Consider the following 52,309-nt stretch of genomic DNA (forward strand, 5'->3'; position numbering starts at 1 on the left):
ATGAGAACAGGGTGAGCTTCCACTCCCAGGTTGATGCTTCCTGGCTGCTGAGACCCCGCAGCGAAGGCGCACATCCAGCCGGGAGCACCTCACCTTCACCACAGGGAGACCACCCCAGCCGCCCCTGCACCGCAGCAGAAGCAGGAGGATCCATCCCTGAGATGCCCTGTGCTGCTGCCTCGGTGGGAGATGTGCCCTTTCTGATGCCCCAACCCCTTGCATTTGTAGGGCAGGTGCTTTGACAGGGAGCAGGTCCTGCTCGGAGCTGAGCTGGGTACAGCGTGGCCCTCCGGCACACCTGCGCAGCATGGGTCTGTGGGTGGGGAGGTCTCGCGGGTGCAGTTGCCATGGAAAAATAAAACCCCTCATCAAGATTTAGAGGAAGCTAAGGAAATAATTAACAAGTAGCAAAAATGAAAGAGCAGGATTGTTGCGATGGTTCTGCTCCATTGCCCAGGGTGGTCAAGCTGTCGAGGGGAAGCAACCCTGAAAGCAAAGCAATGGGAAAAACAGGGAAATAAATCCCACTTAAATCTGAGGTGAACCATCTTCTCACTGAGGCTGGAATTTTATGAATTTTGTTTTGCTTTCTGTCCAAAAAGCAGAAATAATAACTCAGGAGAAACTGTCTCCACATAACAGACAGCAACAGCGCAGCCCTCTTCTGACACAGGCTTGCGGTGCAGGTGGGGAGGGATGCTGGTCCGGGACAGGCAGCCCTTGCTCCCCCAGGATGGGCTCTCGGGACAGAGGGTCTACGTGGCTCCACGAGACCTTCAGCCATGGCTGGGACAGGGAGGGCATCTATGAGAGCCCCTGCAGATGAAAGCTGCAAGGGACACTGGGAAGACCCCCCCGCTTGCATTCGTCTCAGGCAGCTAGGCACTGTCACAGAAGGACTGGTTTTTAGAAATTATGAACACCCTGATGGCAAAAGGCATCAACAGGGACTCGAATGCTCTGCTCCTCCGAGGGCTCGGTGCCAGCCTCGAGCAGGGGGTTGGCTGGACACACAACCTCCACTCTTAGCCGAAGGCTTCTTTCCACCCCGCTATGAAATAGAGCGATAGATATATCTCTGCACCAATTTATGCAGCATTGCAATGTGCTCCTTCCGTCTCCTCTAGACACCATTTGGCAGATCTGTGCTGTGAATGTCACAGCAGTCTTTCATAATAACTTCTCCCACCACCCCATCAAGTGCAATGAGACGGGTATACCATCTGCTGGAAGCTGTGCCACCATGTGCAGAGCCGCATCCCTCCCTCGCTAGAGAAGCCCTGAAACCCTTTCCCGGGCCCACTCAGCCTGCCTCGGGGTGTAACAGATCTGCACTTGGGTAGTCCTTGCACTTCTCCTGGAGGGGGGGCAAGCAGCTCCTTTCTCTCCTCCCTGTGGATGCCCCTCATGTCAGCAGCGATGGCCCCGTGGGTGAGAAGGTGACCGAGTCTGTGGCTTAAAGCACCTTCTCATGTGTGGCTTTAATACTCAGTCCTAACATCATCTTCCAGGGTAAATTCCAGTAGGATCATCTCTGTCTACAAGACTCCTTCCCTAAAACAAGTAAACAGCAGCACTCCAAGCCATCATGGATAAAAGACACCGTAATCTGATTTTCTCAGGCAGGAGTATGTCATTCACCAGGGGAGAAAGATTGGATCAGCTTTGCTGAGACGGGCACTCTGCAAGGAGCGAGCAACCTCTGCAAAAGAGGAGCTACAACCCTGGCAGTGCCAGGGAGGGGGCAGCTCGCCTGGAGAGGGTCTCATCCCCACACCCATCGCCGCTTTGTGCTGCTCCTGCAGCCACGGCCACCTCTGCTGCCTGTGTCACTGCCGAGGCTGACATCACCTGGGACCAGCGGAGGGAAGCGGTTTTGAACCATCAGTGGCTGAGGGTTTATCCCAGCTTTGAAAGGCAGATGGGGCAGGGAGCACCAAGAGGAACAGGCATCCACATCACCACGTTTCAAAATGTTCTTCAAAAGCTGATTAAAAAGTGTTCCTTGAAGAAAGTGCCTAAAGAAGAGAGCGGCTCCTTGCAGGAGCACGGGGCATCACTGGGGCAGCCTCCTTTCGTGTGGGCTGCACAAAGCAACAACAGCAAGGTGATTTATACCTGTGTTTGCACAGGGGGTGGGAAGAGTCTGGGCTACAAAGGCCATTAGTGCAGGAGACAAAAATCTCAGGGCACTTCACTACAATTTTGTTGTTGCTGCTGCTGCGCTCAGTGTGAGATGCTGAAAGCCGGCGCAGTCCTTGTCCCTGAGGAGCGTGTGGTTTCAGCAGCTTGGATAATGAGAAGAAGTGTTTTCTGAAAGAAAAGATGTGAAATTCCTTTTTTCTTGTGAAGTGCTTTCTTTCTTTAAGCTGCTTGCAACATTTTTCATAATTAAAATACATCTATAACGTCACCCAGTGCTTTTTGATACTTGCTTTCTCTAGAAGTATGATTTGGATCAATGAAAATGTCCTGGGAGCTTACGGCAACAACCTTGCTCAGCAATTTTTTCACTTGAAAGAAACCCAAGGGGAAGAAAGGCTCACGGTTGTGCAAGAAAAAGGATTTTTCAAAAGGGCTATTCCCCACCCTGGAAAAAAAAGCAATAATAACCTCACTCTGGAGTTTCCCATCAAGGCTGATTTGCATAATTAACACTAAAATTAGTCTTCATTATGTCCTAACAATTAGGACAGCTTGCAAAGGGAGCCTGGTAAGAGCAGAGCTTTGTCCAAGGCAAACTGGGTCTGCATGGGGGACATCCCCAGGTCCCCGCCACGCAACCACAGGTCCCTCGGAGAGCCGGGACAGACCTTGTGCCTTGCGCTCGCCAACCTGGAGCACAGGCAAAGCCCAGCATGCCCAGGCACTCACACAGTGCTGAGAGCAATGATAATAGCAGTTAGATTTGATTTTGCCTTGAAAATGCACTTTAATCAAACCTTATTGGATTAGCATTGAAATCTGAGCGTACTGGAACGGAAAGCTGCTGCAAAGTCCTCCTGGCTTTTCAGCTGGGTTCTGTTTTAAACATGCCTCCCACCCGCAGCAATTGTGCTCAGAGCTGAATAATTATGAAAAGGGACTTTGGTGCCAAAGCAACATAAAAAAACCCCTCAACCCCAACCCCCAAAACCTGCGAAGACTCAGCCGCACTTGCACTCCAGCACGCTCGGCATCACGAGGATATTTTTTTTCCCCCCCCTCTCAACAAAATGTCAAAAATGTACTTAATGAGAAGTTCTCCTCTTACAAATGAAGCAGTAATCTGTCAGAAGGGAAAATCTGCTGTAAACTTAGAGCTCATCCCCTGACTCCTTGCCAGCATGCATTACAGCGCTGGCAGCTGGGCGGGCAGCGGGGCCGGAGTGCCATCTACAGCGGTCGGGAAGAACTAAGAAATCCAAAATCCTGCTTCAGCTCCAGGCCTTCCTTCCCTCTGCTCATCCTTCCCACTGGGAGCACACTCCCCAGGGGGACAGAAAATGCCTAGGTGGGTTTTGGGCTGTTTTGCTGGCAGAGCCATGGGCATTGTGGCAGGGATGCGGGGCAGGTCCCCATCAAGGCAATCGGCTCTCCGGCAAGAACACCCTAACCTTTAACAAGAGTTTATTTTGCAACCCATGCTCACAGCAGAGACTTCAAGAAACACACTGGTGCCACCGGGCACGGGAAGTCCCGCACATGGCTTCTTCACCAGTACAAGGAGGAGTCAGGGCATGGGGCTCTGCTCCGGCTTGGGCACCATGGGCGGCACGGCAAAACACACCCGGGCAAGCTGGCGGGACGGCGAGGAAGAGATCCAGTCAAAAGCCATGCTATAGCAGCTACCAGAAAGATCTGCGAGAGAACATATGGTGTGTTTTTAAATGCACCCATAACATTTATTTAAAATACAGGCTGTAAAACTTGCCGGCAAAGCTTAATAGGAGATCTTTCTTTATGTTGGAACCTTTCCTATTGTTTCACTCAAATCATTAGGCTTGTATTTATTTGGTTTTGGCCTAAACAAATGGGGAGGATTGCAGGGACAACTGCCTAGGGTTCCCCTTGTGTCTGCAGGGTCCCAGACCTGATCTGCTCGGCTCACCGATGGTTGTCCTCACCTGTTCACAGAGGCTGGCAAACCCAGCTCTCTGCCCTGATGCAACCCTGAAGTCATAAATGCCCTGCTGCTGCTGCAAGGAGATGTTTCTCCTACAGCAGTGGCTCTGGAGGAGAAGAGCATCTGTGTGTGTCCTCCTTGCTGCCATCGGATGGGCAGAGAGGCTGAACCTCCAAGGTGGGACGGTGCAGTTCGGTCTGTACCAGCCTCGAGCTGCCTGTTGTAGGGGCCATTCTCCAGCCCAGCCCTGCAGGTTTGGCAGCCGCATCCCTCCTCTCCTGGAGATGAGTCAGGGGATGGCAGGCGAGCGGGGTTTCTAACAAAAGACTATGATGGCATTGCGGTTCCTCCGGCTGGCGTGCTCCGCACACGGTGTGAACGGAAACAGCCCCCTTGCTGCAAGGCACGGGGTCACCCCAAGGATCTGTCCCCTCTCCTCTGCCTTCCGCTACGGTCTGTCAGCATCTCCCCTGGGCACTGCCAGGATGTGCTTTGCCAAGGACAGAGATGCCAGGAATAGCAGGCGATGGATTTCTCATCCCTCGGTTCCACACAGCCCCATGCCCATGGCTGGCAGAGCAATGATGCTTCACAGGTACCCGGCGCGGATCCTCAGGCAGGTGACATGTGCGGGGCTGTGCCCCACAGCACCTATCCTGCCAGCGGGAAAGACCTGGAAGGGGTTGTGGGGAGCTGTGGGGCAGACCCGGGGCTGGCTGCATCCCTATTCTGCTACAGGGGCTGGGGTCTGGCTGCATCTCAGGGCCTGGCTGGTGCCCAAAGGCAGCTGCACCATCTAGAGGAGAAACGGCTGTGGGTCCCAAAGCAGAGACCAAACCCAGGCAGGCAGAGGGGCTGTAGGAAAAGGATGAGCAGAGCAGCCTACTCATGAGTGAGATGCAAATCCTTCAGAGTGCCATGAGCGATTTCAGCGTCTCATGAAACAGCCCAGATGGCCCGTCTTTCCCAGAGATTGGGAACAGGGGGAATAGGATTCAAAGACACTGGCCCTGCCTGCTTTACATGTGACTGATCTCTCCTGGCTGCAAGGAACAGGGCGAGGGAGAGGGGAAAAAATAAATTAAAATCCCCAGCCTGCAGTCAAGCTGACCGCACACCCCCGAGCCAGGAATCAACAGCCCTGAAAGCAATTTCATCGCTCAGCTGGACCTGTATTACTTCTCTCTCTCTCTGAACAGATGTGCCAGTGACACTCATATGAATTACCATTGGAGATGCAAGTGGGTGGTGAAAAGGCCCCCCCTCCTCCCGCCCCGGCAGCAGCACTGCTCCTCCTTGCGCTCCCCTTTCCGCAGGGTGCCGAAGCCAAGCTGCTGCCCAGCACTCCAAACAAGTGGCAGGTTTCTGCTGACACCAGCTTTTCCCTTGTGCTGGAGATCCTCCCAGAGAGAGATTTCAGGACCAAATCATCAGGACGATGCCCACAGGTATCCAGAGGAAAGGGAGGATGTACTCCATGGGGTTGGCTGTGCTGGCAGCACCCACCAGCCACACATGCACCACTTCCCAGGACAGGGGGCTGCCCTCTGCCACCCACCAGCTCACCCACCTCCTGCCCTGCAGCAGCCAGGTGAGCCCGTGCTCTGTGCCCATGCACAGGGTGTGAGGGCTTCACCCTCCTTTGCAGCCTCCTGCGGCATAAGGGGATGTAGGAGCTCCATTCCCACTTATTTTATTTTTTTGTACCACTCAGGCCCCTGCACATTGTGCAAGTCACAAGGAAACATTGATCATATCCCAAATACAACCACTAACACATCTCAGCTCTCAATCTGCCTCGTTTGCTGACACCCAGTTTTCTCCTCCTCCTCCCACAAGCTCCTTGCAGCCGGTTCCTTCCTCCCGGTCTGCGGCACGTACGTCTGCAAGCTGCTCCGGCTTTCCCATCCCACGCGTGGCTGCACGCACAGCTCGCCCGAGGCAGCGCTGGGAGCCTGGGGCACTGCCTCCACTCCTTCCCATCCCTGCCCGTGGGTTTTCGGAGCCATGGCCAAGCTGGATGGCAGGCAGGGAAGCCTGGCCGAGGGTCAAATCCAGCCCTCACCCTGCACAGTGTAGGGTGTGGCGAGGAGCAAGCAAAATGCAAAGCACGTCAGGTCACTGGGAATGAGCCTTTTATTTTTCCCTCTGATTCTGGGTGCAGCATTAGACCCTGTCTGTGAGCCACATTTGGAGTGAAGGTTTGTAGCCTCACGCTGTCATCTCAGCTTGACAGCTCCCAGTCTCCTGCTGCCACGGAGCCGGCTGCCCTAGGGGGGCTGGATGGATCCGAGAGGATTTGGGTCATTCCCCAAGGGGCTCAGACCATTGCCAGGGGATTCAAGACCAGGATGAGGAAACATCTCAAAAGGGCTGTCCAGCAGCACAAGGTTAATCCAGGAGAGCATGCCTCTCCAAATACCGTGCTTTTCTTAACACTTACCTGAAGGACAGGATTTGATCTCCTGCTCTGTTTCCAAAGCTGTTATGGATCTGTTGCACTGAAGGCTTTTGCAGTGCCCAGTCAAGACTCCTCCATCCCTGACAGCTCTGCAGGATGAGGGGGTGAACCTGACACTGCACTTAGCCCAAAATTACCATCCCTGGGCATATGCCACGGCCCTGAAAGCCCCCTGTAAAAGCAGGAGCACACATGGGTGCCAATGTGGAGCGTGTGCAGATGTAGCTAGCACAAAGCGGGGGTGCTCAGGGCCTGTCTTGGCTGGAGCACTGGGAGGCGACTGGCCCTCAGGGAGAGTAGAACGAGGGCTGGGGAAAAATAAATACTTAAAATTACTATTAACATGTTTGCCAAACACTGCTTCAACCAGTCTGAAACCGCTCTGGGAGGTCCCTTCTCCCTGCAGAGCAGCAGGGCGGCTTTCGCTCTGTACGGCTGCTCTGCCGAGGATGATGTGCTCTGTGCTGGGTTGCTGGAGAACACAAGTCAAAGGATTGCACAGACTCTCTGGCCCAGCATGTTTTTTCAGTTTGATGAAAATTCAAAACAGTGGCGATCTTTGGTTTGCTCCAAAACACATTTAAGGAAGCATTTTGACCACTGAACCAAAGAGCAGTTGTTTGCAAATCCTTAATCAAATCCTGCTGGCTCAAAGTGCATTTTGCAATTGCAAAGGCGTCGGTGAATGAGGTTTGCTGTGCACCGTGGCCCTGGCCCCTGCCTTCTCCGCTGCCCACCCCAGCATCCCCGGGCAGGCAGTATCCCACGGTGGCAGCCTGGACTCGACGTGCTCCACAGGGACCTCGGGGACACATCGCTTCCTTTGTGCCACGCTTCAGTCGGAGGCTCTGAACACTTGCCAGTTGCCCTGTTGTGAATTCACTGCAGAGAGGTTTCACTTGTTTGCAGCCAAGACAGTCCATGGATGCTAAAAATAGAGTACTCCTTGAAGGTGATCTGCAAAGCTTCCCTGCGTGTGAAGATGCCTCTTAGAAACACTGGCTTAGAGCTAACAGGGGCTGGGACGGCGCTCGGGACAGCTCTGCTGGGAATCGGGATTTGCTCCACAGAAGTCAGCCATCAGCCCCCTGCCTCGTGGCAGCTACAGGGATGCTCCCAAACAAGCAGCTGGCCAGGAAAGGCGCTCTGTAAATGCAAGACACAGATAATTGCAGATGGACAAGTCCACAGCCATGCTGGGACTTCTCAGCAGAAGAGTGAGAGGAGCAGTAATGAGGGGAACTGGAGCACAACCTGTTTTCCTTTCCGCCCCCAGCCCCCTTCAAGCTTTCGGCGATTGCAGCACAAAGTCAAAGCAGAACAGTTTCCTTTTGAAATATATAGCAAGCACAGCATCTCAGTTTCATTATAGCTTTTCTTTGTGTAGTGGGGAAGGTATCTACCCCACCACACATCTTTGATCCTGCCCTTTAAATAGGCCATTTTAAAGCTCACAGACCCATTTTCATCACCGTCCACCTTGGCTCATGGCACCTAGTGCCTGTGTTTATATCCTGGCTTGTGGCTGAAATCAAAGTGTTGCTGAAGGAAACAGCACATTAAAATTTTCATTAAAAAGAAAAAAAAAGACTGACTTTCTGTCCCTGAATGAATCCCTGTGCATTCATCAGTGCTCCCAAACCCTGAGACGCAGGAAATCTCTGAGCTGTCCTGGCACCTTCCACTCAGCTGCTCGCTCCCAAGGGGATGATGGACGAGGTGGTGAGGCACATCACTGCCCTGGCAGCACCTCAGTGACCCTGCAGATCCAAGAGCAGAAGGAAGGAGCTATTGCAATATGAAGACCTGACCTGTGGAATGCAAATACGCATGATCTAAAATACAAATGCACTGTAAAACCCTGCAGGATTGGGGCAGGACTTGCTGCCTGCAGCCCTGGGATGAGCTGGCAGTGGCTCTGGTTGCACCGCAGCTGGTAAAGCCTGGGCCAAGGCCAGCAGAAAGTCCCAGTTTGGTGGCCCAATGAGCACCACTCCACCCAGTTTGCCCTTTCTGGGTAGCACCCATAGGCGAGCGTGCAGCCAGCACCCGAGATAAGCCACGGTAGCTCCCAGCTTCTCATATCCCTCTTCCAAGCCCCAGAACGGGAGGAGACTGTGCCGATAACAGTCTGACACCTAATGGGCAGAAGCAGAATTGTGACAAGAACGGGATCTAGCTGGAAATGTCCTTGTGGGAATACAGACAGCATTGCCTCAAAGCAAAGCCCACAGAGCTGGACAGAAAGGGAAGACTTGCGTAAAGAAAACTCTTAAAAGCCCATACGGCACATTTCCATGTTTGTAAACATGAAAAATTTATAAATTAACCTATATAGGAATGAGTGGTACAAAAACCATTAAAAGGTTCTAGGTACAAAATATGAGAGGTGCCATTGTTTCCTTCGAAATTTTACAGGTCGCTGCCATACGATGGCAAGGAAAGGTCAGGGTTGCAATTAAACCTCTTGGCACTAAATTGTATTTCTCAGGTTGTATTCTTATGCCAGCAACACTGGGAGTTACTACTGAAAAGGTACATCTTCAAAAGCAATTAGTTGTGTCCCACAGAGACCTTCAGCTGTGGCCTGTATAATGGTTAGTAACGAGTGGGAAGTTCCTCAGATTTCACTCAAAAACATTAAATGTGTTCTGTAGCCATGCCTCTGCGCTATACTTTCCACTCGATGTGTTTCATGGAGACGGTGGGTCTCTTTTCCTAAAAAAAAATCTGGCATCCAACAGCAATTTAGAGCAACAGCGTCAAGGCAAGACACAGCAGAGCTTCCCAGGACTGAGCTGCCAAGAATTGTCCTCAGACCTCCTCCTGTCCCAGATGCTGCTTCCCCGGGCAGCACCCAGCTGTAAGGAAGCTCACACCACCTCTGCTCCATTCAGAGGGTAGATAGAAATGTTCAGTGTTCAATACCCAGCTGTTTGCTGGCAGCTTTCACAGACATCTCTGTTCCTTTTCTTTTCTAAATTAGATCTTTCCATTATAAGTTCAAGGCCTCATGAGCCTCCTTGGCATTTATTAAATAACAACTAAACTCTTCAATTTACCATGTTACTACACAATCCAGTTGTACTCCATCTAATACGCCACCTGCAATCAGACAAGGAGCTGAGTGGGGCAGGAGGACATAGGAGCAGGGCCACCGCTGTGACCTGCTGCTCCCCGAGATCTGCTGCCACCCAGGATGTGCCCGGTGCTCACTGCAGCTTGTAGCATGAGAAAATTTGTGCAAGAGGCAAACAAGTCCTCAAGGCACACCTGAGCCCTGTTTTGAACCAGAGGTATGAAACCCGCTTGATTTATTTTAAAGCGGGTATTGACACCTCTTTTTCCAGAAGTTTTGAGCCTCCTGAAGCTTGGTGGAGCCAGATGATAGATGGACCCCAAATACTAACTGACCTCAAGGTTCAGATTGGACTCCATCTGCATCCTTTCCCCACTGCTTCTTCCAACAAAATCTCAATGATCACAGGAGGATTTCACTTCTGTGGACCGATTTTGCCCCAAAATCCAGAGACGCGCTCGGGGAATGCAAAACTGCCACCAGCAGAGGAAAGGGTTTGTAGAACCTGAGGCTATCAACATCCCTCTTGTCCTAGACATGGCTCTGCCCTCAGCCAGCATTGGGTGTGACTCATATTCCCAAGGAAACAGCAGCGTGGCAGAAATGCCTGGTGTTTTAACACAGCTCCATGTAGGAACTGTAATTGCCCAGGAAGCCACAGGTTACCTGACAACAAGATCTGCAAAGTGAGTCCTTTTATTCTTACTATTTTGTTTTTAATCTTGTCCTCTTTCTTGGAGGGGGGGGGCGGGGGGGGTGGGGTGGTGAAGCATCACCTGAGCTCTATTTTCAGCCTCTGATAACCCAGAGCAGCTTTTGCCTCTAATGTATCCAGAGCCACCTCTAATGAGCACCTGTTCCTACCCCCTGCAATATACTGCAAATGGGATGAACAGATCCTGAGGTCAGGGAAGATGTTTCATTTTGAAAACATGAATGTTTCCCAGCCATTCCAGCCATCCTAACAAGAGGTCCAATTAGCGCTCATGACTTTGTCATCCGTTCAGCGGGGACACAGGGATGGGACCACCGCTCTCATTTCCGCAAAGATCATGGATCAGGAAGACAAATCATCCCTAATGGGACCTTGGGGAGAGGCTCTGCTCCTCTTTCAAGTCAAAGGCTGCACATGGAGGCAACTTGCTCTGCAGAGCCATAAAATGCCACCTCCGCTGGTAACAGCAGAGCTCTCCAGCGGCAACGAGCCTCCCCCCTTCCAAGCAACTGCATGTGCACAAAAACATTTATCAGGCCTCTGGCCATAGCTTTGACTTTAATTTTATTTTTAAAGTGCACTCACATGCAAATTGGCTTGGCCCGAGAGGACACATGAATACAAGAGCCCTTTCTTTCCTCTGGCGTGGCATTAGGAGGATATGGTAAAAGGAGCAAAGTGTCCTCACCTCCGGGCTGCAGTTCTGCAGCTAAGGAAAAGCAAGTTCATTGTTTCCTTCTGCACACAGATGCTGGCTGTGCTGTTTTCAGCAGTCCTGTTCGAGCGAGCCATTTCAGAATATAAAAGCATATTACATATCCCAGGGACAAGAACACACAGGCCAAGTCTTAGCGGCTCCATTTTATCTATTGTAAGAGCAGCAGATAAATTAATATGAGTCTATAACTGTGTCTGACACTTTGAAACATGGTCTTGTCCCACACCCCCAGGGTCAGACCTGGATTGGTAGGTAGAGAATTCCTGGGGAAAAAAAAATCCCTAGAATGTGAGGTTGGAATCCAGGAAAGGCGCAGTTGCTCAGGGCATGAAAATACATGTGTTCCCAAAAACAAGCATCTCTGGGGTAAAAGCAGGTGGAAATTTGTTCCACAGCACTCAGCATATGTCAGCCCCACATCTTGCGATGTGTGTTCCCACAGAGTAAGCACAAAAACATCTGAAGAGCCTTGCAGCTCAGATGCACGGCACGGTATCTGGCACCAACCCTGCACCGATACTGGGGACAGGGACAGGGGAGGTTCAGTCTGCCAGCAGCACCTTCTCCTGCAAGGACAGAATATATTCACCTCGGAGCCAGGCTAAATGCTCACCGGTGTTTATCACTGTGTAAGGAAATTGCCATCTAACTCTTGAATTAAAAAAACTTCTGAGCTGTGCTGTGGTGCTGCGACAGGCTGTCAGAGCTGCGGCAGAAACGGCAACATCAGTCAAGCAAAGTGTCTGGAGCTTTGAATGAAAAGTGACACAGAAAATGAATAATTAGATGTGATGACACCTGTTAAGGATAACGGGCCTGATTCTGACATCCACTACTCTCTTGTACACCCGCGGTAATTTCCCTTAGGGCAGAGGAGCCCAGTGGGGTACAAGCACGGTGCCCCATCTGCACTGCCACGGGCTGGGACCCCATTTTTCAGCCTGGGACCCTTTGTACCTGCTGTTCCCCACTGCTGTTCACTTGACATCTCCTAGCCTGAGCATTTCCCATGGGATTTTGGCAACACCCAGCCAGAAGATGCTGGTTCCCTCTGTAGCATCACAGGAGAAAAAAAACGCATTGGCAAAGGGAATATAGGCAGCACTTTGGGTTCAGGCACCAGGATTTTGTTTGCCGGAAAGCAGGAATGAAAACTTTGCCTGTGATACAAACCGAGAGTTATGACTCACTCTGTTTCTTAGTGAATGAGCAGGTTGAAACTGGTGTCCCAAAAAAGAAGGAACCTGTGGCTTGGTTCTGCTCGGGAAGCACAGGGATCATAGGACACGGCTGGCAGCGCATCCTCGGGAAAAGCTGCTCACCAGCCACGCGGAGAAGAGACAGAGCACTAAAACTTTCCTGTTTCCCTACGTGAAAGCTCCGATACCCTGGTAACTCCGGGAGCCCGCGCACCAACTGCTTCAGCTACTGAAAAAACAGGCCTCAGCTCTCAACCTCTGCCCTGGTCCTGCATCCCCAAACTCTGGGTCTGGGACACTCAGTGGCGCGTCGTGCCCGTGTTTAGAGCCTCCCCCGCTGCACCCCGAGTTACTCTCCTGCCGTGGGCTGCGCTCGGCTCCGGTCCCAAACGCCCAGGGAGCAAGCCTGGTGCCGAGCAGGGCCAGGGCTGCGGCCCACACCTCGCCCCGCGCCTGCAAAGGGCCCCAGAGCCCCGCTCCTCCCCGCCGGACCGTCCGCTACCGGGCGCCGAACCGGCTCCAGCCTCCCCCTGGAGCGGCCGCGCCTGCCTTTGTGCCCGCCCGGCCCGGCCCCCCCCCCCCGCCCCGCCGCTCCGGCGGGCAGAGCCGGCGGCCGCCGAGGGCCGGGCGGTCGCCCCCGCCTCCCCGGCGGAGCCCTGCGGCGCATGCCTCCCGCTCCCCGGGGGCAGGGAAGGAAGCGCCGCCCGCCCCTGCACCAGCGCGGCGGGCAGCGGCGGAGCGGAGCCCGGCGGAGCGGTGAGCCCGGGCTCGGCCGCCCCCACCGCCACCCCTCTCGGCCTCTCCCCGCGGCGGCGGCGGCCACAGGTGAGCGCCGGGGGCGGCCGGGGCGGCGCGGCGGGGCCCCGCCGAGGCGGAGGCCGAGGCCCAGGTCCGGGCCCGGCGCGGCCGGCCGAGGGCGGCGGAAGGCGGGAAGGGGGAGCCATGGCGGCGCGGGCAGGGCCCGGCTGGCCGCGGGCAGCGGGCGGGGCGCCCCGCGGCGGTGGCCCCGCGTACGTCGCCGCCGGGCGGCCCCCGTGGGTGGGTGTCCCCTCACAGCCCCGCTGGGGGTGTCCCCCGCGGGTGTGTGTCCCCTCATGGCCCCTGACAGCGCTCCGGTTGCTGCCCCCGCCCCCCCCCCCCCGGGTGGGTGTCCTCGTTTCCCTTCACGGAGCTCTGGAGGACACCCCGCCGCGTGCCTGGCCCCTCAGGCAGCCCCGGGGGGTGCCCCCCGGCCAGTCCCCGTCGTGTCCCTTCCTCACCCCCTCCGTGGGTGCCCCCCCCCTCCTCATCCCCTCCGTGGGTCCCCCAGCTCTGTGAGGGCCTCCTCTCCTCCTCGCCTCAGTGGGTGTCCCCTTTTCCCCTCTGGCTGCCCCCCACATAGGTATTCCCTCACATTCCCCCTCAGGCAGCCTCCAGATGCCCCAGTGGTGTCCCCTCGCCCCCCCCCCCCCCCCGGGTGTCCCCTCGCCCCCCCATGGGTGCCCTGGGTGGGTGCCCCCCAGAGCCCGCACCCCTGGGTGGGTGCCCTGGCTGGGGTGCTGGGGCCGGGCAGTCCATCGCACCCCCCCGCAGTTCTTGCAGGGCAGCTGCAGTCTGGGCGTGGGGTAACGAAGGCACCTGCCCCTTTCCTGGAAACTGTGGAAATAGGTTAAATAGGAAATAAGTTGGGGTTTGTTGTTGTTTTTTTTAATGAAGCTGGGAGCTTGTGCGTGTTAATTGCATTTCTTCAAGATAATTAGGTATTCTGATTTCTGTCTTTTTTCATCCTTAGCTGCTTATTACAAGGAAAAATGTTTTTAACGTATGTTTGCCCTAGTGAATGTGTTGGAGGCCGTTTAAGAAATCGTGCGTTCATTCACACCTTTCTGGAAGTTGGGGCTCTGAGCCGTGGTGGCTGCTGGTGAGGTGCCTTCCCGCTTATCCGTGGCCAAATACACGAACGTTCGGGAGCACGGTGCTTTATTGGCGTGCACGGAGCTGGAGTCAGTCTAAACTTAATCTTTGGTTGAAGTTAAAGTAGTGTGTGTTGGGCTGCTCCGGGTACCAGCCAGCCAGCGGGGATGTTCTTGATCACTATACTTAAAATTTTAATTCTGCAGGAATTATGTTTTGAGATGAGTTATCACTGAGGAAAAGAAAATCAGAAACGGATGTCCAGAGCTTGCACTACTAAAGTGTATTCTGCTAAGATGTTCTGCGGCAGAGAACCGGTGAACGAAGCGGCAAAAGCATTATCAGTGGTGTGTTTGGAGCTAAGTGCTCTGCAGATGTCATGTAAGCCATGTTCAGGCTGACCCTGCCTTGGTCAACAAGATTTAAAGAATATTCTGGTCTGGTAACAAGATGGCAATAAAACTGCTGCCTGAGTGCAGGTCCCAGAATAATTTTGACAGAAGTCGTATTCTTTGTTGGAGCACCGTGCTCTTCTAAAAAGCGATAAAGAATCGACTTCCTTAGTTGTCTGTTACCTTATTCTTGGGAGCAAATAAATAGAGTTATAAGTTTTACAGAGTTTGGAATCATTAATTCTTTAAAATATTTATTGCCACTGATTAATTCGAAACCAGAACTAGAGAATAATTGACAAAGGCAAGGTCGGAGAGTACTTGGAGACAGAAGCATGTCTCTGTAGGTCGGTAGAGTCCAGCGCCCTGCTGCAGTGGGGGTTCGTTGGGTTTGGGGTGCGAGACTGTGGATCGGGTGTGAAGAACCACCCAGCTGCTGTAGGTTTTTGTTGGGCTTGCTGTCTGCCTTCTGTCAGCCAGATGCTGGTTTGATCCTACCAAATGATGCTGCAGGTGAAACCTTCGGTCCTCGTGGGACTGTGGGACTCTTTGGGGTGTTATCTGGCATTTTCTGGATGGCTTTTTTTCATTGTTCCACCAAACGGGGCTTCATTCTGTTTGGGTTTTCTGCTGTAGCACAAAGAATAGTTCATAATCTTCGTCCTGCTTTTGCAAACTCCTGAATATTTATGTATATCAAGAGCTTTTATCCTGCAGTGAGGCCAGAATGTTTGATGTCTGAGGGTTATTGCTCTGTAGTATTTTTGGGGAAGAAATAAGCTCCCTTTCCTCTCTGAGCTGCCCCAAGTCCGTCAGCTGTATGTGTTTAATGCCAAGCCAGAACTAGTAAAAGCTGTGTCGTGCTAGTGTGTGAGTCCAGGCATCATGCTAACACAGTTACTCCGCTCTTTGAATAGGTGTTGGTTTGTGTTCCACCATCTCAGATCACAGACAGGCTTGCTTCACATCTGTCCATTTTATACTACGTGGACATAGTCAACGTTGCTTTCATCACAACTAAGAAGCTGAGCTACGCACGGTGGGAGTTCTTTAAAAAGGGCAATTATGCCAAAGGAAACACAGGGAGCAAAGTATTTTGCAGGGCTTTCCACTCCCACCAATTCCACTTTTTTTATGAAAGGTTCCCTTAAAATTGTTCTTTCTGTCTTGCCAATATTTCACGCAAAAATATTTGGACAATGTTAGTGCAGAAGGGGATCACACACACCTCTGCACTGAAGTATCTTCAGGGTTGTTCTCTGTGGGTCTTACTTAGGTTACTTAGGAACATAGGTAAAGAGCGCAGCCTTCGATGGAAAGTGCAGGAGGAGTTTCAGAAGTGAAGATAATTACCTGAATTGGATTATGGTTGTGCCAGAAAGTACTGAAAACCACAAATGATGAGTGCTTTGTCTTATCCTTAATGGTAGTAGTGACTGATTTACCCGTTAAAGTGATGTTGAGGAGTAACTCTTGTGATTATCTGGCATAGTATGTCTGAGCGTAAATGATTTGCAATTTATGTAACCAGTATTATTGCATGGAACTTCTAGAAGGTAGATGCATAATAAAAAATACTTTCCTCCTTTTTTTCTTGTTGTAGGATGGAAGAGAGCCCCGCTTGAAAATCTGTTCCATTGTGGACTTCGCTGTTGTCTGCTAGAATGTTCCTTATGAATGCTTCTCCTCTGGTAGCTCTTCAGACAAAATGGGAGTCCTTTGGACCAGCAAGGAATTGTAGATACCCCGTTTGCTTCTCTGAATCCGAAGGGGACGTCACTAGAACCTCTGTAAGTGCGAAAGTTCAGATGATCATAAACAACCTGCAAAGTCAAGAGTCTCCCCTGGGTATGAACAATGAGTATGATTGTATTATGCAGAAGAAACAAAAGGGTGAAAAGGGCACTAGTAACAGGGTCGCATCTAGCACCGCATTGCTACAGAAGCGTCCTCAGTATACCAAGTGTGGATGCCCTGCTGATTCAGATGACACTGAAGTGGAAGAGAACGTGGGGTTTGGGACTCTCTTGCTTGATTCTGATAGTGACGATTCTGTTGACCGAGGTATAGAGGAAGCTATTCAAGAGTACTTGAAAGCAAAGAGCAGAAGTGACCAGTCATTGCAAAGGAGTGCAGAGCGTTCTGAAAATTTAAGCAGAGACAAAAGGTTTAAGAGAGAATTCTCACAGAACAAAATGGCTAGTAACCTGCTCCCCGTGAAATTTAAAGCTGAGATGCTCTCTGAAGAGTACCTGTCTGACCACCTGGGAATTGGTAAAAGGCTACAACCTGCTTCCCCTCAGAGCATTAGTAGCGATGACTCTTTTGAACAGAGCATACAGGCTGAAATAGTGCAGTTCTTGAATGAGAAGAAGCAGCAAGAAATTAGTAAGTGTGTAACTGAGGAGGATAAAAAAGATTCCCATGCCAGATCTGTCCTAAAATGCAACAAAGAAACAACAAACAAAACAAACTGTGGTGCTCTAAAGCAAGGTTGTAACGCACTCCTCTTGAGACACCATGCCAAGCTACAGAAAACCAGCACACAGTCCAAGTGTTTGCAGTCCAAAATCCAGGCAGAGCCTAGTGATTTCAGCCAAGTGAACCAAGCGTATCTGGAAATGGCCACTGCCAGCCAGCCCTGGTTAGTAGAGCAAAATGAAGAAAGTGGAGCTAATTACTGGGAGACAAGAAGAGTGCTTATCAACGAGAGCGTGCACGCATCTGACTCAAGTAGCGATGATGGCATTGAAGAAGCCATTCAGCTTTATCAGCTGGAGAAAATCAGGAAGGAGGCAGGTCATACAACAGACTGTGTCCCTTTGCAGAGGGAACAATTTGATACAAAGGGGATGGCAGACATTTCTGCGAGCCTGACAATTAGCTCAACAAAAAGTGCCTCACCAGAAATTCATAAAAGCCCTACAGGCAACAAGAGGAAAGAAATTAACTCAAAGTCAACAGAATTAGAAAGCACCAGCAATGAATTTAACAATCTGTTTAAACCACTGAAAAAAGCCAGACATTTTGCACTTCCAGAAAACAAGATTGCTGCTTGTGAGCTCACATTGCAGGCCTCTTGCAGAGCAGACACATCTGCAGAACTCATGTGTGCAGAAGCTATCCTTGATATTTCCAAAACAATCATGCCATCCCAAATGGGAAGTGACAACAAATCACTCACTGCAGACTACTCCTTTTCTCCCCAGCTTCTCTCGTCCTCCCATTGTGAAAGTGACAGCAGCCTTGTGGACAGCGATGACAGTATCGAGCAAGAAATCAGGGCTTTTTTGGCTCTGAAAGCACAGTCAGAAAACCTTGGAACAAAGCCTCCCAGCCTGTCACACTCAATCCAGATGCCTTTGCCTTCCGATCAAAACAGCCTCACTGGTACCCTTGAGCCTTCTCTTCCCAAAACACTGAAGCTATCACTGAGTCGTAAAAGGAGACTTAAAAGGGAAGGCAGAATAGCGAAACAAGGGGCATCAAAACCACCTGAGCAGCTGGACATAGGACTTTTCCAGCCAGGTAGCTACTCAGGATTTCCTGTGCTCCGAGAGGAGTGTGCCCTGAGCAGCCCCACAGAACTCTGTGATGCTCAGAGGCTCAGCAGTAAAGAAACCAGGCAGCAGCAGCAGCTGATGTCTTCCAAACTAACTGGATCTGATGGCAGATGTGTGGCCTTGGACTCCGTAAATCCTTTCGTGCAGGTTCAGAGTAGTGCGCCAAAGCTCATGAAAAATACCATCCAAACACAAGAGAGGGATGGTTCGAATGATGAGAGCAGTTCTCTGGATAGCGATGAGGACCTTGATAGTGCTATCAAGGACCTTTTACGGTCTAAAAGAAAATTAAAGAAGAAGGCCAAGGACCAGAAATCTCAGTGCAAGAAGAGAGTCAGGTTTAGCGAGACGGAAACTCAGCTGCTAGATGAATTTAGTAGCCTCCAACAAAACGAGTGGAAATGTAAAAATCCCATGCTACTGAAAAGCTGCCTCTCAAAACCTAGAAAAGCTGTGAAAGAGAATGCAGTCAGAAATCCTCCAGACAACATAAATGTCAAATGTACCAGTGAAAAACCGGAAACCATGAAGAACTTAGAGTTTAACTTACAACTTAAAAAAGGGTATAAACCTAAACCAGTCTCAAACCAGAATAACCTGCACGTAGCTAAAAATAGAAAAGGTACTTTCACAGCTGTGTCAGATGCTGATGACAGCAGTTCAGTGGACAGTGATGACAGCATCGAACAGGAAATTAGGAAGTTTTTGGCAGAAAAGGCTAAAGACTCTGCAAGCAATCCAGAGATACAAAAAGATGATACAACTCTGGACTTACTGAGAGTGACCAAACAAACTGCTAATAAAGGAAAAGCAAAGCAACAGCCGGTTGAAAATGAGATTGACCTCATGCTGGCTCAGAGTAAAAAGTCTGGGGTGTCTCAGCAAACTGATGAGTTGAAGAACTCTCTGAGAACAGAAGGGAAAAGTGCAATGTTACAAGGCAGTGGGAAATCTGCTTCCTCTGCAGAGAATGTTAATCTTCATACTACTGGTCAGTCGAAAGCTAAGCAAGGAGTGGTGGGGGTTAAAGGTATTGCTGCTGGTGAGTTAGCTGGAAATGCAACAGGTAAAAAGGATGTCCCTCATACAGAGTCAGTGCAGAAAACGCTTCCACCTAAAACCAGCAAAAATGAAGGTTGTAAAGTACGAAAAGTAATCAATGCAAAGTCTAGATCTAAAAGAAAGAATACCTTTCACCTAAAAATTTCGAGTAAATTTATTGCAGGTCTAAAATATGCTCGGGACAGGAAGAAGTCCATGCTTTTGAACAAAAGGCAGAAAGCAGAGCGTTTGCTCGCCCAGAGCGGTGCATTAGGGACAGAGGTTGCTTCACAGGATACAGACATGATTAACCAGGGAAAAGAAGCCCCCTTGCCGAAAGGCGAACTTAGTGGGGAGAGTACGACAGCAATAAAAGAATCTAACTTCTCTCAGAAGCTCACTGTGGAAGTGTCAAGTACCCAGGTAGCAGAAACTTGTGAAAGCCTGGCGACTGCTCCTTTGTGTATCGAAGAGGAAGCAGAGGGTTCCAGAAAGGCTAGCGCTTCAGGAGACCAGTCAGACTCACATTCGAGTCTCCCCTTGCAGGAACAGAGCGTGGCAGCAGTAAAAGCAGATAAGGTTTGCAGAGGAACATCCAAAGCTGAGAACACAGAGATGTGGATCGAGGAAGGAGATACCCACAAAGATAGCTGGGCTGATTCAGGTTTAGGTCCCCCATGCCCTGAACACAGTACAGTAGTGGTAAAAGTGGATAAAGTTAGCAGAGACGCATCTCAGCAAAGTATACACACGTGCAGTAAGGGAGACAATAACCAGCAGGACAAGAGGCCAGATCCAAGTTCAGGTTGCCCACTGCAGGAACTAAATGTGACCGCAGTAGCAGCGGATAAAACTAGTGGAGGAGCATGTGCAGATAACGGTGTGCAGATGTGCATTAAGAAGGAGGAAGTTATCTGCCAGGACAGTGACAGGCAGGAAGAAATTCAGGTCTCCAGCTCCAGTTTGGAAGGAAAAATGCCTGTCCTGCAGAATAGGGAAACTGCTTGTGAAGTGGACCAAGGGCAGGAAGTTTCAGACAAAACCTGTGCAGAATTTACTGACCTACCTGCAGGGGACTGCCCAGATTCCCTCTTGAAAAGAAAGGTTTCAAATATGTAAGTACACTTTTTTTTTTTACAGTAACAGTCTTTTTAGAAAATAACTATCATTGTAACTACCCAGATAAAACTTGAGACGTGAAAGGAGAGTCGGTGGGAGACACTGATATCTGTATATCATATACACACTAATGTGAAAAATGCTTCTATTTAACAGGGATATCATGGATAAACATACATAGTTTTTGTAGAATTTTGTAAATTATTTAAAGTGCTCTAAGAAAATATTTTTATAATGATTTTTAGGGCTTGCATTTCTACAGGATGCTGTAGTTACTGTAGATAAGAAGATACTGGCTAATCACGCTTTAAGTTATGAGGCCTCGAGTCATATATCAAAAGGAAACCTGTTTGTGCACAGAATACATTTGGCAATCTGTTAGAGAACCTAGAAAAACACAGCATTTGATGGCGATGCTACACTTTTGAAGCAGATTATCTGACATCTGTTCCCGTTCAAGCCACATTCAAGCTGCCTTAGGACAATCCTGTGTCGTGAGGTCTCAGTTCTCCCACCCTGAGGACTGTTGGGCAAGTTCACTCAGCAGAACTCCGGCAATGTCAGCACAGCGGTAGGTGGGGAGATCCATCCTTGAAGATACACATGCAAATTCAGGGAAATAAAGTGGATCAGTCTGTCTGCACGTCCTGTGTAAAGCCATCTCAGCGGCTGAAAGTACCTTTTGAGTACCTGAAACCTCCCGCTAGCGGGTGATTCCAAGCACAATGGCAGTTTGAGAAAGTGAAGGAGTGTGTCTGTTCAGACATCGTGATTTCTGTGGATTTTGCTAGATTTCCGTACTGTTGGGCCTGCAAGGCTGAAACAATTCCTCGTTATTCTGAAGGCTGATTTTGATGCCCTGCAGTTACCCACAGGATGGCTTTTGGTTTCCTGAATGAACTTTCTTGAATTGAGTGCCCTTACTTTCCTTTTTCAAAAGTGGTTTCTAGAATGTTACATTTCTGTGAACTTTTTATTTTCATTAACAATTTTTGTGCAATAGAACAAAGCTAGGTTTGCTGTAGGAAGTGTCTAACACAAACGCCAAGGATATTTTCAGCACTGTTCTTTCATACTGGTAACACTTTGTCTGCCTCCATTTCCAGCAGCCAGAATAAAGCAATTTTTCACTACTATCTTTTTATTTGTACTAACTTTAAATGGGATTGAAGTAGCACGTTCATATAAAAAAAAAAAAGTGCCCCCACACTGGTTTCACTGAAAAATCCAAGAAGTGTGAATTTAAGCTATTGGCTGGTTGTTTCCTTTTTGTTTGTGTTTAGTGAAGTCCTTTGAGTAGTTTGTTCTTACATCTTGTCCCTGTGAATTGATGCGATGTCTTCTCAATCTGGTCTTCTACAGAATTTCTCTCAGCCAAACTACCACTTAGTGTCAGTTTGTTTCTCAGTCAGTTCAGCAGCCTGGAGGCTGGCCTTAATGTTGCAAAATGGAGCAAAAGCATCAAGAACAGATCCAGTATTGCATAGTATCCCTGGTGTGATCGTGTTTGCAGAATATTGGCAAACTACGGCGTAGCATAGAATGGAACAAGTAACTGTGGCATGTAGAGAAATAAACAACATTGTTTGTGTGTTTATACTGTTGTGCAGTTACATTTTAAACATGTTTATAGTGGTCACTTGACATTTCTTACTCTCTGGCCACCTTTTTATAGTCCTTTAGGTTGGCTGGTTGGTTTGTTTAAAAGATGGGTGTGCTAGATCATCTCATTTTTGTGGTAGGATACTTTGGAAAAGTGTTTTTTACTTAGCTCACATGCCTGCAGTCCCTCTACACAGGCATATATTTTTGTCTGCCTTGATTCAGTTGCAGGATTTGGGCCTTTTGTTTGGAATAGGTAAATAGGCTGGTATTTTAAAATAGAAGTTTTCCGAGTACCTTGCTTTAAAAGGATTAAACCATATACTTAACTTTAATAGACATGGTGGAAGCACTATGTACTGTTTGTATAAAATAAGCTGAATGTTTCTCCTCAAAGTTTTCAGTAAATCAACATTAAGACTTAAAAGGTGTTTTGTGCCCCTGTCGATGTGTCTGTGTTCTCAATACTACTAGTGAACTGATTCAGTTAAGATACAATTCTGATTATCTTGTGCTTTAAATAAAACCTAATTTTAAACAGCACTTTTTTAAATTGATAAACTTGATTTGTATATAGGAAATGGTGTACATTGCTAAGTTTATAATGTTTAATAAATGGGGTTCTGACCATGGACCATGAAACCAGAGTGCTGCTATGGTTTGTGTCAGTGGTTTTGCGTTACCTTTTTTCCCTCCTGACTGTAGTCCGAAGATGTAATTAACCTGCGCCAATAAGATTTGTGAGTGAAGGATGTCACCCTTGCAGACAGTCACAGCATTCATGTTAGCCGAACCTGGGAACAGGATCGCAGGCCACCAGCTGCTCTTGCTTCTTGCCTCCTATTGTCTTCAGCCACCCGCTCGCCAAGACTCTGATCTCCTATGTGACAGCAGCATCTGATTTCCTTGTGACTGAAATGGAATCCAAATCTTTAAAGATGTGTCTGTTTAAAGGGATGTTGTTCTTAATAACAAAAAATGAAGAAGGAGAATCTACGAAGGACAGAGGCAAAAAAAAGTTGTGGCTGTTCTGTCATGTGCTTGTCATTTTAGCAAAACCCTAACAGCAGTGTTCTTTCCTGGCATTTGTGGTCAAGAAGTGGAGTCTTCCCTTGTGCTTGCCCCTCTCTTAGTGCCAGAAGGGTTAGCAAAAAGGGCTTCCTGTTTTTGAGGCAGAGTTCAGCAGGTGAGATCTGTGATTCAGTTGGAAAGCACTGCATCTCTAAATGGCATCCTCTGTAGCACAGCTTCTGCAGCCTCCAGGATTAGCTCATGATCCTTTCTGTTCTGCCGTTGAAGACTGGTGGTAGCAAGTCGAGGAGCCCTTGATGGTGCAGAGGTGGGATGAACATGCCTTTTTACTCATGGGGGGGACGTTGTGATACACAGCACTCAGGTTCTAGAAGGCAAGGAGGCTGAGCTAGTCTTCAGGGTGGGAGGGAGGGAAGGCAGGTTGCCTTGATATGCAAACCAGCCTGGTGCCCTTGGTGTTTCTGCACCAGTATGCTATGGGTGTCCCCTTCTACCTCCAAGACTTATTTGGTCTCAGGAAGTGATTTTTCCAGAGTTTGTCCCATGAGAATTGCTGACTTGCCAAGGAGGAGCAAGCACCCACAGGGGCTGTTACTCTGAACAGAATGTCAGTGAACATCTCTGGAATTGGTGCCACAGCACTAAGAATGCCACAGCTCTTCTGGCAGTAGCATCATTCTGGGTACAGTTCTAATCACTCATTCAAAGTAGAAAAATCTGGTGTCTTGAAGCCATAAGAAAAAACTCTTATACATTATGGATTAGAGGTTGAACAACTGGAGAGCAGAAAGATTATATTGAGTGAGAATAGATTCATGAGCAAGAATCCCACACATGCGGTGCTGCTGCAGTACAAATCTCTTGAGGTTGAACCTTGATAGGTACAGTACCAAAAGCATTTTTTCGTTCTTCCTATTGATACCAGTTATAACAGGAAGCCAACCGTAGAGCAGGCACGGACTGTATGTCCCTCCTGGCCCTTTTCAGCGCTGCAATGATAGTTCTAGTGATTGCCCAGAACAAGCTCCTTTTTCCATTATTTCAACCCTCTTAAGGCCTTAATTTGATCCTTTATTGCAGTAGATATGTGCAGGCAACCATGAACCCAGGTACGCTCAAGCATGCGAATAAGTTGTTTTGTTTTGGGGGTGGGGTTTTGGTAATTTGGTTGTTACATTATTAAACTACTCAGTATATTTTATTATTGCTGCTGGTAGGTTACGGCATCCTGATTGCAGTACCAGAGTTCTCAGATAAATCTGTGCTTGCTGAGGACTTTGAAAGTAGGAATATTGTTTATTTTTATGACAGTGACTGCTTTTCTGTACTTCAGGAAGGGCAGTCTTCAACGATCCTCAGGGGACCACAAGGGCTACCTTAATTTTTTATAAACAGTTCTTTGCTGCTATTTTAGGAACATGTGTTTTGACATGTGGCTGCTTTTTACACAAGGAAGGCACTCACCATCTCTGCCACCATTTCTTTTATTGATGTATATGCTTTTAATTTTTTCAAACCTTTAAGAACTGCAGATTGGCTTGGTCTGATAGTACAGCCCAACATAGTTTTTTGTCTGCAAACATGAAAATCGTGCTTTCAAAATACAGAGCAGAAAGAGACTGTTTTGGGTAGAATATCTGCAGTGAACGTGTCATCTTTGGGATGATATTTTGAATTTGTACAGGTATTTCTTGTGTGTATTGGGTCTCTTAACATCTGAACAAACGGATCACTATTTCTTAAGCCCACTAAAATAGGGAGACGTAGGAAAGTAAATACAAGGGAAATAAGTCTTTGACCCAAGTACTAAGCGTAGTCTTCAAGCAAATCAGTGTGTAGAGGCATGTCTCGGGGCTGGCTGTGACTGAAGCTTGTGTCTTCCCTTCTCAGCGAACCTCAGTGGAAGTGAATTGGATGCAAAACTGTTCAAAGGAACTGGTTTCAGTTCAAGAATAAAAAAAAAAGGGAAGAAGTTAAGGCAAGGAAGAAAAGAGGTGGGTGGTTTTAGATGGAAGTATGAAAACGAGTGGAAGCTATGTGAGAAAAGCCACTAAATTTATATTTTTAAGAGGCAGTCTTATCCCTGAATTATTCCACCTGCAGAAAATCTGTGGATAAAAGTATGTGTAAAATTGTCGTAACTGTTTATATTCATTTAGCACTTTATGTTATTTTTTCATTTCAGGAAAAGAAAGGGAAGTTATGAGAAGCTCAAGTTACTGTTTAGAGTCTGATAGTAGAATAACAGTGAATGATAGACGGTTGTTAAATATTTTTAAAGTTAACTTTTCAGACCCATTTCTGCTTAGCGGATTTACTTGTTCCAATGTATTGGTGTGTTTTCAGCAAAGGTGAGTTTAGCCAGCTATTCTTCTGTTTGAGATAACCAAATGCATTGCAGTGAAAACTGGAATTGTTTGGTAGGTGTGATTGAAACCTGGCCTGTAGCTACGCTGTGGTCTGAATGTGTGAAAAAAAAAAAAAGCACAAATACAGACCTGACACACTTGAGTTGTTTTGGACTTCAGAATTTTGCTTAGTGACATTGTTAACAGAATACCTTACAGGTGTGTTTAAGTACAGAATCATAGAATCAGTTAGGTTGGAAAAGACCTTTAAGATCATCGGGTCCAAGCGTTAACCCGGCACTGCCAAGCCCACCACGAAACCATGTCCCTAAGCACCACATCTATGTGGTTTTTACGCACCTCCAGGGATGGGGATTCCACCACCTCCCTGGGCAGCCCCTTCCAATGCCTCAACACCCTTTTGGTGAAGAATTTTTTCCTAATATCTGATCTAAACCTCCCCTGGGGCAACTTGAGGCTGTTTCCTCTTGTCCTGTCGCTTGTTACCTGGGGGGGGAGACCGACCCCCCCTGCCTACAGCCCGTCAGGTAGTTGTATATGCTGCCTGTGCAGTTTATAAGGCTTTATAAAAATGACACAAATAGGGAATATTTATAACATGCAAAGAATATAATTTGCAGTGGTATTTGGACGTATGATTATACTCACTTTTTAATCTTTTTTTCCAGCAAACACCTAGAATAGTAGTATGCTCATTTTAAATATATACTATCACTATGTTACACCTGTAAAGTAGGACTGTTCCTCATCCATAAACAGGCAGACTAGTTTCTCTTCAAGACTAGTTTTTAAGCCGAACACGCCAAGGTTCCTTTTTAGCACAGCTACTGTCTGAATGATGCACTTTCACTGGCTGTGTAACTATAGTTGTTACAGTAAAACTTTAGAAAACATTTTCTTTTTGATTAGTTGTCTTTATTTGAATAATTCCTTAAAATATTGTCATTTTGAGAGGTAAGAAAGATGAACATGCTTTCTAAAAGAAATTCAAAGGCTTCTTGAATAACTCTGGAAAATATGCAATTTGGTTATTCATTAAATAGTACAGAAACAGCTTCAAAATCTTAATTTGTAATGATATGTGGTACATGAGGCAGAAGTTTAAAGGCTCATTAGTGACAAAGAAAAGGTTAAGGGAATATATATATGTAATACATATTGTTCTAGAATTTATAACTATATGCTGCCTACAATTAAGTAAAATACTTCATATGAGCTATTTAACTGACATTTAATCACATTAAAACTTTTTAAGTTAAGATACTATTCCTAATAACGTTAGTTCTGTAAATTAGTGGGTTTTGTCTAGTACCAAAGTGGCTGTATGTGTTTTTCCGAACAAATTACTGAATTCAGTTTTGAGATCAGAGATTTTAACTGCTTTTCCCCCAAAACTAAAGTTGTGACCTTGGCTGGGTAGTGTGCTGTTAAAAAAGAAGTACATACAACAGTTTGGGTTGGGGTGTATTTTTAGAAATGTGCTGCTGCCTTTAACCTGCTAATTTTGTAGTTGTTCATCACATTGTAATAGCAAGTCTCACATTACCGAACTGAAAGATTTTTATTTTCCTCTTCCCCTGTGTTCAGGAGCAAAATTCTCATTGAAACCTGACTTAACGTGGTTAATAGTGTGAAGCACGTGCATTATCCTGCTGCTGCTTAGTGTGCCACGTTATTTTCCTGATGGTCTATACAGTTTTACTGTCCTCAGTGGCAACACCCGTGACATCCCAAGGCTGCGCTGAGAGGTGACCTGCACCCACGGGCGCTAACAACATGACAGGAGCCGAAACCCGCCTTATTCTTGATGAAATAGCCCGTAACCGCATTCAGCATCTGCAGCGTGACGGTGGCGTGCTCCTGTCATGCCTTCACACGAGGCTTAGCGGCATGGTTTGGCCAAGGTCAGTGCTGTTGTTTGCTTGCTTGGTTGTTGGTTTTTTTCTGGTTTTTCACCGAGGCAGCCAGCAATAAACCGCGGCGGCGGCGCACTGCCATGGCCACCGGTGCCAGCTAGCAGTGCGAGGGGCCGCTGGCGTTGTAGCTGGGGTGGAAATCGAGGTGGTCATGGGCGGTGATGAAGTTGCCCACACCAGTGACATGGCTTTTCTCCAGGGAGGTGTTGAGCCCGTTGTTTCTGTACATGCCACACTGTGCCAGAGTTTTGGAAAAGGTGTGCGAAGTGACGTGGAAAGAGGTCTGCAGGAGCGGGAAAAGGGGAGGAAGATGTTTTAAATGCCAATGCCTGCAGCACCTGCCGTGCGCTGGAGTTTGGGTGCTGTGATAAAGGCACTTCATCACCTTGGGGGGGTGGGGGTGTCATTGCTAGAGGATGCTGCAGAGGTGATGAAGGCACTTCATCACCTTGGGGGATGGGGTGTGTGTGTCATTGCCAGGGGATGCTGCAGAGGTGATGAAGGTGCTTCATCTTCATCACCTTGGGTGATGGGGGGAGGGGTGTCGTTGCCAGGGGATGCTGCAGAGGTACCGTGGTTTAACAGGCCAAACCTTTGATGCCCGGGGGTGCCCCCTTGCCCCACAGCCCAACCTACCGGCACCTCGTGCACCGTGGGGGCTTTGCTGCCGTACGCCTGGCTGCTGGTCCGGTACCGGGGGTGAGGCTGTGGCATCCTGCCAGGGGGAGAAGAGAGAGCGCGCGTGGGAGCGGGGCTGCCCGGGGGAGCGCTCCGCGGGGCGGGGCGGGGGGGGGGAGAGGGGAGCAGGCTCACCCGTAGCCCTGGAAGCAGGCGGGCTGCTGGAAGCGGCCGGGCAGGCCGGGGCTGGTGCGGTACAGCTCGCTGGTGCGCGGGCCGGGCTGTGCCATGGCGCCGGGGCCGCGCGTTACCCGGCGACGGGGCGCTGCGGGCGGGCAGCGGTCGCTCCGAGCCGGGGGGGGCGGGGCTCGGGGGGGCGGGGCTCGGGGGGTGGGGGCGGTGCCGCCCGCCGCGCCGGAAGCGGAAGGCGCCGCCTGACCTTCCTCCTCGCCGTCTTCCTCCTGCTGCCCCTGCGGCTGTCGGGCGGGGAGCATGGCGGTGCCGCGGCTCCTGCGGGCAGGTGAGCGGGTCCTGGCCGGCCCGGCCCTCCGCCCTCCCTCGGTGACCCGCCCCCCCGGTGACAACCTCCCCGGTGACCCGCCCCCCAAATGACTCCCCTCCCGCCCCCCCCGGTGACCCGCCCCCCCCCGGTGACACCCCCCCAAGTGACTCCCCTCCCACCCCCCCCGGTGACCCGCCCCCCCCCGATACCCCCCCCCCCCCCCCCAGTGACTCCCCTCCCGCCCCCCCCGGTGACATACACACCCTCGCCGCCCCCGGTGACCCCCCCTGTTTCTCTCCCCGCAGCAGCCCCGCGGCTCCTCAGCACCGTAGCGGCCCCCGCAGCCCAGCCCCGCGGTGAGTCCTGCCGCCCTCGGCCCCTTCCCCGGGGAAACGCGGGACGAGCCGAGTCCCGGCATCACGGGGTCACCTGTCACCCCTGGTGTCGCCAGGCCCTTTTCGTGATTGAGTGGCCCTGGCCCGGCTCGTCCCCTCAGGCACAGCGGGAGGGGACAGGGATTTATTTGTGTTTTCCCTTCCCGCAGCTGCGGGTGACAAGCTGCTGTCCGAGCCTCTCAGCCACCCCGACTTCTTCAATGTGAAGGAGCTCTTCTCCCTGAAGGATCTCTTTGATGCTCGGGTGCACCTGGGGCACAAAAAGGGCTGTCGGCATAGGTGAGTGATCCTGTTCAGTGATCCAGCGCTTGCTGGCGGCGGGAGCGATTCCCTGGAACCACACCAGCCTGCGGAGGCTGCACTAGACTGGTCTGTGTCTGGAAGTGCCCGCACGGACCCGTGTTGCAGCCTGGCCATGGTTAGTGCCCCGCAGAAGTGCAGGGCGCCCCCTCAGCACAGGCACCGAGTGGGGGTGAGACCTGCAGCCCCCAGGCCCAGGTGGAGCAGACACTGTGCGCGAGGGTTCCCTGCAGAGAGCACCTCTGGTGTCAGCTGGGGGCTGGAGTGTGGGAAGGTAGAAGCCACAGAAGCGGTGCCACGCCACATTCAGAAACGCTGCTCCATGGCTGTAACACCCTGTCCCCGCGTCCCCTTGTGTCGCCCTCCCCCTGCAGGTTCATGGAGCCCTACATCTTCGGCTGCCGCCTGGATCAGGACATCATCGACTTGGATCAGACGATGCAGCACCTCCAGCTGGCCCTCAACTTCACCGCCCACATCGCCTACCGCAAGGGCATCATCCTCTTCGTCAGCCGCAAACGCCAGTTCTGCCACCTGGTCGAGAGCACAGCGAGGGACTGTGGGGAGTATGCCCACACCCGTTACTGGCAGGGCGGCCTCCTCACCAATGCCCATATCCAGTTCGGGTCTGGAGTCCGCCTGCCCGACCTCCTCATCTTCCTCAGCAGCCTCAACAATGTCTTTGAGCCCCACGTGGCCATCCGGGATGCTGCCAAGATGAACATCCCCACGGTGGGGGTGGTGGACACAAACTGCAACCCCTGTTTGATCACCTACCCAGTCCCTGGGAACGATGACAGCCCCACTGCCATGGAGCTCTACTGCAAGCTCTTCAGGATGACCATCATCCGCGCCAAAGACAAGAGGCGGCAGAATGAGGCCTTTGCTGAGCTGCAGAGCAAAGCGGAGGGCAATAAGCCCTAGGGACAAGCTTGGCCATGCCCAGCAGCTCAGTGATGGGCGTCCTGCTCCACTCCCACGGGCACTGCCGGACTTGCCCCGCACCCAGAACACCAGCTTTTGGTGGAGCTGGGCTGGTTGTGGAAGGGACCCCCCAGCTCTGCAGCTGCACAGAGATCCCACGGCGGTCACAGCTGTGGTGGGTCTCTAGCTCAAAAAAACATTGCCTGAAGCAATGGAGAGGGAAACAGAGCCAGGCCAGGCAGGGCCAGTGTCCTGGCACTTGTCCCTGTTGCAAGGAGGTGCCTCTGTCCTGTGGCCTTCCTGAGCTTGTGATCTCTTGTGAAACAGCTTGTGTGTCGCACCTCTTCTTGGCAAATAAAGGGCCCTGCCATCTTTTTTTTTGCTTTCTTGGGAAAAGGGAAGGTACGGGGGAGTCTCAGGCAAAGGTTTATGGTCAAGGGATGGGCTTTAAAGGGGTAAAGGGTGTTCCCAGCCTGGGAAGGAGGAAGCTGGTGTGTCACAGAGTTGGAGGGTCCCCGCTTTGTCCTAGGGCACACCCTCCGAGTCCAGCCTCTGCCAGCACCTCAGGGAGTGGGGGACTCCAGGGTGCGCCTGGGAAAAGGGAAATCCCGTCCCTAATACGCCGCGTGTCTCGGTGGGAGGCTGTAGGGCAGTCCCGCAGCGCTGGGGGTCAGGCCCAGCGTGGGGAAGGGGTCTGGGCCGGAGGTCCTCCTCCGCGTTCTCATCTTTGTCCCTGCCCCGTGTCCCCGGTCGCGGCGGGGCCGCTTGCTACTCTGCGTCTTCCCGCCCAGCAGGGGGCGCTAGTGGGAGCGCTGGGCCGCGCGGACTGTCCCTGCGACGCTCTCGCCCGCCCGCCCTATATAAGCGGCAGGCGGGAGTGCGGCAGGCCTTTCCGCGCGCGGGGGTGCGCAGAGGCGCAGGCGCTGGTCTGCCACGGGCCCGGTGGGGTGAGGAAGGTCTGGGGTTCCCTCAGGCGGGCGAGGCCGCAGCCGCCCAGGGCTTTGAGGAGGGGGCCGGCGCATTTCGCCCCCTCAGGCGGGCGGCTTGTGCTGCGGGGGGGCCGTGGCGCGGGCAGGCGGCGCTGGCCCAGGAGGGCTCTTGTGGGTCGGGCCCGGCCGCTCTCCGCGGGCCGCCCTTCCCGCGCCATGTTGCAGCGGGGCTTCCTCAGGGCGGGCCCTGGCGGCGGCCGGTCGCGCCTCTGCCCCGGCGCCGCAGGCGGGGAGGCTGCGGCGTGAGGAGATGGCCGCCGGGCCAGGAGGCGGCTGCGGCGTGAGGAGATGGCCGCTGGGCCAGGAGGCGGCAGGTGTGCACGGCGGGGCGGGCGGGTGCTGTGTCCAGCAGGGCGGGCTGCCGGGCCGTGAGGTGCGGTCCGTGCTGGGTCGTGCGGCCCCCGGGCAACGCAGGCTTTGGGCCCCGGGCTTGCGTGCTCGCCCTCCCGAGCCGCCTGGGCCTCAGGCGGGACAGAGCGACCCCCGCTCCGCCACATGGCCGGGGAGAGGCCCCGGCCGCTGCCCTCATGGCTCCGGGCACGCTGTGTGCGGTGTGATGGAGTATATTATAAATTAATGTATAGCAATGTACTAGGATTTAATGCAAGTATGGCTGTACTTCCATTGAAAAATAGGAGAAAATTAAGGGTTGCACTTTTGAGGGAAATATTTTTTTAAAGATTTAAGTAACTAAAGTGAATCGATTCAGCAAGCCTTTTTTTTTAAATTGGGTTTTAATCATCTGGTTTTCTGTGAAGTGCGGTTCACAAAGAAGGTTGTTACACAGTCAACTAAACGCTTGTTATTAACTGTATTCTTTTTATCTTCCTTCAGCCTGGCAGAAGACAAAAGGTGAAGTTTAAAAGATTGTGATCCTTATAAAATCGAGGGTAAGTGGTACCTAAGACAAAGACTGTCCTAAGTAAGCTTCAGCCATCCTGTTAACTCTCTTAAATGGTGTGTTCTGTTTAGTATCTACACGTGCACCAAACACCTTTGTAATACTACTTTCTGAGTAGGTGATACAACCTTGAAATATCTGTAACTCACCTTTTTTAGTATTTGGGGGGAGTTCAGCCTGCCACAGGCGTTGCAAAGGTGGCTGCTGTGGCATCTTTGTGTCATTAGGTGGCATAGAGAGACAGGCTATGTTCTACGCTCGGTTGTTCTGAAACCCGTGAGCACCCAGAGTGATTGATAGCCTGACATTATTTATAAATAAGCTGGTTAATAGGAGACTCAAGAAACTGAGCCTCCCTTTGGTGTGGGTTTTTTTTTTATCGCCTTAGATGTGAGAGCTCTATATAATAGAATAGAAGGGTGTTCTGTGTGACCTGTAGTGGACGTGCAGCAGAAAGACTGTAGTTTTCTGTTTAGGCTTGAGAATGGTAGGATCCTGTTGTATTACAGAATAATTAGTTAAAGTGATTGTCTAAAACCATCTGGTGAGTTGGTGACCTCACTGGAAGCACATCCTGGGAGTCACATGCTGGCAGCCCTGACCCTATTCCTATCAGAAAGTAGCAATATGTCTGCGTATTTCTTTCTCTTTACTGGGCCGTTCACATTTCTGTCATCAGCGAAACAGTAACAGTGTAACCAGGCTTTGAAGCATGTCTAATAATCTAAAATAAACGCTGTTTATATCTTCCACTTCTTTTTCAGAGAAAGCTGTGTGACGTGGCAGAGTGGCAGACCCAGGAGGTCGTCTCAAAGCCCCGAGGTGAGCAGCCTGTTGAACAGCTCCCTGCCCCAGCTCGTGTTGCAGATGTGGCTGTAGTGCCGTGTTTGTGTCATTAGGTGGCAGAAAGGAAAAGGCTGTGCCTTTGCTAGTGCTCTGAAACCTGTGAGCACTCAGCAATGGTGAGCGACCTGACAATTATTTCATGCTAATCTTAAATCGTGAAGGATGGACAGCTGTGGAGGGACAGGGTGCAGAAGCTAGCCCTGTCCTTCGGTGTGGCAGTCGTTCTCTTAATGAATATCTTGTTTATGTGACAGATAAGAGATGTGACTTTTCTACCGTCATGTTCTATGTTTTACTATCATGCTACGTTAAAAGCTAATTCAAGTTTCCTCCATGTCTTTTATTAATGGAGGAATGGCAAATTCCAGTATTCTTTATTTTAACGGTCCCGAGACCTTGGACGTTTGCTCTCCTGACACATTAATGTTGTTAGGGGTCAGAGACTGAGACTTCCTGTGCCTGAAACCTGTAACTGCTCAGAGATCAGTAGCTTGACATTGTTTCCCTGCTTACCTCTTTCTCCAGAGAATCAGCGGAAGATGGAGCAAAAATCTTTTGAAAAGCTTTTAAAATGATGCTAATTTTAACTGCATCAGGAGAAGGTTCTTCCTTTTTTTTTTTTTTCCCAAGGACAAATAGAAGTGACAGCTTTATTCTATTTTTGCCTTCAACAATCCTTTATGGCCTGCTACATGTCCTTGCTTGCTGCCTGTTTTGTCTGTGAAAGGGCAGCTCTTGAGTTCTGCAGCGTTTAGCATTATGTAGATATTGATGATCGCACCTGGCAGCAGAGGAGATGGGGGGGGGGAGGGCACTTAAGTTTGTTGTCTCCAAAGTATTGGCATGAAATACATGTAGAAACATGTAGTAACAGTTGGGTGTGGATTTAGTATATATGGAGGAAATTGCACCCGGTTCCCAACATTAATAAAATGCTCAGCCAACAACATCTTGACTTCCAAGGGTGTTGAGTGTTTGGCCAGAAGGTGCAATTAGCAGTCCTCTGAAATGCAGCTTTATAGTCATGCTTGCTTTTGGGTGGGGGCAGGGAACAACACAGGGGGAAAAAAAAACCCTAGCCCAGTGCTCCTTCCGGCAAAAAAAAAAACGACCAACAAACTGAAGGTCTTTTTCCTTCCTAGAGTTATTTCTGAGAACAGGACTGACTTCTGGAACTTGCTTCAAATGTTGAAGGTAGGTATGATGCCATTTCTTGGAAACATACTAAACCTCAGTATGTTACCAAAGTAGTGTCTGGGTAGAAGTCCTTGGGTTAGTACTTGTCCTTCTGACTTCTTACGGGACATGGGCAAATAAAAAATTTTTTAAAAAATACTGCTGCTGGTGCATAGTTGCATAAAGAACTTAAAATTCAGTATTTTTTCATCTTTTTTTGCTGGTAAACTTCTACTTCAGGTGAGTGCTTTCAGGTTCCTCCGTTTTGCTAATGCAGTAATTTTTGTAAGCAACCTTAAACACTCTTCTGATAAACTTCTTCATTTCACTTCCTCAAACTGCCTTTCTCTGCTCCCAAAGTGCATCCTTTTAAGGGCAGCTGTCAGTCAGAACAAGATACTCCTGTTGAGAACTTAAAACATATATATTACAGTGCCTGAGAGATTATCAAAACAAGCAACTGCAGTTTGACAGAAAACACGAAAAAATGTTTGTGTCACAGATGTGCAAGATAATGAGATTGTGTCCTAGGCATAATGAAGAAAGAAAAAAAAAATTATTTCCATAATCAAAGTGAAAAATTAATGCTAAACCTGAAGGCTTTTTTTAAAAGTCCTTCTGACTTCCAGTAAGTGCATCACTGGAATGCTTTGCCATGTTTCCTAAGACAAGAAGTTTCCTTGTGCATCATGTTCTAGCTGGTAACATGGAAGTCAAAAAGCAAAAATATATTTGAGCACAATATGACTTTTGAGTTGGTTTCTGCGGTGTCTTTGTGCTAGCGTGATGGCAAAGGAACCTGAGCTCTGAGGCAGCGAGCTGCTAAGGAGCACAGATACCGATAGATCCTAATAGTTCAGTGTGTCACGGCCCTTTCTTGGGTGACGTGCACGAGAGCCTCTGCTGTGCCAGTGTTACTAAACACTAAGTGTTAATGTAATATAAGTGGTGAGAGAAGCTCTGGCTGCACAAAGATAGTATTGTGAAACTCCAAGAGGCTTTGCAGTGACTAATAGCTTGACAAAATCTGGCAGTGCTAAATGGTGGAAAATGTCCTCATTAAATTGGCATTATGAGGGCCAAAGGTGCCATTAACCAAGCGGGTAGCTGCTGGCTGCAAAATGAGCCATTTAATTGGGAAAAGTCACTGCCTACCTGCAGTGGCTCTGGTAAAGAATGCTAATAAGGTTGTTGGGGATATGGTTATGCAAAGAGGCATGCCTTAAGATGTGACTCTTCTATTTAAATTTCCTGACTTCTTTTAACCCTGAAATACATATTTGAGTTTTTTCATCAGACTTTGCTCGCATCAAGGGTCCTGAAGGGCTAGTGAGTGCCTAATGAGTCTCTCTTCAGAACTTTACTGTACTGTGTGAGGCATAGGATAGCTATTAAAATAATGGCATTTGCTGTTAACCATCTTTACAAGACTGAGCAGCAATCCCAGGCTATGAGTATTGCTTTACTGAGAGAATTACCTGGCTCTCAGCTGCGGAAAAGATGAATATTTTGTAATAAAGTGGTTATGAGAGAAATTAAAAAATCTTTCTGCACATTAACTAGACCTTCATCATTTAGAACTGGTTTATGTCATGGCTTTGAACGCTGGCATAAGCCCAGCTTTTCTTTTCTGTGCTGTTCATAGCTTGCCTCTATTGAAGCTGGCACTCACTGTTGAATTTAGGGAGCCTAAGAGTGAGGGAGTAACTAAGAGCAGGCTCCCAGCTATTGTGCTGTTAAATTATCCCTTTCCTAGACTTGCCACAGTTCACTGTGCTTGGCCAGATAATTCAAAAAAAAGAAAAAACACGTTGTGATGTAGTGGTAAAGAACCTCTCCTAAATTAATTTATTAGTGCCACCTGCCTTCTGTCGCTGCTTTAGGTCCCGATCCACACAAGTTTCGGGCGCTCCGTTTCCTCTGACTGCAGTGAGAGCCCCCAGTGCAAGGGTAGGGGGTTCCTGTCGTTCTGGACTAAGTGAATCGCTTTCTGAAGTTTCCCTGTGAATCATGATAACTGAGCCCAGCTAATGACTTCCCTAAAACCTGTTTTCACTTTATAAAGCTTTTTTCTTTTCTCTGGGATGTGAAAAATATTTAGACAGTCCCAAGACAAACCTGATGCAATTCTTCAATTAGCTGAAAATGCTGCCTCTGAAATGAAAAGCAGTTCTCTGTCCGGACTAGCTGCAGTGCCTTGGCTCCGCTACTGTCCCATAGTGAACAGCAGGGGTCTGGGTGGTATGGATTAATTAGCTTCTTAGTATTGACATTTATTGCTAACTCTTGCTGGCTGTATTTGACGTTGTCTTAACATCCTGGCCCTTTTTTATTTGCAGATCATGCCTTGCTTCCTAGAATTTCTGGCAAACCTAGCTACTAGAGCAAAAGAAATGGTTGGCAGCATCTGCAGTTGAAGATCTGTAGATTCCTACAAGTTCATCTTTCCTCATGTGGATTCAAGCATGCTACAGCCAAAGTGCATGCAGTGCTGCTCATGGTTCTGAATGTTTGCTGCAACTTGTGTCTTTAAATGTCCATTAAAAAAAAATATAACCATTCTGCTGCAAGTGTCCTTTCTGCTTGTGCTGTGCTGCTGTGGGATAGCTGTAAGAGTTGTCTTCCTGCCCTTTTCCCAGCCATCTCGGCTTGTACGCTGTTTTCACAGCCATGTTCTGAAGCACTGTTGTTTCAGTCTGCGCTTTCTGTACATGGTTAAGAAGGATTTAAAAAAGAAAACCACCCCTAAATAAAGATGCCACCTACAATAAGTCTGAAATTATTATGCTTGTGTATTTGTAGCACCCCAAGTAATATTATTTTTTAACCATTCTAGGATTTAAGACTTTTTATTTGTGGATATGAGAACTGGGATGGATTTTTACTTGAAACCATGAAAGGCAGAAATGTTGCTGCTTACCTCCATCCCCTTGTGGCACACATCTACTGTGCTGCTAAAAGAGCATCTGGTGAGATCAGATTGTCAGTCTTCCAGTGTTTGGGCTTTTCCACTTTTTCCAGCTGATGCGGGAAATCTGGAGAAGGCGTGAGTGTAAAATAGCTTTGTCTTTAGTCATTTTTTCTTCCCATATTGCACTGTAGCTTGTAAACCTTAAGCATGTGTCTGAAAATGCTTGTGCTTTTTATTAGCGGTGAGCAAAACTTGGTGTTCTTGGGGTGTGTGAATCACAAGAGACTCCTGGGAGTGTCCACTGCTGTTACTGGTGTGGTGATGTGACCGTGCTTGTCGGATGTGGGTTTATTTGAATAAAGCTATCTCGGCTCCTTAAAGGGACAGGGGCTGTCCTCCTCCTTGAACTTAATTTCCCATCAGAAATGCCTAAACAGATTCTCATGTTTATGTGGATAAGCATGATAACGTGATTTTTCTCCACCTTTCAAGGTGCTTACCTGCTGCTTTATCTAATGCTGCTTTTAGGGGCGGGAGCAGTGGGGATTAAGTGTGGTGGGAATGCAGTTTATCTGGACAAAATATACTAGTAAATTACAAACAGAGGGGAGGGTGAAAAATGGCTTTGCTGAAAATCAGAGGGGATTTGGCATGGTGGTTAGGTTCCTTTTCCTAATAGCAGAAGAAAATTAATTTGTCAGTGGAGCTGGTTGCCATGGGGATGCAGGACAAGAGCTGGGGTGGCTGCATGGAGCCTTGCAACCAAATCCCAGTCCTCTCCTTCCTGCTGCGTGCAGGTGAAGCTGCAGCACAGGCGCTGAAGGGCGACTGAGCACCGTGCTGCCCTTCCAGCACGGGAACCTTACAAATGCTCGGCCTCGCCGCGGATGAGTTATGTGGTAAAGGCAGCCCCTCCGCGGGAAGCGAGCAACGCTGGCTCCGTGCTAGATTTAAAGCACTGTTGACACTGAAACATTTCCTCCATAAATAACCCTGAGAGGTAATGATGATCCTATAGAACTAATAGAAGGAAATCCTGATACCTCTCCTCCAAAGGGCTCATGAATTTGAAGCCATGACACTACCGATTGCCTTCACAGGCGATATATACTGTCAGATGTATTATTTTTTTTTTCCTTTGTGATTGTACTTCAGATACACGCTCCACTTCACTAAACCATTGTTGGCAAGAGCGCTGGCATACGGTCCATCAACAGGAATACGATTGTGCTGGGAGCAGAACAAGCTTGGGGTAGTTTACGTAAACTTCCTCTCTACCTGTAGTTTTAAAATGTTGCTATAATTGAGCATTTAAAGGAAACAGACTATAGTTAGAGACCCAGTAGCACATACAACAGCCAAACAAATGTCTTGAAAGCTGCTGAAAGCTTGCCTGGAAATTCATTTTAATAATGAGAGAAGCACTGGATTATTCTGGTATTAATCTTTAACCTCTGCAGCGCAAGCCCAGCTTAGTTTTAGGAGAATTAAACCGAGAGGTTGGCTTATCCCTGCTCTGAGTATTGTGGGAAGTAACACGTGGAGCGCACACATTAACCAGCCAGAATTGTTCTTGTTGAGCCCTTTGAGCTATTCTTGGCCTTAAGACGCTTCCAGAGCTGACATGAGAGGAATGGCCTGTGCTGCCAACTGCGGCCCACGGGCGGGAGCCTCACACAAGCCATCGCATCACTGTCTGGGGTCAGGCACTTGAAAAAGGAACGAAAGAATTGCCAGGATTCTCCACTGTGGAAAAGGCAGCTTATCCGCTTCCTAAGATACAGCTGGATCTGCTGGCAGATGACTCAGACACTTAAGGAGAGACTTTTGAATAAGGAAATTACCTTTTTCTCCTTTTTAGATCACAAGCAAGCTGGAACTTAAAAGGCTGCTGTTTTGCTATTGATGTACTGGTGTGATTCACGTAAAAGCTATTTATTTACATCAGAGACGTTCATCAAAAGAAGATGTGACAAGTACAGCATGAATGATTCATTCTCGTCTCTCTGCACTGCTTTCCTGTTAATCAAGAAACAGTTAGATGCATCCAGCTGGGCTCCACTTCCTTATCGCTTTCCGTGTCATCTTCTTCCCTCGAGCCTGTTCAGCCCGGCTCCTGGTGTCCCAGCTCCGCAGCACACTCTCGCCGACTGTGTCGATGATCCTGCTGGGCGGTGGAAGTCATGATGCTTGGTTTTCCATGAAGGAGAAGGGGCTGCAGCTACGCTGAACTCCCTGTGCAGGGTCTATTTTTCCTGTGGGGGAGAGGATGGAGAAACAGGCCTTCAACCCTTGGACTTTACTCCAAGACTGCAGATTCTAAACTCCAGGGCCGTGCTTCCCCTGTTAGGAGTATTTGGTGTTTGAAATCTTCTTCCAGAGCAAGGTCTTGAGGTTGTTCAGCACGAGGGAGTGGTGCACCTCCATCTGGCTGGCCAGGCCGCTGAGGGTCATGCAGGTTCGGAGCTGTTTCTGCAGCTCTTCCTTCAGCTCCAGCGGTGCTCCGTACAGCAAGTAGTCCTGCAGCAAGCCGCAGACCTTTGCCAGGTTGGGCTGCACCATGTCGCTTTTGCACTGCTTCATGAGTTTGTCACACGTCGCCATACAGTCCTTCCCGTAGGTGCAGTCCACATTCTGCTCACAGTGACGTCCCTTGAGGAAACCTCTGATTGTCATCTCCGTTGCCACCTTCCTCAGATTGACCATTTTGAAGTCATATTTGTCGTTGTAGCCCACGTTCTTAAAGCCGGTCTCGCAGATGTAGAAGTTCCCGTAGGTCCCGTGGAATATCTCCTCCACAAACTCCAGAAGGCCAATGGCGATCTTTGCCCGCCGGGGCCACGCTGGTGCAAACCACTGGTGGATGATTTGGTGGACGACTGAAGGCAGCAGCGACTGGAGGAAGGGGGGGACATCCACGCCATAGAGGGAGGTGTGAGGGATCTTCTCGGTGACGTAGAGGTCCCCACAGTGCCCCAGCAGCTTGGAAGTGTGTTCTTTCTCATGCAAGGAGAGCATGAGAAGAAACTCATTGAGCTGAAGTAGTGCCCAGATGGATTTGGCCTCTGCTAAAGACACTTTCCCATCCCGGTTCACATCTGCCATGGCGATGATCCGGCTCACCAAGGCTGCCAGAGAAGGCTGATCTCCCAGCTTGGACTGTGAACAGAACAAGAAGCGGCATCAGACCCTTGCAGCTCTCTGGTGTTCGGGCTTCCTATTGCAAACCTGAACTGGGGGAGCAGAGAACCCAGCTTGGGAGAGGAGGAAACCACCGTCGTACTCCAGCAAATTTTGTCATACAAAAAACCACAATACCAATCACGTATGGCTGCGCAGATTCAGCTCCAGCAGAATTTTACCAGCCTCAGGGCTGCTCTAAACCCAGATGGGAGCAAACTTTTGCTGGCCACCGCCGCAGAAGCCCTGCACAGGGCTAACGGCTGCAGCCATGCCAGCACCGCCAGGGCCGCCCGTGGGCTGGTGAATAAGCTCTGCCCAGCGCAGATGCCACCCACAGCTGCGGTACGGCAGCCTCCAGGGTTGCTGGTACTGAAATCTTGCCGACAGGAATTTCCGTGCCAGAATGGAGGTTTTTCGCAGCTAATCCAGTACTCACTCTGCAGTACACGGCAGGAGCCCTGCCCGGCACCCAGCAGCAGATGGGGGAGCGAGGGCCAAAGGAGCTTTTGTTTAAGGGGGAGGACAGACACAACTGGCCTTTCCGACTCGCAAGCGGCATCCCAGGGCAACAGGCTCCCAGAGGGACCCTCCGCACTGACCTTCAGGAAGTTGAGGAGCATTTCTTTGAACTCATCCATCGATGTCCCTCGTGTTGGTTTGTCAAAGAGGACCACATCCCTCCTGGGCACAGAGTCTGGGTGGCTGTCTGCCTTCAAGGCTTCTTCGATGCCACATTTGATGATCACCTCCCTCTCCCTCCAGAGCCCACTGTAAACCTACAGCAAAAGAGGGGGACACCCCTGAGACAGGAGGAAAACAGCAACAACTGTTCTCAACAACTGCACAGAACTGGTTTCTGGTTTGGTTTGGGACAGGTACTGGGGGTGGGATGAGGAGCAGACACATGGGTGGGTGGAGGAGGATATTTCCCAGGTCTGATGCTTGCACCCATCCCCTGCCGTGCGGTCGTTTCCCCAGTGGGGCGGAGACCTACCTGCTGGGTGGGAGAGGAGGAGAGGCAGTGCTGGAAGAGGAGGCTGCGCTCCTCACACAGGTCTTTGCACGTGGAGCCAGAAATTATTCCTTTCTTGTACTGGTCACACTGGGGAGGGGAAGGCAGAGAGAGGAGATCAGTGGGAACAGCTCCCCATGTGCCTGAAGAAGCCTGATGGATCCAGGCTCAGTCCCACAGCTTGTGATGTGGAGCACCCCACACACACAAGCTGGGGGCATTCAAGCCTCCCCAGCCTCCCACCAGTCCTTCACCCATCACCTGCCGTGCCCAAACCCCTCATCCCCCTGTTCCTGCAGCAGAGCTGGGGCTGGCACTTTAGTTTTTCAATTTACCTTTGTAAACTGACAGCATCATCAATGCTATCGCATCCCCAGTGAGCCCGTTTCCTCCGAGTTTATGCGAGTCTCGTACACAAGAAAGAAACACCCCTTAAAAGAGGCACATCTGATTGCCAAGCCACGCAGGCTGTTTGGAGGCAAGAGAAGAATCTCCCATTGCCAACAATTTCTTCCTTTCCTGGTGTTTTGAGGTTCTTGAGCATAGAGGGGCTGCTTGGGGGCACCACTTCAATACCACTTTGGCCTCAGATTTGGCAACCTATGAGATGGTGCCAGCCATGGGGCATCCTGGCTGTGCCGGCACGGCGTGCAGGTGGCTTCGGGTGATGTCGCACCTGCGCAGCCACTTCAGCCAGTTCAGGGTGTCTGGGAGGGAGCGGAGCGCCTTATGCTCAGACCATGGAGATGTAGTGCCAGTTGCTCAGAGTCTACCCCCAAAGTCTCCACTCTCGGTCCTCCAAAGAAATCCAAAATCTTCTCTGCTCTAGGACCCAAAGGTTTCTCCTGGCCCCAGAGCAAGGACTTTAAGAGGGGAGACCCAGGAGAGGAGTGTGCAGGGAAAGCTGGGGCTGAGCCCTGGCCAAACAGGCAGCAGCTGTGGGCAGAGCTCCTGGCTGCAGGCAGGGCCCTTCGGGGTGGCTCGGTGCCATGGGCACGGTGGGGCTGGGCTAGCTGGGACCCCCCTGTGCTGCTGGAGGGACAGCAGGGGACAGCCCCTGGGTACTCCCGCTTCGAGTCCAGGGGGTTAGGGGAGCTTCCAGGGCTGGAGGAGAGGGCAGCATGCGGCTGGGCGGCGATGGGGATGCACAGGCTGCTCAGCAGAGCAGCAGCCCCTGCTGTGAAACGGGCTGGCCCCGGTCCAGGCAGCGGCAGCGACAGGGACAGACGGTGGCTCTGATCCGCAAGTGGAGCGGCTGGGTTCAGAGCTGGAGGCATCCCTGGGCAGGAGAGGCTGCAGCTCTGCAGCTTCTCAGCAAGGGCACAGCAGCCTCAGGGCTGGAAACGGAGCTGCAGAAATTCACTGCATCTTTTCCTTCTTTTTTTATTCCCCCTCCTCATCAATGTGGACGGGAATTAACCCTTGGACCTGCTCACAGGGGACACAGCCAGACACGGCGTCTTAAACCCTGAGCTCAGAGCAGGAATTAGCGCCCAAGACCCCATGGTCGGAGTCACGCAGAAAATCAAATTAAACGATCATTGCTGTTGTTATGGCAATTCCTGCCTCCCTTCTCTGCTGAAAGATTGATGAACGAGGCATTTTCAGGCAGAGCCTGGCATCCCCCTCCTCGCCTGGGCTGGGCAGGCGTCCTGCTCCCCTGCCATGGGGCACACACGGCACTCCTGGGGGGCCCCGCTTGGCTGCCAGCCCCAGGGATGCTGTGGGGAGAGGCTGCACCCCACTGCAAACCCCAGGCAGGGGCAAAACACACCAAACCAAGCTCCCACAAGGGGTCTGCTCTTTGTGCAGGCTGGTGCTTTCTTTAGGGCATGTCAGTAGTTACAGAGAGGTACCCAGGGACTGGTGCTCCCCTTTTTTCTCTGGTTCTGTGTCACCCAGCGGGGCTGGCACGATGCTCTCCCTGCCTGCAGATCCTGCTCACTGCCCTGACGTTGCAACTTCATCTCCACAGACATTAATCTGCCCGTGTCTGCCTGGCCTGCCCTGGCCTGCTTCCCTCCAACATCTCATTAAATTGTTTCACTGTCGCCCTGGCAGGATAAGGTCACCTCTCCCGCTCTGAGCTCCATGTGATGCCAGGGACAGTGCTGGTGAAGCAGCTGCCAGCAGAGCTCCTCGGCCCAGCTTTTGTGCAGGATGCTGCCCCAGTGCTGCCAGCCCAGCTGCAAGGCACTGCAGCAGGGGGCTGGGGGCACTGGAAATGGGGGTCCCGCAGCCCTGCTCACCCCAGCACCCCAAACCAGGACCAACACAGCCACGGGGGCTGCTGGCCACCACTCACGATTATCATCCGGCAGACGTGGCCACGGCAGAGCTCAGAGTAGGACGAGTAATGCATGTATGCCACCCAGCTGCCCACGAAGATGCCCAGCCACACCACCAGCAGGTATTTCACCTTGATGCCCGGGAGGCGACTCTGGAAGGAAAAGAAAACACTCGTGAAGGGCAGGGCTCTGGACAGGTTGGTGGCAGTTGGACAAGGCTGACTTCTACACAAACCAAGCTGAGCATTGGTGAAACCTTCAGCCTTTTTAAAATAAAATTCACTAGTCTATTATGCAACTCCTGCTGCAAGTAGGTCACTTAAAATTCCCTAAAAGCAGGGAGATTACAGCACTGGGCTGCGAGGAGCTGGATGCTGTGCATTGCTGTGCCTGGGAGCTGCAGCCACGTACAGCCGCTCTCCTGCCAACGCGAGGGCAGATCCCGCTGTCCTCTGCAACGCCGGGGTTCAGCGTCGGAGCTGCGAGAGGATCTGCTCCTGCCCAGGGAGATCCTTCCCAGCAGACCATCCCTGCAAAGCCCCGTGGGCACAGGAGGCTGCCATCGCCGTGTGGGAGCAGGCAAGTAACAAACCTGGAAGCACATGGGTAATACTTTGTGCAAACAATTCGGAGGCTGGCAGTGGGATTTTGTTTTCCTGGTTTCCTTTCTTCCCCTCTGACCCTGCGCTGCCATCTGGCCTCACCACAATATAGGTGGTTTACCTGACCCGTATGACATGGCATGGATCCCCGGCAGTTGCTAAGGGCAGGGAATTAATCCTTGCATCAGACACTCCATTCCCTCCAGCTTCTATAGATAATTCCTGCTTCACACCAGGCCGAGTAAGCCCTTGACCAGTGGCCACCTCCAAACCCTCCTCTCTCCTTGCACTGCATCAGCTGGTGAGACCGCGAGGTGCTGCTGGAACAGGGCTGGATCCGAGTGGATGTGGCATCAATTCCCGTAGCCCAAAACTGTTCCCACCTCCAAAATGCCTCCTCCCTGGCCTCCGGCCAAGTGCTGGGAGGGCTCTGCCCCGCGGCAGCAACCAGAGGCAGTGCCTGCCTGCCCCCACCCCCGGCTGCAGCCAGCGGCTGGGCTCGCCCTGGCTCTGACAAACGGGCTGCACAGGAATCAGCAGGCAGGTCTGCCTCGAAATGGTGACATTTTGCACGTTAATTGGAAATGCCGAAGTGTGAAGTGGGCCATGATGCTGGGTTTGCCTGTTGAGCAATGGCACTGCTAATTAACGGCTGTTGAAGAGAACCTGGGCACAGCAAGGACTTCACCAAGACAAAGGATTGGTGGCTGCTCCTGTGAGTGGAAAACCAGCTCAAGACCCTGAAGTCAAACACACCACTGCGACCTGTGAGATCCTCCCCAGTGGAATAGCCCCCCTGAAAACTGCCCAGTGGTGGGTACGCGACCCATCGGGCCCCTGCCCTCAGCAAAGGGGCCCTTTCCATGGACTATCTGCTTAGAGACACATCTTGGCACAGCAAAGCCGTGGCATGGCCCAAATGTCCCGTTTTGCTTATTCAGACCTTGAATCCACCACATTCCTGAAGCAGAAGGGGGGTCAGGACTGTGACCTAAGCACAGCATGGGGCTTCATTGTCCCCTAGATGGTGAAAAGAGACGTGGAAGTGGGGGATGCATTGCAATGAGAGGTTCTGCCGGGCTTTGGTAGTATTTTGGATTCATAGCTGGTGCTAAGATTTCCTCCAGGAGCTCAGCTCAAGGCACAGGGACTTCCCTGCCCACCGCATTCCCTGCCCACCCCCTCGGCTGGCAGCTTGCGCCAGCAGGTGTTACCCTTCCCTTTAGTTTTAAGGTGACTCTGGGGTACCTGGAAACAACTTTGGGCCATAACTGACTTCAAAGGCAAAACGGATGCAGCATCATGAAACCCTGCTCCATCCCCGTGGTTCCCCTGCAGCGCCCTGCCATTGTTTCACAGCGGGTCCCAGCAGTGGGGACCATGCCAGGGCTGGTGCACTCCCAGGGGTGGTTTGGTGTCGCTGTCACCCCCCTGCCATGGGGTATCCACACAGGTGATGCCAGTGCAAGGGCTACCTACCCCCAGTTCCTGCCCACCCTCACTCCACACCCAGCTTCGCCCTCCCTGCTAGACACAGTCCCCAGCCCCTGCCCCCCACCGCAGCCCCCCACAACTGCTCCTCAGGCCTTTTGTCTTGGAAGAAGACAGCTCAGCAGCCAAAGGCCCATCTCCCCGGGGAGTGGAGCTGCAGCACCCATCCAGCTCCTGGCTGTCCTGGGGACCCACAGAGCCACCCCCCTGAACCTCCCCTCGGCCACGCAGCCCTTCCTGCGCCCGCTGAGCCCAGGGCTCTGCACCCACACCCTGCCAGCACCCTCTGTCACCAGGTGTGTGTGTCCCCCGTGCCCCGCCTCTCCCCTCCAGCTGGATAACCTCTCTGGTCCAGGACCTTCACCAGAGTCAGGGGTTTTCGTCGCATGGCTGCAGAGAAAACACCCAGGCCAGCATCCCTGGCCCTGCCACCGCCGGTCCCCAGAGCGATGAGAGGGGCCGCCAGCCCCCCCGGCAGCTCAGGGATGGGAAGGGGGGGGCGCGGGGGGAGGAGGAAAGAAAGACGGGAAGGGAAGGGAAGAGTCATCCCTGCCCTGCTTGCACCGGCTTCTTCATTCATCGATGCAGGCTGGCGGGTGGGCTGCCCGGGTGCTTCCCGGCCGGTGCGGCTCCCCCGGCACCGCGGAGCGGGTTATGCAGCCGCCTGCGGCTCCCGGGGCCGGTCCAGACCCCCGGTGCCGGTCCCCTGCCCCGCAGCCCTTGGCCACCGGCCGGTGGGGGCACCGCAGCGGAGCGTCCCTTTGTGCACGGCCGGTGCCAGGATGCGGAGACGGGCATCACCGAGCTCCCCCCGGCCCGGTGCGTCCTCCCCCTCGCCTCGTCCCGCCGCATTCCCCCCCCCCCCCGCGGTACCTGCAGGCCCTTGGAGAGGGGGCAGAACAGCACCAGATGCACCAGCCGCCGGATCCTCCGCATGCTGCGGGCGCCCCGCGGACGCGGGCCTCAGGCTCCGGGGGGCATGGCCGGGGCGGCCGCGGCCCCCGCCTCGCCGCCGGGGGCCGGGGGGGTGCGGAGGGGGGGCCGAGCCGCGCCGATGGCTCGCACCGCCGCAGCGCGCCCGGCCCGGCCCGGCGGGGCTCAGCGCGGCTCCGCCCGGCTCGGCGCGGGGCGGCGCACGCAGCTCCGCCGCAGCTGGGGGAGGCGGGGGGCTGCTGCCGGGCTCGGCTCGGCTCGGCTCGGCTCGGCTCGGCCCCGCGGCATCAGCCCCCGCCCCACCCGCCCCGGGGCCCCGCGCGGGCCGCAGCCACGCCGGATCAGCCCAGCTCCAGGGCTCCCCCCAACTGGGGATGCCACTCGGGGTCCCACCCCACCGCCCGGGGGTCCCACCCCCACGGACATCCCACCCACGCTGCCATCACACACCCCGGGCATCCCAACCCCGGGCATCCCACTCATGCCACCATCACACACCCCGGGCATCCCACCCACCCTGCCATCACACCTCACTGGGCATCCCAGCCTTCCAGGCATGCCACCCACGCTGGCATCCCACTCACACTGGCATCACACCCCCCCAGGCATCCCACCCACCCCACGGTCACACCTCCCTGGGGATCCCAATTCCTGGGCATCCCACCCCCCCGGGCATCCCAGCCCCCTTGAGCATCCCACTCCCCTGGGCATCACACTCCCAAGGGCATCCCAGTCCCCAGACATCTCACCCTCAGGCTCACCCCACCACCCAGGGGTCCCACCCACAGGCATTCCACTTCCCTGGGCATCCCACTTCCACGGGCATCCCAACCCAGGCTCACCCCACTGACCAGGTGTCCCACCCACCCAGGCATCCCGTCTCCCTGGGTATCTCAACCCTTGGGCATCCCCCCGCCCCAGGCTCATCCTACTACCTGGGGGGTCCAACGCAGGTTCCCCCAGCCCCAGGGCCTGTTGATGACCCTGGTGGAGGGGGGGGGATCATGGAGTCGCTGATCCCCCTGGCCCCCAGCACTTGCAGCAGCTCAGATTTTATTTCAAGCTATTTCAAGTGGCGTCCTGGAAGAGCCCTCCGCCAGTCTGCAGTGGGTAACCTGTGAGCATGGCCTGGGGGCTGCATCCCCCCAGGCTGAAACCACCACCCCTGTTCATTCACCGCCTTGCTGTCTCCCTTCTCAATCTTAAAGCCCAGCAGCAGCAGCAGCAGTGGCGGCAGTGGCAGTGGCTGTCCTCCCTGTTTGCATTGCGTCAGGGCAGGGAAACCTCAAGGCAAGACAGGGGCTGCTTTGTGTCAGGCAGCCAGCAGACAGGCCAGGGACAGCCTCCCATCCAGGGGGGCTGCAGTATACACAGGCAAGCTAGGGCAAGGGGGAAAGGGAGCCAAAATATGATGGAAAATGGTCCTGGGGTGACAGTTATGAGGTCATTGTTAAGATAATTCCTTGCTTGCTATTAGTAAGGCTTCACATTATCCGTATGTCCCCTTTTCCTGGTTCAGCTTGCTTCTTTCCATTTGAATTTGGCTCAAAATGACCTTTGAAAACAAGCTGGTCCCTTCGTACCTAGTGATTCCTCCTCAGTGTCTAGCACCAGGTGCCCAGGGACTAACTGGCAAAAGCCTTTGCTGGCCAGATCTGAACAGCAATGATAAATAATGAGCATCGCAACAAAACCGAACCAAAACATCCCAAATCCTGCAGCTTGGTTGCTGCCTTCTTTTAACATCGCGGAGATCCCTGATGCTCTCACGCTGTGCAAAGCCAGCGCGGCACCCTGACCTCCATGCTTGCCTTGAGCCAGCAGACATTGCCTGCGGCGTTGCTTCAGTAACGGGGCCAGGTTAACGTTGCCTGCAGATCTCATTCCTGCAGGTCTTTACATCCTGCTGAAGCTGAGATGGTTCTCTGGAGCTTACACAGCTTATTTTTAGTTTTAATTAGAGCAGTAAAAGAGAGAGCCTCTGTGATTTTTTTTTTTCTGTTATGGTGGGGTTGGTTATTCGGAAAATAGTGGGGAAGGAAAGATGCATCACTGGGTGCCTAGTAACTGAGTCAGCTGTGAGGATGAGGAGGGTCCCGGTGCTGCAACATGCTGCTTTTCTTCACAGCAACAGGGAAATAGCTCTTCTACTCAAGCACCAGTAAATTCCTTATTTCCCTCCCAGCCTGAAGATGGTTATTACCATGCACGCCTGAGCCTGCCAGGATTTGGCTCCCACCACCCTCAGTGCCGTCTCAAGAAGGCTAAGCAGTGGCGGCAGCTTTCCTGCCCTGCCCGCCCTGTACCCCTCACCTTCACCCCAACTCCTGCCCACCGACCCCATCACAGAGCTGCCTTTGGGTATTTGTCCCACCGGGGTGGCTGCCTGCAGTGACATCCCCTCTGTGCCTGTGACCTGGGCTCAGCAGCATCCTGCACTGCACACAAGCGCTCCCCAGCCCACCCTCCTGCTGCGTCTCCCCACGCCTCTAACCCTGATTTTGGGGGCTGAGTGCGGTGCATACGGGCAGAACGAAACCCTCGTCAGAGATGGGAAATGACACGCCTGTGCCAAAGCTGCAAGAGGCTTGAACTGCCACAGATCTCTGCAACGTTGAGGGGTGGATTGGCCGGAGAATCTAATTAGGACTGAGCAGACCTTCCCCAGCTGTAATAGACCAAGTAATTAAGTGATTAGTATTGATCGTTGAAATGCCTAATGAGCAGTTATCACTGAATGATTAATTAATCCAATCAAACGAGTAATAAAAATTCTGCAGGTGTGATTATATCTTATATTCAATGCGCAAGGGCAGTGAGATCTCTCCCCATAGTGCCTGTCTCCCATTTATATCCCAGGCACGTGGAGGACCTGGCACAGAGATGTTCACGTTGCTGCCCTCTTCTACAGCCTGGACTGCCCCTGTGCAAGGGGTCTCTCCGTTCCCCAGAAATCCCCCAGCACTGCCAGGCTGGGCTCCTGGCAGCAGGGAGGCATCCAGAGCGGCTCCATGTGGCATGGAGTTAAGAGAAGGTGGTCCCCCAGGAGCTGTCAGCATCCAGAAGATGCCAAAAGCAGTCAGTGCTGATCTCCTCCCTAGGAATCTTTCACTCACTCCCTTGATTAAATCACTTTAGTATCTCCTGGGTCACTCAGCCCATGAAAGCCCTGCTAATCTCTGCTAAACCCACAGCGTGTGGTGTGCTGGCCTCTGATCACTTCCCAGCCACATCCCAAGAGCACTGTGCCCTCGGGACACCGGAGCTCTTGGGGGGGGGTGGGGGGGGTGGCACCCACACCCTGTAACGGCCGTTAGCTGGCCCATAATATTTACCTGATTACATGATAATGTTATTCAAAACCGAATAAATTATTTTGCCAGCCAGTGCTAACAGCGAAGTACCCCAGATTTGTGAGCTAGGACCCAGACCCATCCGTCCCTTTGTCCCCTCCAGAGCACCCTTTGCCACCCACCTTCCTCCGGGTGGGATGTCAGCAGCGGGTGACAGCCAAGGACAGCACGGGCCAATGCCATTGCCTGCAGTACCTAGAGCTGCTGCTTGGCAGGGGGTGCAGGACCCAGAACCAAGAGGGGCATGTGCTCCCCCCCTGCCCACGCTCTCCCCTCTCCAAGCAGATCTCGGCCATCAGGATCGGCCCTGTGGCCACAGACCCGAGGGGTTTCTGTCTGGGGGGCTGGGACAGCACCCGCCATTCCCAGACGCTGCTGCAGCTCAGGAGGTGACAGATCTGAGCTCTAATGCTCTTTTCTGTGCATCCTTTAAGGATTTGAGGCCGATCGCCTGTGCTTCCTGCATGGCATCCACAGCTGGCTCCGCACAACGCTGTCAGCTGCCTCTGTCTGACGAGCCCTGATGGGGCTGAGCGCAGCGGTTATAATTAGAAATGCTAATCAGCTCTTGTGTTTCTGGCTTGACAGTCCTGCCACCCCCAGCACAATCTTCCCTCCAATCTGTCCTATGCTCACCCCCTCTGCTTCCTCTCCAAATCCCTGCTACTTGTAATTAAGCACTATGGAATTAGGCAGGGTCGAAAGCTTTGGGCCAGGCACGCAGACCCCGCAGAGCTGCTGGCTTGCTGGGGATAGTTCGGGGGTCTCAGCCTCCATTCACCACCAGCTCCCTGGTCTGGGGATACCCCGGGGACACCCCTGCCCTCACCCAGAGCCCCAGCACTGAAGCAGGGGGGGGTGGGGTGGGGGGGGTGGCTGTGGCTGGCAGCCCTGCGGCTCTGCCAGCCCAGCGGCTCTGGAAGGGGAGCCACTCATCAGGATTTCTGTCACGTGCCAACCATGGGCTCTTCCCAGCTGAGAGGAAAAGTGGACAAGGAGGCTGAGCAAGCAGTTTCCTGCCCAGGCTTAGCTGGTTACGGAGTTATTCATCATCACGGCTTGCACTAGAGGACACAACCCAGGGGATCCCTCCCTCGCCAGCACCCGCAGACAGCCCCTGCCAGCCCCCAGCCCCTACACACGACTCCCCTGCCCCAAGGTAGAGCATTCCTGCTGCTGCGAGAGCCAGGCCATGGCTTTCTCCCTGAGCATTTGTCTCCCAAAGCCATGCTCTGGGCCAGGGGCTGTTCTTTGGAAGCAGGCACGGGACTCAGCTGGTCTTGGAGCAGCCAGAGGTGTGCAGGTGGGATGAGCAGACCCACCTGCAGTGTGCGGGGACACACAGACCAGTGTGCTCGGAGTGGGACAGCATCCAAATGTCTGCTGGCTTGAAGCTGGCCATTCAGAGTTCCTCTCCCCACCAGAGCTGGTGGCATCACAGTGTGGCACAAGCCAGGCAAAGACTGGTGGTCACAGACACCCCTGCAGCCTTCTGGGGTCATGCCCAGCATGCTGGTGCGTGAACAAGGGGCTGGGCTCTCCCAGCTGATATCTGAACCACATCAAGTAGCCCATGGCATCAGCCCAACACAGCTGCACCAGCACGGAGCTGGAAACTCATTTCACCCGGAGCATCAGCCCACATGCCCACCTGAACCATCTCTAAGTGGTGCTGTGCTGGGAGAAAAGACACACAGCTCTTGCGGTCTTAGGCCGACCTTCCTCTTCCATGCACTCTCAGTTTATTGACCTCAGGTGGCTGCAGGAAAGAGGCTCCAGTTTGGAGGCTTGATGTGCAAAAGAGCACAGGTTTTCAAGAAGACAGCAGCTGCCTGAGCAAAAGAGACCTCCCCACCATCCCAGAACCTCCACGCATGGCCGCGCTTCACCTGGGACACATGCCTACTTGTCGCAGCTTCTTATGGTGTGGGCTGGTGGCGGGCATGTGGGAAGCAGCAAAGGGCTTCCCCCTTCTCCCCACACACAGAGCACCGTGGTTTCTGGAGAAGGGGGAATAAGAGAAACAAGGTAGTATCACAAGAGGGCCAGGAGAGATGGGGCATGGTGGCTCCGGTGGTGGTGGGCTCATGAAATGGCTCTGGCAGCACAGGCAGCTGACTGGGAAAGCTCCAGGGACAAGTCAGATTGGATTTGTCATGACTAATTGACTCCCTCCAGTGCTGCAGCACAGGTTTCATGCATCGTGTGAGCGGGGTCCTGAGCATCCAGGAATTAATAAGGGTCTGACCCTGTCTGCACAGCCACTTGAGTTTTTCCAATGCAGACAGCTGGCTTAAGAGGCTCCTTTATTCTTTACATATCAGATCAATTGGGATAGTTATAATCTAGTCCTTGTGAAAGCTTGGAGCAGCCTTTGCTGCCCAGCTAGCTTAAAGGGAAAAAAAGCAAGCAAGAGGGAGAGGTCATGCTGAACTATTGATTGAGCAGATGGTGGTGCTGCTCCCAGAGATGGCTTTTGCGAGAACTCGCCCGGGACAGTTTGCCTCTGTATCTCTCGCTAATGCTGCTCCATTGATCTTTCGTGACAGGCAGCAACTACAAGATTTTTTTAGCTGGAGTCATTAAGAGGCATTAATCAATAACAGGGGAAACAGAGAAACTGTTTGTTTCATGGAGAAATTTTGCCCGTGTGGATTTTAGCCCGCTGAGGTGCACATGTT

General features: G+C 51.7%; 4 protein-coding genes, 1 long non-coding RNA gene and 2 other non-coding genes across 10 annotated transcripts; 5 read left to right on the forward strand and 2 right to left on the reverse strand.

The window, feature by feature from the left end:
- The first annotated feature begins 12,873 nt into the window (after positions 1–12,873).
- On the forward strand, positions 12,874–22,534 carry PPP1R26 (protein phosphatase 1 regulatory subunit 26). Of its 2 annotated transcripts, none has more exons than XM_055720655.1 (3): positions 12,874–13,102; positions 16,166–20,281; positions 20,531–22,534. In XM_055720655.1, exons 2-3 carry the CDS (start codon positions 16,227–16,229, stop codon positions 20,568–20,570), a joined length of 4,095 nt encoding a protein of 1,364 aa, XP_055576630.1. In that variant the 5' UTR covers positions 12,874–13,102; positions 16,166–16,226; the 3' UTR covers positions 20,571–22,534. The 2 variants fall into 2 exon arrangements, with proteins under 2 accessions (XP_055576630.1, XP_055576631.1); XM_055720656.1 differs by having other exon boundaries at positions 20,548–22,534.
- Positions 22,535–26,825: 4,291 nt separating this feature from the next.
- PIERCE1 (piercer of microtubule wall 1) lies at positions 26,826–28,182 on the reverse strand. Its single transcript, XM_055720660.1, has 3 exons — positions 28,018–28,182; positions 27,841–27,919; positions 26,826–27,487 (listed from the first exon to the last, which is right to left on the reverse strand). Exons 1-3 carry the CDS (start codon positions 28,110–28,112, stop codon positions 27,302–27,304), a joined length of 360 nt encoding a protein of 119 aa, XP_055576635.1. The 5' UTR covers positions 28,113–28,182; the 3' UTR covers positions 26,826–27,301.
- Positions 28,183–28,233: 51 nt separating this feature from the next.
- Positions 28,234–30,317, forward strand: MRPS2 (mitochondrial ribosomal protein S2). 2 transcript variants are annotated; one of them, XM_055720659.1, is made up of 4 exons: positions 28,234–28,342; positions 28,630–28,680; positions 28,869–28,998; positions 29,394–30,317. In XM_055720659.1, the coding sequence occupies exons 1-4, from the start codon at positions 28,315–28,317 to the stop codon at positions 29,941–29,943; spliced, it is 759 nt and encodes a 252-aa protein (XP_055576634.1). In that variant the 5' UTR covers positions 28,234–28,314; the 3' UTR covers positions 29,944–30,317. The 2 variants fall into 2 exon arrangements, with proteins under 2 accessions (XP_055576634.1, XP_055576633.1); XM_055720658.1 differs by having other exon boundaries at positions 28,300–28,414.
- A 515-nt stretch (positions 30,318–30,832) lies between these two features.
- On the forward strand, positions 30,833–36,634 carry LOC106631369 (uncharacterized). 2 transcript variants are annotated; one of them, XR_008733869.1, is made up of 5 exons: positions 30,833–31,246; positions 31,767–31,822; positions 32,598–32,655; positions 33,805–33,873; positions 36,195–36,634. It is a non-coding gene; the product is annotated as an uncharacterized LOC106631369 (long non-coding RNA). The 2 variants fall into 2 exon arrangements; XR_008733868.1 differs by having other exon boundaries at positions 30,834–31,246; positions 33,822–33,873.
- LOC114016647 (small nucleolar RNA SNORA17) lies at positions 32,010–32,142 on the forward strand. The gene has a single exon (XR_003561248.1). It is a non-coding gene; the product is annotated as a small nucleolar RNA SNORA17 (small nucleolar RNA).
- On the forward strand, positions 32,679–32,812 carry LOC114016648 (small nucleolar RNA SNORA17). Its single transcript, XR_003561249.1, has one exon. It is a non-coding gene; the product is annotated as a small nucleolar RNA SNORA17 (small nucleolar RNA).
- Positions 36,635–38,685: 2,051 nt separating the features above from the next.
- Positions 38,686–46,534, reverse strand: DIPK1B (divergent protein kinase domain 1B). The gene is made up of 5 exons (XM_055720657.1): positions 46,216–46,534; positions 43,267–43,401; positions 40,944–41,051; positions 40,549–40,725; positions 38,686–39,925 (listed from the first exon to the last, which is right to left on the reverse strand). Exons 1-5 carry the CDS (start codon positions 46,276–46,278, stop codon positions 39,113–39,115), a joined length of 1,296 nt encoding a protein of 431 aa, XP_055576632.1. The 5' UTR covers positions 46,279–46,534; the 3' UTR covers positions 38,686–39,112.
- Positions 46,535–52,309: the final 5,775 nt, after the last annotated feature.

Source organism: Falco cherrug, chromosome 9 (assembly GCF_023634085.1).
Source record: "Falco cherrug isolate bFalChe1 chromosome 9, bFalChe1.pri, whole genome shotgun sequence".
Lineage (NCBI taxonomy): Eukaryota > Metazoa > Chordata > Aves > Falconiformes > Falconidae > Falco > Falco cherrug.

Coding starts and splice junctions, on each gene's coding strand:
- PPP1R26 (XM_055720655.1), top strand. CDS start 16,227: ATGTTCCTTATGAATGCTTCTCCTCTGGTAGCTCTTCAGACAAAATGG. Junction 20,282..20,530: donor AAAAGAAAGGTTTCAAATAT/GTAAGTACACTT, acceptor AATGATTTTTAG/GGCTTGCATTTCTACAGGAT.
- PIERCE1 (XM_055720660.1), bottom strand. CDS start 28,112: ATGGCACAGCCCGGCCCGCGCACCAGCGAGCTGTACCGCACCAGCCCC. Junction 27,920..28,017: donor GCCTGCTTCCAGGGCTACGG/GTGAGCCTGCTC, acceptor TCCCCCTGGCAG/GATGCCACAGCCTCACCCCC. Junction 27,488..27,840: donor CCACGGTGCACGAGGTGCCG/GTAGGTTGGGCT, acceptor CCGCTCCTGCAG/ACCTCTTTCCACGTCACTTC.
- MRPS2 (XM_055720658.1), top strand. CDS start 28,315: ATGGCGGTGCCGCGGCTCCTGCGGGCAGGTGAGCGGGTCCTGGCCGGC. Junction 28,415..28,629: donor CCCCGGTGACAACCTCCCCG/GTGACCCGCCCC, acceptor CTCTCCCCGCAG/CAGCCCCGCGGCTCCTCAGC. Junction 28,999..29,393: donor AAAAAGGGCTGTCGGCATAG/GTGAGTGATCCT, acceptor CTCCCCCTGCAG/GTTCATGGAGCCCTACATCT.
- DIPK1B (XM_055720657.1), bottom strand. CDS start 46,278: ATGCGGAGGATCCGGCGGCTGGTGCATCTGGTGCTGTTCTGCCCCCTC. Junction 41,052..43,266: donor ACGTCTGCCGGATGATAATC/GTGAGTGGTGGC, acceptor TCCCCTCCCCAG/TGTGACCAGTACAAGAAAGG. Junction 40,726..40,943: donor CCTCCTCTCCCACCCAGCAG/GTAGGTCTCCGC, acceptor CTTTTGCTGTAG/GTTTACAGTGGGCTCTGGAG.